Consider the following 67,402-nt stretch of genomic DNA (forward strand, 5'->3'; position numbering starts at 1 on the left):
ACAATACACTAAGTAAGAATAACACAATATATACATAATAACCATCTCAGTTCCAAAAAAAATAAATTAAAAAAAAAATCGGAATTTTCTGGCCATTTTTTTTGATGGGTTGGGTCTTACAGGGTTAAATCCTCTTGATGAGTCTGGAATTTCACAAAAAACATCGCCGTCGCTTCAACTTCGGTGGTGGCTCCAGTGAGCCGGGCAACTCCAAGTCCGGCAGGCCGGGCAGCACATCCTTCTCCGAGCTGGGTGGGTAAGCTGTAGCGGCAGGGGGATGCAGATGAAGCTCATTAAGGAAAAATTCCTGTATGAGTGGGTGAAGCGAGTCCAAAAGCCAGGGGAGACCAGAAACTAGTCATTGTAGCTGGTTGGGTACAGCACGCTGAAACTCCTCTGGATGATTCAGCCACAGGTCACATAATCTATTCACTGAATAAATTATATCCTCCTTAAGCTCATCAGACAGGGTGAGTTCTGCTGGGTCCATGTACTGGTCGAGTCGTTCTGTCATGGAGGGCTGTGTGGCAGGCAGACAGGAAAGGTGGACCCAAGAGCAGGACTCAAACACAGAGGTAAAACTCAAAGCGCAGCTTTATTGCTGGGAAAAACCTCTTAGTAAATTAAACTCACCAGAAAACAAAACTCTGAACAGAGGACCTAAGAACTGAAACACTAGAAGAGGAACCCCTAAACAGGAGCCTGAAACAAAACACACAGCACGTTGAGGGTACAACACGACAGAGCGCAAAGGCAAACACAGGGCTTATATACACAGGGAGTAATCAGGGAACAGGAAACAGGAGGGAGACAGCTGGGAGAGATTAGGGCTAACGAGACAGGGGGAGGTAAAATTGGATACACTGACATAGGACTGGGACTATCAATATAAAACAGGAAATAAGAAACAAATCACAAAAACGCAAACTTCACACTGAGAGACAGACATAAAGAATATAACACATAAAACGGAGAAGACAGTGATTTAAACTAGAGGCCAGAACACCAAATAATGTACAGGTCCTCCCTGATTAGAGAGCTGGCGGCAGCTGATTGGTCCCCTCATCAGGTGGCTGTTTTTAAAAGATCCCTGCCCAGCAGTCGTCAGTCGTGACTGTAGTGATGAGATTTCTGGCTCTTTTTAGAGAACCGGCTCACTAAAAAGAGCCGGCTCTTTCGGCGCCGAACCAGCTCTTCAGGTTGTTTTGTTACTTTAATTGATTTATTATTAACAATAATATAAAATTATAATTAATTTTTTTTTAAAAATGTTCATTTACCTGTTACTACCACACACCAAATCCGGTCGTTGGTATTTCCTGGCTTGTGTAGACTCTAGGTAACAAAAGCTCAACACTGCATCTAGCATTCTGGAGCACTTCTGTTGTCTTTTGTTTTGGAGTTCGTACGTGTTTTGAAGGAAGACAGGCCAAGTAACCGTATCATTAGGGCCTTCTCTTCTTTTTTTAGTAGTTTGAGGAGGTTCTTTTGCTGCATAAGCAGTGAATCAGAAACAGAATAATTATCTTCACAATTACTTAATGCATGCACAATCATCCAGGTAAGTCAGTCCCGAAATGTGGAGTCTGTTCATCTGGACGTAGCGTTTTCAGTGGGAGAAAACGCCTCCCACTGAAAACGCTATGTCCAGATGAACAGACTCCACCTTTTGGGGTAGCTTCATAATGTTCCATAATTTACAAACCTCCTTTCAAAAAATTTGCTACACTTTCAACTATTTGTCATTTAACACAGGTTGTGGCAGGAGACCTCCCCTCACTGAGCCTGGTTCTGCCGGAGGTTTCTCCCTGTTAAAAGGGAGTTTTTCCTTGCCAAGTGCTTGCTCATAGGGGTGGTCTGATTGTCAGGGGTTTTTTTTCCCCCAAACCGCAGGGTCTTTGCCTTGTACTATTGATTAGACAATCAGACCACAGGACAGGTTTTAAAACCTGACTCTGTCCACCATATAGTGATTTTGAATGACTCTTTTTGTAGGGAGGATTGTAACAGCAGCATGGCAGCTCTGTGGGGCCTCTCAGAGTGCAAAGACGTGCACTTTGATTGGACACTCTAAATATCTTACATAATTTGCTTCTTAATTTGAAAATAAAACTTTCATATCAGAAAATGAAACAAATGTGTGTTTGTCAGAACATTTGAGTTGTTAAAATTAAATAGGTATAATGGTTTGTAGTAAATTTAATCTAAGTGTTGGTTTTGCCGTTGTAGGTTAAATGTAATAATGAGTGCCACAATAGAGTGTAAATCAAACAAGACACGTAGACTTTCAACTTTAATTCATCAGTTTTAACAAAAGTACTAACTGTTTAGGATTAAAAGCCATTTTTATACTTTTATACTCAAAAGTAATGCAAGAAATAGTCATAATTTTAAGTATAACAGTTTTTTAATGAAAGAAAATCTTTCAATTAATTTAGTCTAATTAATTAATTATTAAATTAATTAATAACGTGTTATGTCATGTCAATAATTAATAACATGTTGGAATAGTGCAAGTATAATTTGTCATTTTTAGAACATGTCTACTACCATCTTGTGCCAATACAGAATAGGACGTCACCGGGTTGGTTGCTGCTAATAGACTTAGCTGTTAGTTAAGTTAGACAAGTTTCTGGAAAACATCCATCCATTTATTTCTATTTTTTAACCTTTATACTGCAAACAGTCTCACAATTTTTCTTCTTCCTTCAAATAGTCTAAACCTGATTAATATGGCAGCTCTTTTCCAGTCTTACTAACCAACGAGTTTACACACATTTTTACAGCACTTTTAACACTAAACTATAGAGTGCCTTTTCTCTCACAATGCTGAGTTATCTGTAGCAGTTGTGTTAATTTCATTCTCTATTATGTCTGGAAGCTCTTTATATTTTATTATATATGATAATACATTCTTTGTACAGACAAGCAAAAGATAGTGTGCCACTTGTAAAAAAAAAAAAAAAAAAAAAAAAAAAAAGCTGCACAGCTGCCAGTACACTATTACAGTACACTGTTTGGTTAGATTCTTCCAATGTGAACACACCCAGACTTAGATCAGGAAATGCTGGTGCGGCGGGGCTGCGGTGCCGCTGCAGGGACGATGGACACACCTGCACAACATTGGCAATCACGCCTCGCCTGCATTAAAAGTTGTTCCTGACTGTCGTTGTTGTAAGGGGCGATTGTGGCTCAAGAGTTGGGAGTTCGCCTTGTAATTGGAAGGTTGCTGGTTCGAGCCCCGGCTTGGACAGTCTCGGTCGTTGTGTCCATGGGCAAGACACTTCACCCGTTGCCTGCTGGTGGTGGTCAGAGGGCCCGGTGGCGCCAGTGTCCGGCAGCCTCGCCTCTGTCAGTGCTCCCCAGGGTGGCTGTGGCTACAATGTAGCTTGCCATCACCAGTGTGTGAATGTGTGTGTGAATGGGTGGATGACTGGATATGTAAAGCGCTTTGGGGTCCTTAGGGACTAGTAAAGCGCTATATAAATACAGGCCATTTACCATTTGTTGTTAGTGTGTGTGGCTGGCAGCTGCAGACCTGCAGCCACCTGTGAGTGTACAGCAACCGGAATAAAAGTGTGTTTGAAAGTGGTAAATTAAGAGTATGCTGAAAAGCATTTAAAATGTGGACCGTTCTGCCGTGGAGTTATTACACCTGGTTAACTGCTATTAAGAAAATGCCTAGGGTTACATCCACAGGTATTTTTTAAAACTGAGTTACCATCACCATATCAGTGTGAGTATTTAAATCAGTGCAACAGCATAAAAAGCGCCAAAGTTCATAGAAAATCACACCTCACTCTGTCCACTTAGACCATATTCTGCAGTAGGTATCCCTCTGCAACTGTTCTGAGAAGGACAGTTTTTCCATTGTATAGATCTCTTGTACAGAAGATATCCAGTCTTCAGTTGTTGGTGGCTCAGGCTTGAGCCATCTCCTTGTGAGCACCTTTTTAATGAAATCAAATCACTTTTATTGTCACGTCACATTACTGGTACATTGGTACAGCACATGTGACCGAGATTTTTGTGTGCAAGCTTCACAAGCAACAGTGGTGTGCTAAAATACAAGAAAAATAAGAAACAAGGAAAATAATATGGCATATAACTCTACTCCGCATTCATACTAAAAAAAAATGATGTTCTTCTTGAAGTTTATATATTTTATTCAGGAATGACAACTGCCACACTAGCTGTTTCAGTTTTGGGATCTTTATAAATCTGCAAATAGTCACTGTACTTATTCTCCACACTATTATACAATTCTTGACAAATATCTGTTGTAATTCATGTCTTCTTAATATCTGATAATGATCTATCTACATTAATGTATTTCCATGCAGACCTTAAAGGCCACAATACTGTCTGATTAAATTCTTTGTCATATTATCCCCAATCCACCCAAAACTATTTTTAAAATCTTTTCCTCTTTCCAACAGTTTGTAACACTTTCTTAACACGATGACTTTTATTATGACCTTTCAAATGTATCCAATAATTTACCATTGACTTTTGTCTTCTAAAATATAGTGGCACTCCACCCGATTCTACTTGTAGGACACATACTGGTGTTGCTTAAAGTCTCAGTGGTTGAGCTTGGATAATATCCAAGTTTTAGCCACTGACCAATATACCATACACCTATAATCTATTCTTGAGTGAATTAATGTGGCATCAAAATTTGCACCCCATGTCAACCCTGCTAAACCCCTTATAATATTAAGTACCTTTTTACTTTTACCCATAATGTGCTCTGTGATTTTTCCAAGTTAATTTCTTATCAAAAACTAGACCCAAAAACCAAAACCAATCAAACCTTTCTAGCCCCTTCCCATACTAGTAAAACTGTTTATTTTCTCCTATTTTTTTCTTTTTTATTTGTGAAAAACATGACTTTAGTTTTCTCAACTGAAAATTTAAAAATCCCATTCTACACCTCACTTTTCCACTTTACTTATCCCCTCCTGGAATTTCTTAATGAGATGGTCTACATTTCCCGCCCTTACCTATAATGCTCTATCATGAGCAAAAAGTAATTTACAGACATATCTTTAAAAATACCATTGATCATAACTGAAAATAACGTTGGGCTTACTACACTTCCTTGAGGAGTTCCATTTTCTATTTTTCTTGGCTCTGAAACGTGATCCTATTTTAACTTGAATAGTTCTGTCACATAAAAAAATCCCTTAACCAACTAAACATATTTTCTCCTATTCCTAACTGATGTAATTTAATCAGTAAACCCTTTCTCCAAGGCATATCATATGCTTTTTCTACATCCACAAACATAGCAACTACAATTTCTTTATTATTCTGAGCTTTCTTAATATCATCTTCCAGACATAAAAGAGGATCCATTGCTACGAAAACTACTCTGATAAGGCGCTGTTATATTTCTTGATTAAAAATTGCGCCGACCACTCATTCACCATCCTTTGCATCAATTTACACATATTGAAAGTCAAAGCAATGGTTCTATATTTCCCAGGATTACTATGGCCTTTTCCAGGTTTCTTTATTGGCATAATTATTGCCTTTTTGCATCTATATGGCAAGAGCCCTACTTGTCATATCTTATTAAATAACATTAACAATTTATTTAACGCTACATTACTTAAATGTTTCAATATAATATAACATACCTCATCGTTCCCTGGAGCACTATCCTGGTGCTACCCAGAGCTCTTTTCATTTCTCCAATAGAGGGGGCAATTCATTATATCAGTACTCTCTTTCCTCCCTAAAGCTTAAAGATTTCTTTCTTTAGCCTTCACAAACAAACACTTTGTTTACAAACACTTTTAAGGAGTAAAAAAATTTTAATGAGTTATTTTCATTCAATGTGAATAAACATTTGTACAAAACCTTCACACAATGTCTCCTTCACCAACATGAGAGCATGGAATCATGGGAGTGATGAGGTGTCCTCAACGCAGAGCATAATGGGAAACCAGAAGACAGGCCCCTCACCAAGGTCACATGACCCAGTTTAAGCCAACAGGAGCTGGTTTCTACTTTCCTTCTTTGTATTATGTGACCACAGAGGCCCCTCCCTCTCTAGAGGAGATAAATTAATGATAAATATTTTTTAAATAAAGCTCTGCTCTGATTGGTCAACAAATCGGAGTTGAAGTATAAACAGCAAGTGTCTCTGAACTCTTTCACAGTAAGCTACAGTCCTGTAAATGAACTCTTTGATCAGCCTCAAATCTGCTCCAGAGAAAAAAGGTCTGAAGAATCCATCATCACCCAGATTGTAGAAGGGGGGTGTTATCCTGAGGCTGTAGAACTTTTAACTGGTTCTAGATTTTAAATCCACAGCTAAGTCTCTAAACCTAAAGTCCAGAACCAAAGGCCGGCCAAGGAGGTTCACATGTATCCTGAATCATTCATCATCTCTGATCTAGAATGGAACTCTTTGATCCTCTCGTCTCAACACATTCTAGACACGTTCTCTAAACAGTCTGGCAGAGGTGAGCAGAGCGCCTCCTGCAAGACTCCATTCTTTCATCTAAATAAACTCCTCTGGATTCTCAAAGTCGGACAGCGGTGGATTCGCATCATTTTGGACTCTGTAGTCTATTTGCAGGTCTCTAACTGGTCAAGGACTCAGTCTGGAGCATCTTGCCTGCTCATTGGCTGTGCCTCAAAGGAACAGGAAGTGGACTTTGCAGAGTGGAAAAGCTTCATCAGGTCGAGGAACCGAAGGCGTACCTGTAGAAAACATCGGATTTAATACTTAGAAGAAAAACACAGAGCTCAGAGCTCTACACTTGCATGCTGAGGCGTTGCCTCATCTCACCTGTTGGGCAGTCTTGTTTCCCAGGTGGGTAGACACCTGTCTAAACGTTTTCCAGGTGGCTCCCCTCTCCTGACAGGCAGTCAGGATAGCTCGGTCCACCTCGCTGGAACAGGAACAATCAGAGTTAGTTTTTCCTCTTTTCTTATGCTACTTTTAGAATCATCTTAAAACATCTGGCTCTGAAAGCTTCGATGCTTAAATTCATTTTATTTTCATAATGTTTCAAGATCAGCGTTTATGTTTGTAGAACATTTCAAATGAAACATTTCTACAACATTTACAGTTTTATACAATACAAATGTCTTTGCTACTAGAAGATGTATGCTACAGAAGTTTTATTTTTTGGGTTTACAGATGTTCCGTCTCATTTTTATTCCTTAAGGATTTTTTATGGAGCATTTAATGAATATTAAAGAGACTGAACAGGGTGATCCGAAGGGCCAGCTCTGTTCTAGGATGCCCTCTGGACCCAGTGGAGGTGGTGAGTGACAGGAGAATGGCGGCTAAGCTGTCATCCCTGTTGGACAACGTCTCCCACCCCATGCAGCAGACTGTGACAGCACTGAGCAGCTCCTTCAGTGGGAGACTGCGGCACCCACGGTGTGGGACGGAGAGATTTCGCAGGTCTTTCCTCCCCACTGCTGTCAGACTCCACAACAAAGACTTTAACTGAACAAACACACACATCCACACATGTGCAATAACACTAAGTGCAATAATCTTTTCTGGCATCGTTGTATTTTTACTCAGTTGTATATAGCATTCGTATTCTATTTTTATCTTATTGTATATTTTTATTCTATTTTATTCTACTGTATATAGTATATTATTTTATTCTATTCTGTACAGCTGTGTACTGTATTTATTCTTATTGTATTCTAATTTTTGCGTCATAACTTTTGCACTGTCCACTTCCTGCTGTGACAAAACAAATTTCCCACGTGTGGGACTAATAAAGGTTATCTTATCTTATCTTAGAACACGTTTCCAGAGCACGTGAACATTTGCAGGGTGTGTAATGTTTTATGCAACACAGATTTTGAATGTGTGATTGTGGCTGGTGCAACACTTATTGATGACTTTCTGATATTTTCTACAACATCTGAATAATGCCTGCCAACACTTTTTCAGGACACTGGAGTTTTTTGTCTCTAATAGTTTCAGAACCTTGAAATGATGTTTCATCGTTATAATGTTTCTTTAGTGTTTTCTCTGACCGTGTCCACATGACGACTTTCTCCCCAGTGGCTGTCAAAGTGATGTTTTTGGCACAAACCGCTTGCCGCTGCCCCTCATCCTGTTCCTCTCTGTCGGTGCCTTGGTTCCCGTCAGGGGAACTCTGGGCAGCAGAGTTTGTGGTGTGGAACTCTTGGTAGAACTGGCGGAGTTCCTGCTGCAGGTCAGGATGATGGCAGAGCAAAGAAGAGAGCTGACAAAACAAAGAGAGGATCAGACTTCGGTCTCTCTCTGTTCCATTTTTTATCAATAACTTGATAAACCCATCATTCCGGAGGAAAATAATCAGTGTTTAATTATTTTATCAGTAGAAGACAGATTTAATTGACAGATTTCCTCAGGTCAGATCAGCTGAGGGGTCAAATGTCATCTACCTTACCTTGTTTATGTCCTCAGGTAAAGGGGCAGAGCTTCCTTGCAGTACTGACACCACCTGTTGGTAGAGTGAGGAGCTTTCTCCCAGGCTCCATCTCAGTTTCCATAGAAACACTCGACTGCGTTCAAATAGCTGCTGCTCCAGAAGCTGCGGAGATGAAGAGAGCTGATGAGTTGCACCTAAGTCACAGCACACCTCTGCGAGGTCACAGTGATGTCACCCACCAGGCCACAGCGGCGAGCTTGTCTGCGGTTCAGGAAGGCGGCAAAGTCTCTGAGCAGCTGAGGCCACGGCCGCAGAACGCTGCTTATTCTGTCATACAGGACATCAACTGCAGCAGTTGAGAACTCGTCCAACACACACATCAGTTCCTCCCACAAGCCCGGATACATCTGCACCGCCTCATAAACCTGACCAGGTAACAGGAAATACAAACAACTGCGGTTACACAATCTTGCTAAATACAATTCAATTCCAGAATTAAAGCCTCACCCTGTAGAGATAATCATGAGCGAACAGCACGTCTTCTGACTCTCTCTGATCATCTTCATCACTTTCTTCTGACAGTGGCTGAAACCAAACAGGAAGTCAGATATCTGCAGATATTAATTGGTTGATTGACTGAGAGCTGACTTTGGCCACTAAAGGTTTCACCTGCTGAGTTTTTCTGTCTCCATCTTCATCAGGATCACCACTGTCTTCTTCTGCTCCTCTAGGTGGTGTCAAGATTCCGTCCTGTTTACTCTCTGACCCCACCTCCTGCACATCGTCACTGACAGCAACACTTCCTGCAGCACTGGGTGAAGATTCAGACAGAACCAGGATGATGTCGCCCTCTTCCTCCTCCTCTTCATCAGTTCTGATGACATCATCCCCTGTCACCTGATGGGAGGTGGGGTCATCGCAGGAAGGAGGTGTAAAGGATTTGTGTTCCCTCCCCCTCCTCAGGGCTGCAAGTTTCTGACTGTATCGTCTAATTTGATCTCTGGTTGCCATGGACACAGTGGCAGTGCAAATGTCAGTGGGGGAATCGGTCCTGGTCAGGAGCAGGCGGTGAAGGAGGACTCGAGGAGGAGTGGGAGCGGAGGGGGCAGAGTCAGGGGGATGAGGGGGGTTGTGGTTTTGATTCAGCAATACAAAGCCGATCCGTCTGAAGTCCAGGTTCTGAGGGAGGCGGGGTGGGTATCGGGTCCCAGGGGGGACGCTGTAGGAGCTGGAGGGGGTTGGGATGTTTGAGGCGGAGCTATTATAGTGCCTAATGATTGGGTAGATGACGGGGAGAGAGCGCTGAAGACAGAAAAGAGATGGTTTTATATATGCACATACATACTCAGACTTCAAACTACACACATGAAAGCAGTGTTCTCTTCTGATTCACTGTAAAATCAGCCTAAGCACATTCTTAATCGCTGAGGCATCCCAACAAACACAATTGCAGTTTCAACAAAGTGTGTCAAGATTCCACATTAGAAAAGGAAAAGTTGCTGCAATAAGTCACAGAAACGCTCCAATTACAAAACAGATTTTTTGGTAGTTCAAAGAAAATATTCTATTTTTGCAGGAGGATCTAGTGTGAAATAAAGTGTGGAACTTCTCTGTTTGGTTTGCTAAAAGTTCAAAGGTCACAGTTGGTTTTGTTTCCATCACAAACGGTCTGTGTCAGCAGCATCAGCTAATCCTCATCACATCCTTTCTTCAGAATCTAAAATACCGTTCGTTTTTATGACCTCTAAGTGAACCTCATACCTATCAGAACTAGTGCTTCTCAGATTACACAGAGGGAGACACTGCAACAGCGGGAAAACCTGCAGCTGATGGGGAACTGGTTCCTGAGCTGCACGATAACACCGAGGAGACAGTGGGAGGACCACAAGGCTGATTACTGACCAGTTAACTACGTTTGCTATTTCCCTCTTCTCTTATAATCCATTCCATGGAGCAGCAGTCTAAGCAGAGACTCCCAGACCTCCCCTGGGCACCTGCTTCATCTCTCCAGTGTCACCTGGGTCTCCTCGGTCAACTGTTTGACACCATGTCATCAGTGCTTATTCTGGAACTAGTTTTCCATGAAGAGAAGACGGGCAGGAAAAATGCAGAGAGGAACAAAGGAAACACAAACAGCCTTCCTACCAGCAGCCACAGAGGCATGACGCTCTCCTCTCTCTCCACAGGAGGTCGCCAGTCTGCTAAATTCACGGGACGACATGCCACTGGCATTGGGAGAACCCGCCGCTGGTACCTGAAGGTCTGCAGAAGACAGACAGATGGACTGTGTGTTTTTATGTACAGAGATGTGATAAAGCAGATCATTTTTCGAAAAAATAATGGACAGCTCAAGTGGAGCGGTCGAAGAATAAACTTTTTAAATAAGTACTCATTTATGCAGCGACACAAATGTTCTAATACTGAAGAACATGAAAACATTACTTTTAGCTACATGTCGGCAAAGTTATGTGACATTAGTGATGTTAGTACTAGTGAGGTTCCACTTGCTTTTAAAGCCTTTACTCTAAAAGGCATATTGTTCAAAAATTGACTTTAATTTTACAGAAATTGTGATATTCAAACCTGAATATCACAGTACTAGCAGGATTCACAGCACTGTTAATGTTAGTTTGGTTATTTTGCTGGCTCCGTTTGGTGGTGTCTGTGTTTTTTTTAAATGAGCTGCTATGTTAAATTTGTGTTTTAATCCTGTAGCTTTGCACACATTTGATTTCCATGTTTGAGAACTGCAAGTGTTCAGATCATCTGCGATCATCTCTGAGGGACAGCTGATTAAGACCGAGGCTTTCCACCCTTGATGATACAGGACAAATTCAGCAGTGTGTGAGGAAGGGCCAGCACCAGCTGAGAGATGAAGAGAACAGACAGACTGTTCTCTCTATGAGAGGGACTACTTAAAAAAAAAAAGCTTAAAATAACTAATTATCTGTCCTAAATCACTCTTATTAGATAAAGTCATCATTAAATCTATCAAAGTGTTTTCAGTGTGGAAGAAAATACTCAGGGCGCTCAAGTAAAAACTATGAAAGGCAGTAAAAAGTTCTATATTCAGAAACTTAAAGTACGCAAATATCAGCAGCAGAATGCACCTGAAAATAAAAGTCTGTGTTTCTTTCAGTAATATGAAACATGGAGTGTTTTGGATTAGTAGTACTGCTGTTTGTTGAATTATATTGCTGTAGATGTTTATATGCTTTATGTATTTTGGGATAAGTTGATGTATAGTGCTATAATTTATAAGGATGTTATGTTTTTTTTAATCATTTTTGCCAGGTCAGTCTGTTTAAGGCTCTGATATCTATTCAATATGACTTAAAACAGTTATGGGATGATTTTCTCAAAATCAAAATAAATTTTTCACAAAATTGACAAATCGATAAATCAATCTACTCTTCATTTTATCTAACAAACACATAGTTATCACAACTCGTAAATTGTCTTTTTACCCATATAAATAAGCTTTCAGACAAATTTGGTATTGCCAATATATTAAAAGAACAATATTTGTCTCTCTTATTTGAAACAGAGTTAAAGTTCACTGCTGTACATTTTTAATTAAATGCAATACATTTAATATTGGCCATGTTATATTTACATGACCAAACTGAAATGACACTAGTCTCATTAACAACATTAGCTAACTAGTTAATGTTAAAATTACTGTTGGGTACAGAAATTAAGCCCAACAATATTGTATTTACAGTCCTGTGGTCTTAGCCTCAGATACTTCACAAACCAAAAAAATCTAATTAAAAAACATACATAATTTTCGCTTTCAAAAGGCCAGGTGCTTGGAAGGATGCAACCCATGAATTGGGACGCACCATGTATGTGTATGTATGTCTGCGTTACCTTGACAACGTTGTCAGGAAAACCTGGCCGGCAGCACTGCAGGATCCTTCGTCGAACCTGAACCAGAGATTTCCTCAGCAGGAACTGGGACACCAGTTTGGGTGGGTCACATGACCCTTCCATATTCCTGAGGCCGAGCACCAACAGACTGAAACACACACACACACACGCACACACACACACTAAGGGCATGGTGAAGGTTTTTCTCAGGCCTCTTTGTGTTACAGTGAGTGTGTGCTCACCAGTCCTCAGCCGGAGTGAAGGCTGCTGTCCTCCGGGGGCAGTACAGCGCGGGATCTAGGCTAGCACAAGGCAGCAGCTCCGGGTACATGAAGACGGGCCGTGTGGCAAAGAGCCAGGCAAGCTCAGCCGGCATGACGGGGAAGCAGCGCACTGTTAGCATGTAAAAACAAGTTTCAATCAAAGTTTCAAGTCAATCAATCAGGAAGCCCCGCCCCCACCTGTACTCACTCCGTCCCCGGGCATCACGGGGGCGAAGCTGTGGCCGGTAGCTGATGGGAGCCTGACGCAGCTCATCCAGCAGCTGCAGCGCCATCTGCAGGTTGGATGCTCTGAAGACACTACAGAAACCAGGAAGAGCCAACAAACCAATCAGCTCGGCCCGCTGCGCCAGCAGGTCTACCTCACACTGAAAGACAGGAAGTGAGCTTCAATGGGTGCATTAACAACAGGAAGTACATCACAACACATCCAGGTGAGTTACCAGGAACTGCCGGCAGGTCTCCGCTTCGCTGTGCAGTCTGGGCACAAGTGAGGTCAGCAGGTAAACCTGAGTAAGTAGCTGGACATGCTGAAAGAAAAACGACAGGTGAGTTCAGTTGCTGTTATCATGGTAAAAGCATGGTAAGAGCTCTCAGCCGCCATGCTGAAAGAGTAGAGTTTACCTGTTGGAGCTGCTGCTGCAGGCATTTCCTCTGCTCAGCGTTCAACTTGTACACGATCAGCTCTGTGTGCGTGTCATGTGGCACTCCAGTCAGCTGTTTCCTTCTTATCAATGCCAGCTGCTGCTTCACCGTGCGCAGCTCTGCGATTGGTCCATCCTCAGCCTCATCATCAGGACACTCTCTGATGTGAAAACACAGACAGTGATGTATCTGTGTGTGTGAGCATGTATTCATGTCTTTGTGGGGACCAAAAAATTGGAAGTTTACTATACTTGTGGGGACCAACAGCCCTCATGCGGACCAAAATCCCAGTACCCACAAGTTTGAAGGCCTTTTAGGGAATGTCACGGTTACAACTGTGTTATGGTTAGGTTAGGTTTAGGCATTCATTTTTGATGGTCAGGGTTCGTTGCTAGTGAAAGCATGTCAATTAGATGTCCCCACAATATATGAATACCCGACTGTGTGCGTGTGTTAGTTACGCACCTGTCCTGCTGCTCCTCAGGTGTGTGGATCTGAAATGTTTGTGCTTCCTCCTGTGGCTCTTCCTCTTCCTCATGGCCTTCATCATCCACTTCCTGTCCAGCCAGGTCCTCTTTCAGCTGAGACACACAGAAAGGTGAGGAGACAGGTGAGGAGACAGGTGAAGAGACACTGAGGAGACAGGTGAAGAGACAGGTAACCTGAAGGTGTTTTATACCGTCTCAAAGAGCTCCTCCATCAGCTCGTTCACCTCCTTTTCTGAGGACATAAACACAAATTATCATCTTCAGCAGGTATTAATCACATTTATTGCTCGCTTATGATACATTTAATATTGGCCATGTTATGGATGCACCCTTGATGCATCCATCAGAGTGTGTGTGTGTGTGTGTGTGTGTGTGAGGGTAGACCGGAGGAGAGGAGAGGAAAAAAAAATACAATAAAAAAAATTTAAAATCCATGGACCTTTGATTGTTAGCCGCCCACTGATTACTGATTTCTCAGATATTACGGCTGATCACCTGAGGCACCCTCCCGAACGTGTGCACTGAGTTTAAACAGATGACTGAGCAGCTCCTTTGTAACTGCAGGGAAAATCTGAACACATGTGTGTTTGTGTACTTACTGGTGATGCGGACAGCCTTGTCATCACGGTAATCCTCTACATCGGGCTCGTCAATGTCAGCCAGGAAGTTGTACTCTGGATCATCCTCGTCATCACACTCCTCTGTCAGAAAAAGATTCTTGATCAGTTTGAGTCCAGTCAGAACTCTAATCCCTGCTCTGTTATGAACCCTCACCTTCATTGTCCATGTCTGAGCTCATCAGCCCTCTCAGCCAATCGGTCCACTCCCTGTCCTCGTGGGTGGAGCTAGAGTCGTACATATCAGGTGTGATGTCAGGAGCTTGGAGTTCTGCCTCCAGCCGGCCCAGCGGGACATCCCTGAGAGGACGTTTGGACCGAGTCCGAGACGCCATGAGACCGGCCTCATCCTCCGACTCAGACAGAGGCTGACGACACAGATGATCCATAATGATCTGTCGCTTTGATCTATATCGTTATCGTATATTGATGCATCACATGACCAGATTGTCTCCATGGTTACCTGATAGGGCTCCATACAAACAGCCAGCTCCTCCTCCACAGCATGAAGCTTCTCCAGGAAGGTCCTGTCAGTCACAGGTTTAGGAAGTGGAGCTTTGGGGGGAGGGGGCGGCCCCATGGAAACAGACCTTGCCCTCACAAGTCTGGACCGACTCCGCGACTTCTGATAGGATGGAAGACAGGAAGCAGGCTTTAAAGTTTAGGTAGGCCAGGGCTCTCCAGCTCCAGTCCTCGAGAGCTACTGTGCTGCAGCTTTTAGATGCATCCCTACTCCAACACAGTTGAATCAAATGGTTGAGCTACTTCTTCAGCATGCCATCAAGTTTGGCAAAGCCCTTAATTTGATTCAGGTGTGTTGGACCAAGAATGCATCTAACATTTGCAGGACAGAAGCTCTCAAGGACTGGAGTTTGAGACCCCTGAGGTAGACAGTGTCCCATTCACAGGTTCAGAAAAAAGTAAACTCAGAGCTTTTAGGGAAATCAGCAAATAAAAACAATGTTTTATACTCAGGTTTCATAAACCGGTGTGTTTAAAACTGCGGAATATTCCTGTTTTCACTCAAATCTCCATGTTTTACCATTAGATCAACAGAAATAATTTGATCAGTAGTTTTGCCATTTGGTCATCAATAAAGTTTTTGAATTTGTTCATTTCTAACAATCTGACGTTTGAGGGACCAGACAACACTGATTGTTTCACACATTTTCACTTCTAAAGCTCTGACTGATCAGCAGACTGACAGCGATGATCACACTCTGAGGACCTGCCATGGGCTGGAGCTGTCCTCCTCAGCTCGGGGCAGCCGAGTCCCTCGAGGAGACGAAGCTGTGCTCTCCATGTCACTCTCCTGGAACGTCTACACAGACACACAACCAATGAAAAATCAGTAGCCAGTCATCATCAACATCACAGCACGCTGCAGACGCTTGGAGCCTCACGTCTTCAGCCGTCTCGTCCTCGTCCTCCTCCTCGGGATGGTACTCGTCATCAGAGGAGTCTTCCTCAGCCAGAGGGATGTCGACAAACTGCGGAGCCTGAAGACAGACACATGTAGCTGAAACTTCATTGACACTGTAATTCCACACAGAAAACAAAGGAGGTCACACACATCCTACAGCGTTAGTCTCAGCGTTCAGCAGAGAAATAAGAATCACATTTTATGACTACTACAAAAACACTAGAGTTGGAGAAAAAAGGACTTTAAAAATGCCTCTTTTTACTTTTAATTATTTTTAAATTGCTAACCTGCTTTAAAACTGTTCATACTCTGACTAAAAGTCAGGTCAGATATACACTACCAGTTAAAAGTTTGGACACACCTTGTCATTTAATGGTTTTGCTTATTTGAACTACTTTCTACATTATAACTGCAAACTGAAGATATCAAATATATAAAGCAGGATATATAGAAATGTAGCAAAACAAAATAAATAACTCTAAATATGCCTTATAGTTTAGATTCCAGAAAGTTAGACACAAACTTTGTTGACAGCGCTGCAAACCCTTGGCATTCTCTCAATGAGCTTCACGAGTAGTCACCTGAAATAGTTTTCACCACAGGTGAGCCTTTTCAGGGTTCATTTGTGACATTTATTGTTTTCTTACAACCGATGGTCCCCAACTGTGTTATTGTGCACAAGTCAGGTTGGTACTCAGCGGACATAACTATTTGACAACTATTAGAATTCATATAAGGGCAAGAACCGATCAGCTAAGTAAAGAGAAACGACAGTCCATCATTACTTTAAGAGTTGAAGGTCAGTCACTCTGGAAAATTGCTAACATTTTGAATGTGTCCCCAAGTGCAGTGGCAAAAACCACGAAACCCTACGATGAAACTGGCACACACAACGACCGCTGCTGAGGATAAATTCATCCGAGTCACCAGCCTTAGAAATCGCAAGTTAACAGCACCTCAGATTAGAGTCCAGGATAAATGCCACATAGAGTTCCAGTAGCAGACACATCTGTACATCAACTGGTCAGAGGAGACTACGTGAATCAGGCCTTTATGGTCAAATAGCTGCTAAGAAACTACTACTAAGAAAAAGCAACAAGCAGAAGAGATTTGTTTGGGCCAAGAAATACAAGGAATGGACATCAGACCAGTGGAAATCTGTGCTTTGGTCTGATGAGTCTAAATTTGAGATCTTTGGTTCCACCCGCCGTGTCTTTCTCATCCGACACAGAAAAGGTGAACGAATGGTCTCTACATGCATTGTTCCAATCGTAAAACATGGAGGAAGAGGAGTGATGTGTGTGAGGTGGGGGTCCTTTGCTGGTGACACTGTTGGAGATTTATTCAAAATTGAAGGCACACATGGCTACCACGGCATCCTGCAGCGACATGCCACCCGATCCAGTTTATGTTTAGTTGGACTACCATTTATTTTTCAACAGGACAATGACACCAAACACACCTCCAGGCTGTGTTGGGGCTATTTGACCAAGATGGAGAGTGATGGACTGCTGCGCCATGGCCTGACCTCCGCAGTCACCCGACTTAAGCCCAATCGAGATAGTTTGGGACAAGATAGATCACAGAGTGAAGGCAAAACGGCCAATAAGTGCTCAATATCTCTGGGAACTCCTTCAAGACTGTTGGAAAACCATTTCAGATGACTACCTCATGAGGCTCATCAAGAGAAAATGAAGAAAGGTATAAAAGCAGTTTGTATATTTTTACAAATCGTCAAGAACACAGTTAAAAATATATATTTTTAAAAATACTAACATTAAAAATTAAAACAATTACATAATCTACTTAAAAAAAAGAAAAAATTACAAACTCATTTTTTAAATTTTATGTTAGTTTCAAATGTTTTTAATATCTAGAGATGTAACTAAAATAAAATAAGAATTTTAAATCTGAATTGTTTAACATTTAAGAACTGAATTAATGTGTAATTGAATTAATTTGATGGCTATTTCTCCAAATTAAATAAATGAAAAATGCCAATGAAAATTTTAAAATGATTAAAAAACACTTTACGGTGTTAAAAATTGAATTCAAGTCAAATGCTGACAAAATGCCATTAAAAGCTTTTACGTCATTTTAAAACATTTCGAAAAAATGCAGGGATTCAAATGTTTTTCAGATGATTTTAAAAAGTTACACTTAACTGAAGACTTTATAAAGATTGCAGTCAGGATTTCAGGTTTGACCTTTGACCTTTACCTTGACGATGTCACTGGTTTTCTTGATGGGCGAGATGGTCCAGGTTGGAATCACCTGACAGAAAACAAAAAGTTCAGAGTGCTCTGTGTGTGTGTGTGTGTGTGTGTGTGTGTGTGTGTGTGTGTGTGTGTGTGTGTGTGTGTGTGTGGGCTGCTGTAAGTGGACTCACTACGCCTTTCTCCACCACCTCCTTCAGCTTAGATCGAGTCATTTTGGGCTCCTGCAGAAAAGAAAGAAAGTCTGTAAGCAGGGTCAGGACTCACGTGATGGCAGTGAATGATTGATTTTGATTGGATGATAGACTCACAAATGGAGGGACAGCCTCAGTCTCATTAATGGCAGCTTTCATCATGGCCACCACATGCTCATTGGTGATCACTTCCTGTGGGTCAAAGGCCAACGTTTAAACTGTAAGTTTCCCATATTCTTGTTGAAAGCCTTTGAGTTTGTTACACTTCATATCTTTAAAAGAGCTCAGAGTAACCTCAGAGAACTGAATGTACTAAAGACTGTCAAAGACTGACAGTATTCTTTAATAAGCCGTTACCATCTAACAGGCATCCTACTCCAAGTCATTAAAGGGTAAGTCACATGACACTTCATGGACAAATACTTAATTAAACTGCTTCAAAGACAGTAGGCTTAAAAACCTGAATTCAATCAAAAATCGTGATCACACCCTCTCCAGGCATGTGGGTGGAGGCACTCACGTGGATGATGTTTTTCACGTTCACTGTGGTCAGGTTGTGCTGTTTGGACTTTGTCTCCAGTGACTGATCCAGCTGTCTGTCAATCTCCACCTCCACTCCTGCCTCCTCCTCACTCTCTGAGGCCCCATCCCTTGGCTCCTCCTCCTCAGCCAGTTTCCTCTTCCTCCTTCTGGCGGCCTTCTTCTTGGCAGCCTTCATCTCCTCCTGGCTGTCCTCTGATGGAGAGATCGGTCCATCAGAGACACGGGTCCTCACAAAGCCACCAGCGTATGTGCATGTGTGTGCATTACCCATGGTGATGACGAGTCTGGAGTCAGTGGTGTCTTCCTCCGCCAGCTGGTAACGCTGCTCCTCCTCCTTCTCCTGTAGCAAAGCATCATGGGAGGCGAACTGCAGCAGTGTAGTAGCAGTGACGGCAGGAGCTGGGCCGGACAGGCTGAGTTTAAGACACTTTCGGCCCGAGTTCATCGTGCAGAAACATGACCTCTGAAACAGTGACATCAGACTCAAACAACTTATACAGATGAGAATAAAAAGTATTGAAGGGACACCCAAGCTGTAACTCCCGCCCCTCAGCAGGCTTCCAAGAGTTGACCAATCACAGCAAACAAGATCAGAAGATTAATAACAGTTCTTTTTGAACTGAGCCTCAGAAGGAGACCCTGGTGCAGGCAAGCGGGGTGGACCTCCTTTAGCAAATCTAAAAGGTTAGCTGCTTCTGTTCGCAGCTCCTGTCGGTGTGAACATGCTGTTAAAGACCGAGAGACATGAGACCTGAACCAGCAGAGGAATGGGCAGACAAGGAACCAGTAGCCACCGTGGTAAACTACCTGAATTCACCTGCGTTTACCTGTTTTAGCCGCTTCGGCTCTTCGTCCCGCCTCCCGCCGGCTAGCTGCTAACGTTAGCCCCAGAGATCCGTGGGCCGCGAGGGTGATCCAGCTCAAGAGTGCACGGGGCAGCAGGCCTTCTTGTCCGTTCTCGGTACCCACACGATAACGGGCATGGTCTGGTGCAGCACAGACTAACTTACCGCCACAACGTCAGACGAGTCTGCCTCCAAAAACTACATTTCCGGCGCCCTCACTGTGACGTATGGAGCGGCGTAATTTTCCTTCTTCTTCTTCAGTTTCATGGCGGTTGGCAAACAAATTCTAGGTGCATTAGCGCCACGTACTAGATTGTAATTTTTATCAAAACCTACAGTACCACCGTTATTTTCTTATTAAAATTCCTGTCTCTTTCAAAAATGTAAAAATATCAGCAAAAAACTATGCTCCCCGAGTCTCTTTGAAATAATTCCCTTCTCCTTAAATTATTCTTGTTCTTATGAATGTAACAAGTGTCACCTGGCAGTTTGCTGCTCTCTGCCAGGTGATTAGCAGAGGAGCTTTGAAAAGGTAGTGGGTGTGAGGGGTGAGGTTAGCGCTCTTCTGTGGGAAATTCCAGAGGTGATTAACTCACTCGGGTGCGAGTGGGTATATAGTTCGGTAAGAAACTTTTACCATTTTGTTTGGATCAATTATTATTGTAGGTGCCCATTTTTAATGCCTGTTGTTGGACTTTTTTTAGTTTCGAGTTTTAATGGAGGAATTGATCAAGGTCTAGATCGACTGCGCGCAGGGAAACCGATCAATATTGTAGGTATGTTGAGTGTTTGTTTTAAGTTTTGTGATTTTTGAATGGTTTAATAAAACTCATATTTTATTGGGTAACATTTTAATCGATAATGTTGTTTGTGTTTTTCAGCTGTTGTTGTGCTGTCTCTGCTGTCCTTTTTTTTTATTTTTTATTTTTTTTATTCTCTTGATTGATTTGTAATTTTGTTTTGGTTAGTACGTCCAGCCGTAAAGGCGGTTAATGACTGAGAGTGAGTTGTGTAAGGGCGGAATAACCTTTCTTGTTTTAGTTTTTTTTGTTTGTGCCACTTCCCTATATGCAGGTCATGCATAGCGCTGATTCCCAGCTGTGCTGAGACTCGAATTATGTGCAGTGCGTGCCCACGGGTAGATTAACTGCAGTGTCTGTAAACGGGGGTGTGACGGTAGCAGCAGGGGCGGATCTAGAGAAATTTTCTTAGGGTGGCATGAGGGTGGAAAAGAAATCAAATGGGGTGGCAAAATCAAAGCCTTTTTTTTTTTTTTTTCAAACACATGTGCAGGTGGTTACATATGGTTAAAATAATTCAAATGCAGTAAGTATACACATTTTTCATATAAATACAGTCTATAACTTGATTATTGTCTGTAGCCCACATAATTACACACTTTAGTTACATAAAACATGTGAGTTTTGATCTTATGTACTGTATAGCCTGTATAATAAATAAATATGTAGCCCAATAACTATAAAACCCAGAAAGCTACACAACATGGGGCGGTTCATTTACAAACACAAGTCTAACTTACATTTCACACAGTTTTTTGTTAGAAAACAATCACATTGTTACAGCTTAAATTACACAATGTCAGAAATCTGCACTGTCATGAACAAAAATTTAAACCTAATTTTTCACGATTTGTTGGATGAACCCACTGAGGTCTGAAATACAACCGGCCATTTTTGACTCCTTTTGAGTTTACGTTTGTATTTCACCCTCAAATTGTTTCATTTTATTTTTTCCCCTTGCCTCGTTTGGTATCTTTCTTTTCAGCTCAACTGAATTTAACTGTTTTTTTTCACTGACATACTGCATTAGTATTACTGATCTGAAATCACATAAAGAACTTAAAATCCTAGTAGTATTTCTTTACTGTTAAAAAAACAAAAAAAACCACAGCCACCTTGAGTAAATTTTTATAACTTGAAATGCAAATATAAAATGTACATTTTGGAAACATAAACAACAATTTATCTAAAAATGCGGCCAATAGACCTGCCGTTTTTTCTTTTTTTAAATTTTGTACAACCATTTAAAAATGTTACTAAAACTCAAATGAGAGAACAATCAGGTGTTGCAATAAGATGCCCCACAAATGTTGTGTGCCAGTGTAAAAAAAAAAAAAAAAAAAAAAAAAAAAAAGACAGAGGAGAACAGCACAGGGATAAACCTGCAGGCCTGACAACAGGAGGTGTATCATTCCGCTGGTTTTCTACTTAGTGACAGTGTTTACGTTGCAAATGTGTCTTAGTGACATTAATTAGTGCCCTCACTGACACACAAAACAAAACAACGACTACACAACAGAACAACTACACAAGACAACACAACACACTAAGTATACACTCCACACTAAACGTCACAAATCTCCCACATCTAAAAACTCGCTCGCTCGCTCTCTCAGTCTCGCTGCCGTTACCGTCACTCCCAAAACTCTCCCCTCTTCCTAAACAACCAAATCCCACGTGTTGACTTTTTTTTTTAAATTGGTCGACATGGTACATTTTTTTGTTTCCGTATTCCACTCTCCATGTTCCAGATCCTCCATTTGGAGAGTTGTCCATTTCTGTGAGTTCATCATAGGTCTGACAGATTAAAGACCTCACAGGAAAAGGTTGTTAACTCCACTTCATGGAAATGCATAGGTGTGTCGATTTTATCTTATATAACCGTGCTTATTAGAATTTTAGTTTAAAAATAAAGAAATAAAAAATAAACAGGAAACATGCTAGCTGACTAGTCTAAAATTAAGAAACACTCAGATAAATTAAATCTGAGAACTGTTTAATCTCAAAAACGCTAAACCAAAGCATTTATTTATCACATTCTTCAATAATGAATCATGATGCTGTGCATTACCTCACATGATCCATTGTCAACATTACAGGTTATATTCCAAATAGTCAACAACAAAGAAATATACTGAAAATAAACCAATATAATACGAAAACATGTTACTACACAAGATGTGGGCATATTATTAAAATAAGCCAAATTAATAACCGAAAAACGAATAAACTGTGGCTGAAAGGTGTGCTGCTAGGGCGACCGTGGTTCAGGGAGTTGGGATGCTCATTACAGATGAGCAAGACACTTCACCTACCGCCTCCTGGTGTTGGCCAGAGGGGCCGATGGTGCGATATGGCAGCCTCGCTTCTGTCAGTCTGCCCCAGGGCAGCTGTGGCTACAACTGTAGCTGCCTCCACCAGTGTGTGAATGTGAGAGTGAATGAGTGGTGGAATTGTAAAGCGCTTTGGGTGCCTAGAAAAGCGCTGTATAAATGCAATCCATTATTGTGCCATGCATTGTGAATGATGCATGCTGTTTGTAAAATTCATGACAACAAGGTCAATAAAAGTTCAAATTTAAAATAACAAAACAATAAAACATCGGGCTATTTTCTTCTGCTTATCTGAATTCGGGTCACAGGGGCAGCAGCAGGAAGGACGTAACCTCTTTGTCACTGCCTCCTCCAACTTATCTACGGAAATGTTGAGTTGTTCCTACGCCAGCCAATAGGTTTCATTTCTCCAGCGTGTCCCAGGTCTACTCGGGGGGCTCCTCCCGGTACTCTGGGATTTTGTCCAGAATAAGAAAGTGAAACTGACTATACAAAAGGAGTGAGTGTTCAGGTAAACTTGATCCACCTCACTGCTGTAAACTGTCTGCTGTACAGCCATTCTGGCTTCAGCTGTTTTGTATCAGAACATAGTTAATAATTACAGGTAAAATTTCAAACTCCCTATCTTAGCTAAGGTTCTTGACAGGCTGGTAAATAATTAACTTAAAAGTTATCTGGATGAAAATAGTATTTTATCTCCTCCACAGTACTGTAACTGCTTCCCTAAAACTTTTCAATGACGTCTATGAAGCCAGCTCTTTTTATTGATCTATAAAAAGCTTTTGACTTTTGATTCCAATCTTTTCTTTAAGTCACACATTGACCATATATTAAAGAAACTGAGGCCGAAGTTCGTGCTCTTTTTCAGAAACAGATCATGTTTCTCTTTTACCGTTGCTGCCACTGTTTTGTTTTTGTTTTTTTGCCTCTCCTGGATTACGGTGACATAATTAAATGAATGCCTCTGCTCAGTCTCTTCATCTGTTGGAGTCTGTCTATCAAGGGGCATTAAGATTTATAACTGGCTCTAATCACCACTGTACTTTATATTCTCTGGCTGGTCCTCACTGGCCTTACGAATGATGGTTCATTGGTATCACTTTATCTATAAATCCATTTCTGGCTTACTGCCCTATTATTTATCAGAGCACATGTCACCTCGTTCCCAAGTTATCACAGTCACAAGACTGTCAGAAAACTTGACCTTGAGGTCGTGGTCATTGAGATTTGAACTTGTCCAAGAGGACACCAGACCATGCCATTTGATACCATACACCTACGGTATCAATTTGAAGCTCCTACGCCACTTGGTTCTGTGTCAGATTGGCGATCTACCCAGGGTTAACCCTTCCTTGCCCTGTGATAGCTGGTCCAGGAAAAACAGAAGACAACTGATGGATGGATGGGTGGAGGGATGGAAACCACTTCAGTCTCAGGTTATCATATTCACAAACATGGTGACCTTGCCGGCCAGCCGGCTGCCCTGCAGGATGATGAAAATACCCCATCCTGTCTCACTGGTACAACATGAGCATGTAATTCAGTCACTGTCAATGTTGGCCAGGAAAAGCATTATGTTGAGATGGGTGGGGGCTGAGCCTCCCTCCATTTCTCTATGGAGGTCGCTCATCATTGAAGTTATGACTCTGATCAGGCTGGGACACTATATTGATGGGAGCTCCCGAATTTTTGTGGACAAATGGAAGAAACCACTGGAAGCACTGGGAGTAACCTGTAAACTGGATCCTAGTGGACAACAATTATGGACATAATGTTGTAATATTCTAGTGCTGTGTAGTGTTATTATTTTGGATGTGAACCAGTCTTGTATTTGTTGGGGGGGGGAGAGTTAAATAAAAGTTGAAAAAAAAAAAAAAAGAAACGAAGTGCAGTCAGATATAAAAAGACTGAATGTGATAATGATCTGCAGGAAGTTGCGTATAGGATCAGAACTTGTAAACATAACAAGATGATTCTCCACCTGCCAAAGCTGAGACATATCCAAGTCTCAGGGTGTCCACAGCACTGGGTATGAGATGGTTTTCATGACTACATGTGGACTGTTCTCACTCTGATAAGCTTCAACAGCACCACTAAGTTAATTATTTAAAATCTGAGACTTCATTTCATGGAAATTTAGACAACCCATTAACACAGAAGACAGACAAAATATTATCAATACTGGTATAAAACAGTCCAACACACACAAAGTGCTCATTAAACAGATCACCATTTACTGAACTAAATGTAAAACGGTGACAGAATCTGCTTGAAAACAGCTGCTAACTTTAAAAAAGAAACGTGTTTTCCTTCATTCTTTGTCTTTTTGACCTTCTTCCACCTTCCATGGCATTTATTACACGGTTTAGCGGTGGAAATATTCGAATTCTGGTTCTCTTTCGACTTTTGACCGGGAGCTGCAAGCTTATGCTGCCATCTTCCTTACGTCCCCCTAGTGGTCTCCCGTTTTCCTTCATTCTGATGTTCCTTTTTGTTCTTCATCTTTCACATCTTTCTCTTCACATATATCTTTTTCCTGGAAAATAAATGACCAAAAAGCAGTCAGAACAGAGTTAAAGGAACCAAATGAAAAACTCTTCTTCTTCCTCCTAACCTTCATCACCTCGTCCTTCTTCTCCCTCCTCTTCACCTCTGCCTCCACCAGGCTGTAGAAATCACTTTCAGCTCTGACAATCAGTTGCTTGGGGTCCTCCTCTCCCTCCTCACGGCCCGCCTCCTCTTCTCTGCTCTGCTCCGAGCGACTCCTCTCCTTTAGACGCACCTCCCTCTGCCGTGCCTCCAGGATCTTCTCGCGTTTAGACTCCCGCTCAAACATCTGCAGAAGTGTTGAGAAACACAGCTGCTCATCATGCAGTCAGAAGACCTCAGCTCAGTTTGTCATTGTGTCTCCTTACAGCAGCCAGCAGACTCTTTTCATTCTTCTGCAGGTTCGACAGCCCAGAGCAGATCTCCAGCAGCGTAGCCTCACCCAGCTGAGAGCCACAGGCCACCAAGCGCCCATTGTCCTGAACACTGAGGCTGTACAGAGAGTTGTCACACACCTGGAGCCCAAAACACACATTAACATCAGAAACAGCAAGAAACGGCAACATCAGCCAGCTGTAGGACACGTCGGAGCACCTTCAGACTCAGCGTGGGGTCGCTCTGTTTGAACAGGATGTCCCACACATCCAGCACGCCATCCATCTTCACTGTGAAGAAGACAGAGGGTCTGACTGGACTCCAGCAGGCATCTGTCAGGTACGACATCTGATACCTGTGTATCAAAGAGACAAAGAGAAAGATATAGCTGAGTCTGAGCAGGATGACCATCTGGAAGGAAGACCTGGAGGTCATAAGAAAAGATCAAAGAGCAACAATGCATCAATGTTGCATTAATGCTTTGTTGCATATTATTTTGTGAAACTTTATGGCATCATTGTGACAGCCAAGTGACGAAACATTTCTCCCACTGAAAACTCTACGTCCAGATGAACAGAATCAACTTTTGGGGAAGTTTGTTTTGAATTATTATCAGAGGTTTGCAATCACTGATTCCTACTTGGTACACATGATGGATGACTCTTTGATGTCCTCAGACCAAATGCGAGCAGTCCAGTCCCCGACAGTGAGGAAGTTTTTGGGGAAGAAAGGGTTTCTCTGCAGGGCGTAGATGGGTCCGTGGTGGCTGTCGTATGTACAGACAATCTTCTCAGCTGGGGTCTTCGCCTTCCTGTTACAGGAGATGACCAGGCCCTGCTCCGTCCCCACCATGAACTTAGTTGGCTGCAGAGACATCAATGACAGAGACTGAAACACCTAAAGCTGGTGAAGTCATGATCCTGGGAGGCTCACTTTAGGACAAAACATTGTGAGACAACAATGAGCCTCATGCTATACACTGTCTTAAAGAAGCAGCTCTCGCAACTCCACAGACAACTCTTTATTGCTCTGGGCAACTATTTGGGCATTATTGAAATGAACTTTTATTTAAATGGTCACCAGGACATAAATCCTGCATGTTTGAAGTCACCAGGCAAATATGGTTTTAAAAATTCTGAAAAGTTTGCCTACTATTCTTCTTCCAGCTGCACCCTTTAGGGGTCTCCACGGCAGGTCACCTGCCTCCATCTCCTCCTATCCCAGCGTCCTTGTCTGTCACACCAACCCTGTGCATGTTCTCAATCACTACATCCATGAACCTCCTCTGAGGTCTTTCTATTTTCCTCCTGCCTGGCAGCTCCATCTTCTTCATCCTTTGTCCAGATTTTTCACTCTCCCTCCTCTGCACATGTTCAAACCAGCCTATCTGACGCTGAGCTGTCCATCACAGTTCCTCTTTCAGGAGCTTATCATCTACTTTCTCAAAGTAATTATTTAAAGAGGTTTTAGTATCGGGAGTTATACTTCCACCACCATGTTTCCTGCAGCAGAAATGCCACGTAGATTTCCTGGAGTGTCTCTGTGCCATAATGTATCCAACACTATACAGCAGGTTGGTTAAAATCAAATGTTGTGAATTAGCTCCATAGAAATAAAGCTGAATTGAACTGAGCTAATAAAAGTATGACAGCACAGTGCTACAAAACATTTTCCTACAGTAGCAGATTCTACTAAAGATTTCTTAACTGAGCAATTAAAAAGAATGATTTGGAATATCTCTGAGTCTGAGTTGAAGAAAAATTAAACCACGTTGGCCCACAATCTTCAAGGAAAGCGCCTTAAGGCAACAGTTGTTGTGATTCGGCTCTATATAATTGAAACTGAATTGCAAGTTTATCTATATTGGCAGTTCATGACTGAACAAAGAAAATCCTGAAAGAAACCCATCTACTGCAGACCTGTAGATTTGGTCTGTAGTAGATTAGGTACCAATCCTCACATGTATAGTTTCCAAACAAACACAGACATCAGATGAACATAACACACCACACTGAAGCTCCACACAGCATCATGTAGGCTATCAAAGTTGTGGTTTGTTCTACAGAGTGATGCTGCTGAACCCAAGCTGTTTCTACTGCCTGTTCTTCTGTACTCTGGGATTTTGTCCAGAATAAGAAAGTGAAACTGACTATACAAAAGGAGTGAGTGTTCAGGTAAACTTGATCCACCTCACTGCTGTAAACTGTCTGCTGTACAGCCATTCTGGCTTCAGCTGTTTTTACTCATGACTTTAGTCTGCTTCGAAGTTCAACTTTGAATTGGTAACTATCTACAGAGTGAACACATCCCACTGTCCAACCCTGAATGGATGCAACTATCTATGTATCAGAACATTTTCTATAATCAGCGAACAGATCTTCCTCTTTGTTTAAATGATAATAGGATTCCTCACATCATTTTAAATGTTATCATGGTGCAGGAAGTGGAGTGATCTGGACTGGATGTAACTAGGATCACCCTACACATAGCTCCATCACTGAAACCAAACTACCAGAATGAAGATATCCAGTGTGAAAGGCAGCAGGCAGCAGTGGGGATACTCACAAGTCCACTGTTGGAGCTTACCAAACAGAACCAAATGCATTCAGTAAGAATGATGAAGTTTAGCCACATTAGTAGAGAACTGTTAAATACTTAAAACGGAAACAGCTCTCACCATGGTGGGCTCAAACTCCAGAGATGTAGCCCCTAAAGCTTGGTCCAGGTTCCCCTCCCGGCTTGGGTCCAGGACTAGACACTCTGTGGGCTCAGCTAGCTTGCGGACATCCCACCACAAAACCTGACAGACAGACAGATAAAGGGTTATTTTAAAGGGTTTCAAAGGGTTTGCCAAACCATCTATCAGTCTACCTGTCCATCGGTGGAGGCAGAGAAGGCATCGGTTCCAGTCTTGGACTGCAGCCATATGATCTTGTACACTGGGTCTCTGTGGCTGTGCTCCAAAGAAGAAAACTCCACTGGCTGATTCCCTTTCCGGGTATCCCAGAACGCTAAACAAAACACACGTGTAGGTAAATAAACCTGGTAACAGAGAGAAGCTCACCTCTCTGACTATGTGTAGACCTGAACCCACCAATCTGTCCGTTATAGCTTCCCCCCACCAGAGTGTGGGAGTCTTTGGGGTTGTAGTCCAGACAGACAAGTGGAGACGTTGGCTTCAGCATCATCTCTGGTCTGTTCGGGTTTTCTGAAACAGAAAACATTGTGCAGTGAACATATTGATCCTGATGTGGTGTTAAGTCAATCTGTGGCCTCTCTGACCCACCAATGTCCCAGATGTAGGAGTCTAGGCTTATGTCTTTGGATGATTTCTGGAACTCAAGGCATGAGTAGGCGACCGCCAGCTTCCTGCCCCCATCAGGTTGCCAGGACAGGCTGGTGACAGTACGTTTGATCTCATTAGGATCTCTGAGGACACAGAAAGTACAACAATTACCAACCAGACTGCTGATTGGCCAAGGATCAGACAAGATGTGTGTGGGTTATAGGCCTAGCATGACATGCTGTGATTTTGACCCAGTGCATGTTTTTGATCTCTCTCCTGCTTTGTGTGCAGTTGTCTGTCCTCTGCATTTAGGCTGAGACAGCAGAGCTCATCATCATCATCGTTTATTTATATAGCACTTTAAAAACACCCAAGGCTGAACAATAGAAACATAATAGATACCATAAGAATAATAAATACGATAAAATAATAAACATAGCGAAAACAATAAAATATAAGTAAATACAAGTCAGTCAACCACTGAGTCAAAAGCCAGTGAATAAAAATGCATTTTCAATCTGGATTTAAAAACCAGCACTGATGTCGATTGTCTAATGTGAAGAGGAAGATTATTCCAAAGCTTAGCAGCCACGACAGAGAACGCTCGGTCTCCTCACAGTTTCAGCCGTGATTTGGGGACTGAGAGCAACAGCTGCTCAGCTGACCGGAGCGAACGAGTGGGGACATAGGGCTTCAGCAAATCAGACATATATGCAGGTGCCAGACCATTTAAAGATTTAAAAACCAATAAAAGAACTTTAAAATGAATCCTAAATTCAATTGGAAGCCAGTGCAGGGAGGCCAGAACCAGAGTAATGTGCTCAAATTTCCTTTTACCAGATAAAAACTGTGCCGCAGCATTCTGTACTAGTTGCAGATGTGTCAGAGTGCCCAGTCCAGCCCCTATTAAAAGGGAGTTGCAATAATCCAAGTGTGAGGTTATAAAAGCATGGATAACAGTCTCCAAGTCACGCCTTGAAAGAAAAGGTTTAACCTTCGACAGACGCCTGAGTTGATAGAATGACGATTTTACCACCCCATTCACGTGACCATCAAAGGTAAGTGAAGAGTCGATTTTTAACCCAAGATTGGTAATTGAGCTTTTCAGGTGAGGGGTCAGAGCAGCAAGGTCAACATCAGGGATATCAGAGGAACGATTCGGGCCAAACAGAATTGCTTTCGTTTTACGTTCATTAAAATTTAAAAAGTTTTGAGCCATCCATAACTTAACATCACGAAGGCAATCAAGCAGGAGTCTAATTGGGGAGCTATCAGAATGACTGAAAGGAAAATAAAGCTGGCAATCATCAGCATATAGATGAAATGAAACTTTGTGTTTACGAAAGCTCCAGTGTTAGCGTCCCTTTGCAGTGTGGTGGCTGTATATGTTTTGATGATTTACTCATGCTCTGTGGAGAGGAGTGTATTTCCTTTCACATTTTTGACATTTGTTTAGCAATTATCTTCTAGGTTTTGTCTTTTTTCTCTTTTAGTTAAGATTCATTTAGTTTTAAGCTACTTCCCCAGATACCCCGGACACTGCAAGATGGCACATCAGGAGGGATATTATGTACCTTATGTCAACCCAGTGATTTATAACTGAGGACATAATAAGAGAAGTAGCAAAGTTAATGACAGTCATAATTTTTATGAAAATCATAATTATGACATCTGATCACTCAGGAATAATCAATTATGATATGCCCAAAAATCTGATCATGAAAATATGGCGATGGAAAAGGCTGATGAATAGGATGTTTGAGATAGAAATTAAAGTTACGGAATAATATTTCATAATGGTGGGCTGTTGTCATTTTAAACAAAAAGGTTTAGCTTTTGACAAAACAGGGCCACCTATTTAGACAACAGTTTATTGGGGGGCTGTGTGTGTGTGTGTGTGTGTGTGTGTGTGTGTGTGTTATATCACAATAAAAAGGGCATTTTTGGAACAATAGAGAGCTCTGAGGAAGGGGGGAGCTGGAGGCTGCATGCACCGCTGAAAGCATTGTTTTATTTGTGTTTGGAAAATCAGAATCAAAGTCAGACTTACACACGCTCCACCACAACACGAGGTGATTGTATCGGATCAAGGACCCCCCAAGAGAGTCAGGTGTGTCTTCACACATCAGCCAGTGTGGGCAAAGATTAAATTCTCTCTGACTCACGGTGCCAACCCCGAGCTGGGGCTCTTCCCTGCTCCACCAATAAAGCCATTTAAAATAGAGGTGGCCCAACCCTTTACCAATGACTTTGATTATGATTTTCCTTTTTTGAATTAAACAAACACAAATAAATCAGAATCAGTGAGACTTTATTTATCCCCAAGGGGCAATTAACATACAACAGAGCAGCATGACGTTGAAAATAAGGACACACACACACACACACACACACACACACACCTGAACAGGTGGCCCACCATTATGAATTATTATTCCATCATTTTAATTTCTATTTCAAACATCCTATACACCAGCCTATTCCATCACCATATTTTCACGAGTTTTGGGCATGTGATTATTGATTGTTACTGAGTTATGAAATATTATAATTTTATGATTTTCATAAAAAAATATGACTGTCATTCATTTTTATTACTTCTCTTATTGGAATCAGTCACTAGAGTGAAAATGTAACCCTTGTGTCAGCCATACCTGAAGATATTGACGGTCTTGGCTGATGGTGGCTCCTGAATTTCCTCCACCACCTCCTCATCCTCGAAATACTCCTGATAGATGTCCACAGCATTGTTCTGTCTGATGCAGTGCTCCATGACCTGGACAACATCATACCATTAGAATGAGATCATAGAATGAGCCAGAAACACTCACTGATCGGTTTATTGGTTTGTCACTATCATCATACACAGACATTCAACTAATCAAATCCCAAATGTCACAGTCTGTTATGTACTCTTCTGCTGTGCAAGGCAAAATCCAGGGGTGAGGCTGTGGGTTCAAGGGACAGTTCTGGGGAAGACTGGCCAGCATGGCTGGTAGTCATTTTCTAATCATGCCCCACCTACTTCAGTAGCAAGCTGGGGCCAGGAGACGAGAGCTGCGAACCTCCTTGTACTGCAACAATTTGTGAAGGGGCTCCCGGCAGGAACAGCGGAGTGGGTCCACTGATATCGGTACGTGGGCCTCAAACTTTCTATAACACTGGCCAAAGACCAGTGGAAATTAAAAAAAGGGGCAAAATATATACACTAAAGGCTGCGAAAGGCTTCTGCGTAAGGCACACCTTGATTTTGGGAACAGATTGGTGCATGATGTCTGTGCTGCGCTCAGTGGTGACATGAGGTCATCCAACACTGACCATTGGAAGGAGGAAACAACTGGGCCTTTACTGATTTTGCCGGTTCCTGTAATTTGCTCCATAGAAGAATTTTCACCAGAGAAGTCCCATGACGATACTCTACGCTCAGATTTTGACCAAGTGATAAAAATTAATGGTGCGTCCTGACAAAGCACTAACATTTTGTGATTATCAGGGATAGATTATACCAACTGAATTGTAAGGCTTGCACAGAGCAAGCACACTCCCAGTTGATGGTGCCAAAAAGCTGGTGGGAAATTATTTTCCCACTACTGTATAGTTCTGTGTAAATAATCATTCTGTATATACAATAATTTTTAATCCTACAACTGTTTATAACCTGCATAGTTCACATTTCTGTATAGCTGTATATCTCAGATTTCTGTAGAGTTTTTTTTATTTCATATTCTGTATAGTTTTTTTCATATTTATATCCTGTTCATATCCTGTACATAGCTTGTACTCACTACAGCCTGTACATACTTATAGTTATAGAATATTCATAACATACTTCATACCATGTACATTATAACATACCATAATAGATGCTGCTTCGTTTACGGGTGTTAGGCATATTTATGTGTTTTTGCGATGCACTCGCACAGTCCTCCTCACCGCTGTCTACTGTCTCACTCACTTACTGAGAGGACAGACGCACGCTCCACTTGACTGTCGCGTCTCTCACCCTCTCTGCAAAGCACTCTCTAAGCACAGCTCTTAGAGCTGATGCTTTTGCGCATGACACATTATCGAACGTTACGTTGTGTGTCATGGATACTGTTGACTCCAAGTCTCCCGACCACTATGTCGATCTAAGACAGCAAGACGGAGACAAGACCGAGGGATCCGAGACCAAGACAAGACCAAGACCACGTAAAAGTGGTCTCTAGACATCCAACTCTACTCATTACAAACCAATGACTGGTTACATGGGATATGAAAAAAAACTTCCTGCTGTAAAATTATGATATTATTTTATGCCATGTTATACCCCTAATTAAAGATTGTGAATTATTATGTAGTTTTAGTTTGCATTATTCTCCTGAATTAGAAGAAGCTGATAACTATTGCATTAGTTAAACTGATTTGCATTACATTAAATTGCTGACTTGTTGTGAATGAATGATATTGTTTTATGATGCATTATATTGCTGAGTTATAAGAAATACTGTTCGCAGAAGGTTATTGTCTAATTTGTCTGAGTAGAAGAGAACAGAGTGTGCTGGAGTTTTCTGCCCCATTTCAGCAGGAGCAGATAAACAGGGAGCCAAGGTCGTAGCTTAGGCGCTGTGTGAGAGAGAGCATGTGAATGTTTAGGCTTTTTATGATAAGGTGGAGGCACCAGAGGTTATAAAAGTTTGAGCAATGCTCCACCATTTTGAGATTTTGAGGCTGTCTGCATCAGTGTCCATCTCCCACGTGTGTGATCATTAAATCATCGTTTGACTCAACCCGGCCGGACCAGTGTTGTTATTGTGGTTTTTTCTCTTGTCTCCATCCCCAATATTTTGAACCTTAACAGCTTGGGGGCTCGTCCTGTGGTATTGGGGTGGAATTTAAAAGTTTGGACGGTCCGAGGTTGTCGAACGGACAGGCACGAGCCAGTGGTCTGATGTGAGTGGACAAAAGCCGGCTTATCTAAAGGTAAGGCACTACCTGTTGAATGATTTCCAAAATGTGCCAAATTGGATATGACTAAATTAAAGTCTACTCACTGAAATTACTGGTAGAGTGTCTGTTTTGATTTTGATGAGAATCACCGTGTGGTATGCAGTTAAAGTTGCTTAAGAGTATTTAATGAAGTTGAAGAAATATGAAACTGTTCCCAGAAGTAACAGAGAATGTTGGGTTTGAGTCCCTGGATATTGAGCTGAAGGCTCAGGTAGTTTGGTAGGGAAATTAGGACAGAAACTGTTCCCAGAAGTAACAGAGACTGTTTAACTGGTCGTAAAAAAGTTATCTTTCTTCGGTGAGACCCGTTATGGTAAAATTTCTCAAAATCGGTTAGGTGAAAATTATTATAGGATGGCAGCCCAGAAGTCTGCTAAGAAGCACATAGCCCGGGGGTTACGCCCCCTCCTGGCCGTGGACGCGCGGTCTTGACCTGTCGGCGAACAGGGGTAGTTCAGTTTGGCTTTAACTGTGGGGTACAGGGCATCCCGAAATAAGCTAGGAGTTACCGAGACTCCTCATCGTTTAAAACGGTGTCATGTGCTTGTTTGGACAAAGTTAAATTGAGTTAGGGATTTAGAAGTTAGGTCAGAAACTGTTCCCAGAAGTAACAGATACTGTTTAATTGATTACAAAAAAGCGAAGCTTTCTTCGGTTGGACCCGTTATGATAAATTTGTCGAAATTGTTTAGGTTCTTTAGAAATCAGGCCATAGGCTGTTCTGGAGGAAACAGATACTGGTTAATTGATTACAAAAAAGTTGGACTTTCTTCGGTGAGACCCGTTATTTTAAATTTGTCGAAATTTGTTAGGTGCTGAATCTGTCAGGCCTGTCAGTGATTGTAAATATAAGACGTCTTTGTAATATAAAATAAAAGAGTTTTGTCTGAGCTTTGTGTGACCCTGTGTGTGACGACAGCGCACTGCAGCGCTGCGAGCTATTTTTAGACGGTGTGTGAACATGCAAATGAGCGGTGACGCGCACAGAGGACTTTGCTTCCTGTTTAGCGTGTTTTTGAGTTTTATAATTTTGATTTGCAAACAATGATACATGCCTGTAAGTAAAACGCTGATTTTGCTGATTATGATACTACAAATAAGGTGTTGAATGACTGGGGTGTGAATGATGTTGGAGTTTAAAGCTGAAACTCAGAGAGGAGTGTGTTGGGAGACTGGCATGTAGTCTGCAGTGCAAAGGTGGGCGTCTTGCCTGCTAGTCTATTTAACAGTAATGAAAATGATATTAAATAAATCTCTCAGTGTGTTGATACAGGTGGCTATGGGGCTGGACCAACTGCCCCCACAAGCACGGCGGCCGAAGCAAAATTATAGTAATGGAAACCAAACTCAGCAAGAATCAGCAGCTGTGGAAAAGACAGCAGCTAGCAGAGAATTAAAGGAGAAATTAAGAGAAGTTTTACACATAAAATTGCGGCCAACAGACTTGTGGAGGTTGGGAAGGCGCCTGGAGCATCACAACAAGAAGGTGAAACAAAAACACACACAAGCAGAGAAATGTGAGAGAGAGGCACGTGCTAGAGAAATGCCTCGTTTGAGAAAAAACGTTAAATTAGCCCACGTACAAACGCACATACACGCAATGAAGAAACAGCTTACACCCATGAACATGTGAAGATTTTCCAGCAACTTTAAAGCAGTGAAACTTAACATACACCCGCCGTTACACAATAAAGTTTATCCACTACTAACAAATAAACCCTCTGGGTTGCAGGATAACAACTTAACTTCAAAAAAAAAAAAAAAAAAATCACAACCAGTGATAACACGACAAATTTAGTGGTTAATAAAAGTCAAATTGTGACATGTTTTCTGCTGATTGATTAATACAAGTGATTACTGAATGAAAGAAAATTCCATTTTTGTGCTTTAAACATGATCTTAAGAATTTTAACATGTACCTGTGTTGTCCTGTCAGCTTGGTGGGTTATGAGAGGATTATATGGTGAGAAAAAAAAAAAAAAAAAAGGGGGGAGAGAAGGCTGACACAGGGCCTGGTCCCGTTGTTTTTCCCCTCTCTGAGTAACACAGCCAATACAACATGATTTTCCTGTTCGTTTGTTTTTGTTTTGTTTTGTTTTTTCTCTTTATGCTTGATTACAGGCTGCTTTGTCGGCCCGGAAAAGCCGAGGCTGACCCTGGACTCCTGCTCTCCCCTCTACCATCTTTGCTCTCTCCTCTACCATCTTTGATGTGACCCTGACCAAATGCTAAAGCAGCTGAACCCGCAACAACAACTTGAAAATGTCAACAGTGCTGCAGGAAAATGATCTCATGCAGCAGAGACGGAGAGCGGTAATCCAAGGCCCGTTTCACTACACGGGGAGATTTCTGTCAGCGTGTTTTCTTTATGAGAAGATTGAGAAAGGCCCGGCTCCCACCACCGATTCTGACCACCTTATATAAAGGAATTATTGAGAGCATCCTGAGCAGCTATATCACTGTCTGGTTCGGGAACAGCACCATGCCGGACAGACAAGCACTACAGAGGGTTGTGCAATCAGCTGAGCGCACCATCCGCTCCGAGCACCCTGACCTGCACTCAATCTACAGCAGGCGGTGCTGGACCAAGGCCAGGAAGATGGTGAAGGACCTCAGCCATCCCAACAACAGACTGTTCTCTCTGTTGCTGTGTACGTGACAAATAAACATCTGGATTTGGAAAACGAGGCACTCGCAAAGCCACCAGCATTGTGCCTGATTGGACACACCCCTCTCACACACTCTTTACATTCTTGCCATATGGAAAAAGACAGCTTCAGCTGACAGAGCTGTGACGAGACGCCCATCAAGCCCAGATGAAAAGTGAGGCCGAGCAAAACCATGCTGACCTTAACCACTCTGCATTAAAACTGTGCAGGACAGTGACGGACCAACAATGACCATCGGGCAGCAAAAAGGGCGTGCCAGGGACAGGAGGAGTAACTGAGGTCACCTCAGAATGGACAAAATACCAGGAGAAAATAAGCTGAAGGCACAGGTGTCGGGGCTCGGCCAGGAGCTGACCTCTGAGAAGAGCCGAACAGCAGAGCCGCAAAAGGCCGTGGAGCAAAGCAAGGAAAACATCAATGGACTTAAATCTGATTTCTACGGAAAAGACTCTGAGGTTTCTGCCCTCAATAAGACCTCGAGGCATCAGAGCAGAAACTGAGCATGGCCCAGGAGGAGCTAGCTGAAAATCGAACCCATCAGGCTTGGAGTCCAAGACACCGGACTTGAAATCAGGCCGGAGCATCCTGGAGCTAGATGAGCAGTGTGATTTGTCCGGTCTGCTATGGAGCGAACGTTAGGGGGATGGCTTCCTGTCGCCTCTGCCGTCCTCCGATCGCTCAGCGTCCTGGGCTGCCCAGCTCTGGACTGAACGCTCGGGCCGAGACACCCAAACAACCATGGACTCCATTCCCGTGGAATGGGACCACGACTACGACCTCAGCCGTGGGCTTGAGAGTGCAAGAAGGGATCCCAGAGAGCCTTGAGGCCTGTGTAAAACTAACAGAACAAAGATTGAGGTCTTCCACTGGGGAGGTGGAAGCTGCAGACTCTCCTATACACCTTCTGGATGTCAGCCGTTCCACCTGCAAACAAACGGACAGCAGTCGTACTTCTGCAAGCAACAAACGGACATCCAGACAATTGAGCTGCGTATCAAAACCCTGAAGGAAGACCGAAGCAAAAGGGTCAAGTTAAGGAGGAGCGAAATAAGGAGAAGATGCTGGACACTGGAGAAAAGGACTGCCTCAATTGGGGCCAGAACCAGTATGGACAGAACTCTGAGCAGCAGCACCAATGGATGCAAACAGACTGAAAAGGAGGAGGGCAGGACCCAGGGCACGCTTCAGGCCGTGGTTTACCCAGAACACTACAACAGGAAAGTGATGAACACAAACACCCACACAAACACACACATCTACATGCACCGACTCAGAGTGAAAAGAAACATACATATGAACATATGCACTCGTTGATTGAGGGAGAAATGACACACACACACACACACACAAATTAAAATGTTGATTCAATGAACTGAGAAGTGATCCACACACACACACACACGCTGATGCAATGAAGAATGCTTTACTAACAAATGCTGCACACAAACATCCAAATACGGAGTTGGTTACAACAGCAAGAACTGATTGATTATTTACTGCTTAAATGTATTTCATGCCACGCAGAGGGCATTTGTGTAGATTTAGAGGACATGGTCTGAAGCACTTTGATAATGAAAACAATGTCTGTGCGTGATGTCTGTCTATGGCTCAAAGCCTCCACTGAATTGTTTACTGTGCTTCACACAGTCTAACAAGGAGCAGTGGTACAGAGCGAAAATGATGAATGAATGGTGTGAGTTTTATTTCGAAGAGATTATGAAAAGGTTGTGTTGATTCAACTTAGTTGTTTACGTTTTTGCCAAGGTAAAGAGTTGGTGTGTAACTAGTGTCCACTATTGAGTCAAGTAAATCCAACATGTTTTGTTGGTGCAAAAAGGAGTTTTGGTTGATCTTTGGGTTTTGTTTGACACTAGGTTGATTCTATCAGTGAGGTTTGGATTGTTCTCTTTCTCTAAGAGAGAGAAAGATGGTTTGAATTTTGGACATGTTTGCAATGGGCCCCAGTATCTGTTATTATATGAGTGTTTAATTGGTTACGTCTGTGTTTGCTTTTGTTACAGTGCACTGAGATAAGAACACCTGAGAGGTGTGATCCACCGGTGGTGATATTTTGGTATTTTGTGAGTTCCTGATTTAACAAATCAGCTCTTTAATCCAGGCCTGAGAGATTGAACTTTAAAGCGCTATAAAATATTCTTATTGAAAACAGTCGCAAAGTATTTTTTCTCCATGATTATAATGAGCTTGGGAGAAAATTGACTTATATGGGACACTGATCCTGAAGCCTAAAAGGATTGCAGCGAGTCAATCCAGTCCAAAGAAGGAAAAACAAACAAGGAGCTGTTTCCTTTAAAATGATGACGTCATCTTGCTGGTGATGGAGCCTCGAATAGGCTGCGCGTGAGACTCCATTATCAGCAACTTTTGGTATGAATGTGTGTGGATGTATGCATATGACTGACGACTAAAAGTCATGGACTGACGACTAAGAGTTTAACTGACTTGATATTGAGACAAAAACGGTGCTGACTTTAGGATTATTGAATGTCCACAGACAATTCACCCAGCCTGTAAAAGAAGGGTGGATGTTTTGTTTTGCTTTGTTTTGTCTGCAAGAACAGAAGAATGACAGAGACTAAAGAGCTGTAGCTTCACAGCAGTGTGAACTGCAGACTGAACCCTTTGGTTGCTAATTTTGAGCTACTGATGTTTGCATTAAGGAAATTGTGTTTTAGTAGCTGTGTTTTAATTAAGGTATTACATTATATTGTTGGGAATATTAAATGCTAAAGTGAAGAAAAGGTTTGATCCCACTCATGACTGAGCATGTTATTATTAACCATAGTGGGTCACTATAGAGAGTCAATTAATTTTAGAAAAAACAAACAAAAAACCCTCCACCGAGGTCTATGAATAAGAGGGGAATGATAGACAGCCACACTCAAAATGGAGATATGTAATGATAAACACTGGTCCCCGTCTTTTGGGCGCTCTCTTGAAGTAGTCAACAATTTAAAAGTAAGATAAAATAACAGGGGCATGTGCTGAGGGGTGGTGCTGCACAAGAACAAGAGTAAAATAAAGAAAATATTGTTTTTAGAAGTGCAAATTAAAATGTACCATTACATTCAGAGGATCAATATGAAGCTTAATATTTGTTAATTTTGAATGAAGTACATGACTGGTGACTGTTCTGTCCTGAGCTTTTGTTTTTACAGCACCCGCTTGATCACACCAACAGTTTCTCGCCACCGAAGAGGGGTACTTGAAAAAAATAAAGAACGGGGAGGAATATCATCAAAACTGGAAACAGGTAATCCCCAAAGGGGGTGATAACGCCATAACTTTCACTATGGTCAAATTCTCAAAATTTGACCCTCAAAAATTCTTCAAACATTTAGACACAAAGTGGAGATTTAGATAAATATAATGTCGTAAACCACATAAGCATGAAGTATTTGATTCAATAAGATGGTGAAAAAACAAGCAGCAAAAGGTTGATCATGTTAATGGTGTTTATTCAAGGGTGCAGAGGAGATTATTATTATTATTAAAGACAACAAATGAAATAACGAAAAGTAGAAGTGGAAAGAATTTGCGTTAACGGTAATAAAATCAAAACAAAAAGGAATACTAACTAAAACTGTACTGAATGTTCACAAAACTAACTAAAATTAACTGGATTTATAGCAAAATGTGTTTGGTTGCATTGATGTGTGCGTGCCCTGCTATAGTGAAATTAAGGTAGTACGTTAGTCGAGTCGTCTGTGTTGCTGCTCCGTTCACGCGCAGAATCTGGTCAGGAAAAGTCGGGAGACAGCGCCAGAATAGAATTGAGGATGATTTTAATATGACTGTTTTGTAGACATAACAAGAGTCTTGTAGTGGAGAGGGACGTAATGTCCTCCTGAGACCCAGAGAATAAGAAAAAACAGGGAGAAAATATTTTCGTTTTTTCTTTTTTCTTTTTTCTTTTAAATGAATCAAGTGTTATTAAAATAACAATCTTATAAGATGAAGATCAGGGACCAACCCAGAAGTCACTGACACTTCACTAGCTGTAAACTATTGGTTTAGGAATAAGTGATGGCACTGAACTGTCTATTTCACAAAAGTCAATTTATTTAGGATATCTGAGGAAGTACTGATTTTATTTGGAGACACAAAGGAACATTTGGCACTTCCCTCATCTCACATCTGTTTCATTGTTGTACCCAATCATTCTACAACTGAAATGCCTTGGACTGCTAACCATTTCAGGCAAGTGGAGTGAACCATATTTTGCTAGACTCTCATCAGATTGGGGCTTCCTTTTATTGATCTTTGGAGAGAAGTCTTCATTACTGATATTATTCAGGTCTTGTTCACATGTTTGTCCCAGGTTTCTCAGCCAAGAGGAGCTTAAACCCCAGATATTGTGAGTTCTTTTCACACATTGAGATCACTGATAACTCTCAGCAACGACGTGATCTCGTAGAAACAATTAGGTGTTATGGATTCAACTATAATTGCGACTCTTATTTTTTACTTTACTGGAAAACATTTCTGCATTTTACCCATATTTTATTTTTAACTCAAAATCAAAATTCCAGATTCTACTACATGTTGGTTTTGCACCAGATAGGACGACAGATTTCAGGTGGCCCTGTGTCTTTCTCTATTACATCTGCCACTGCATCTCGATAATCTTTGTGTGGCTTTTAGTGGGTCCTGACCCTCTCATATTTTGAAAAATCTATGTTTGAATCTCCCTTAATAATTGTGTTAAGAATTCTCTCCGCCTTTGTCAAAAGTTGGGTATTAGGAAAAAGTGAAATAAATATAAATATAAAGTCCCAATGTGTAGAGCACACATTAATAAATTAGTCATGTTCCCTGTGAAAGTAAATGAGCCTAATTCTTAAAGACCCCTGAAATTATTTACCAGATGTTTATTTTTTGAATAAAATAAAAATCTGAGTTTAACAAAACATTTTAATTGTAAATATCAAGCTTACCTTTCTTTCTTCCATAAAATGTGCTTGTGGGCACGCCAGCCATTTTGAAAAGGTGGGAAAAACAATTGGCAAGGCCACACCCCCACACATGTGATATAATTTTAAAGGTACTGTTGCCCTCTCTAAGAAACATCAGGACTTAGAGGAGTGGCAAGTAGAGTATGAGAGCTACAAGCAAAAAACTAAATGTGTACTACAGTGCGCAAAAATGAATTACTGGGTCATCAGGGGGTCTTGAGGGACATTTATAAAACAAAAAATCCCACAAACTTTAAAAGTGCACTTGAAAAGCTCACACAAGAAGGTTAACCTAGCTTACCTAGAAGACCTCATCAGGGGGAGCACGCTCCCCCTCGTTGAAGAGCTCACCCACTTAACTCGCATCCCAAGAAAATAGCTAACCCCAGATAAGGCAGCGTGATGTATCCCGAGATAACAGGACTGGGACATCTAAAAAAGGTGTGAAACAATCGCCTTCAAAAGGTTATCAATTGACTTCAACCAAAATTAGGACCACTCGGTGCGGCAAGAGTTAATAGTTATTAGTCTCAACACCCAAGGATAATTAGAAGAGCATGACTGATATGATGGAACTGAGATTTTGTTACACTTAACTTTTGCAAAACATCTTCTTCTCGGACCGCTATTAGCTTAAGCTTTACCATTCCTAAATTATTAAAGACACCAATGAAGCTGATAACTATTGCATTAGTTAAACTGATTTGCATTACATTAAATTGCTGACTTGTTGTGAATGAATGATATTGTTTTATGATGCATTATATTGCTGAGTTATAAGAAATACTGTTCGCAGAAGGTTATTGTCTAATTTGTCTGAGTAGAAGAGAACAGAGTGTGCTGGAGTTTTCTGCCCCATTTCAGCAGGAGCAGATAAACAGGGAGCCAAGGTCGTAGCTTAGGCGCTGTGTGAGAGAGAGCATGTGAATGTTTAGGCTTTTTATGATAAGGTGGAGGCACCAGAGGTTATAAAAGTTTGAGCAATGCTCCACCATTTTGAGATTTTGAGGCTGTCTGCATCAGTGTCCATCTCCCACGTGTGTGATCATTAAATCATCGTTTGACTCAACCCGGCCGGACCAGTGTTGTTATTGTGGTTTTTTCTCTTGTCTCCATCCCCAATATTTTGAACCTTAACACTGCCCGGAATATCTGCTGGTAAACCAGCCAGCCATTCTGAGAGCATCTTTGCACCTTACTATTAATGAAGGTTTCATTTGAGCACATTGGCATGGACCCCGTCAAACCATTTCAGTAGAGTTCATGTGGGTATTGCTTTGAACTAGTTCTGGTGGATTATGCAATGCAATATCCCAAAGCACTGACCATTTCTGCCAGAGTGTGGCGCAAGCGCTGTTTCAGACTCATCTCCTGAGACAGCATCCCGAAAGACATACAAGGGCACTTTGTCCATGTCTCGCACAATAAAAAAAAAAAAAAAATTCCTGTACGAATTAGTTTACGAAAAAGACTTATTTGAAAGCTTAATCACAAGGATGAAAGCAATTGGGATCCCAGGTTAGACCATCTGTTGTTCAGATTGTACAGACTGCCCCAGGGCTCCACAAGATTTTCTCCCTTTGAGTTGCTGTTTGACAGGAAGTCTCAGGAAGTGTTGGACCCAATTAAGGAAAACTGGGAAGAAGGTCCATGCCCAGGAAAAAATTAAATTCAATATGTTCTAGACTCAGGGACGGTTCTAGGGGTAGGGCCACAGAGGCACTGGCCCAAGCTGAAATGTGATTGGCCCCCTGAAGTGCCCCTTTCCTGTCACTAATCTGTCCTTTGGACAAAAACGACAATCACATTACAGGTGGATATAAATCCAAGTCCAAACACCAGTGGCGCTCATAAGCCAAATAGGAATTTCCAGCAATGTTTAGAAGGAGAAGAAAATTTGAACAATCCGGTGGGAAAAGTTTTTCAACCGACAACTGATTTGAGTGTATGTTGAGGAGTTTGTTGGTAAGCGCAGATCAGTCCGTGCATGATTTCTTTGCTCTGCCTAACAAAAAGTCTGTGCCTATGCGAATATATCGCCTATCATCAGTTACTGGACTGATGATAGTTGGAAAATTTTTACATATCGCCCAACCTGTGTAACTGAACAGGAAAAAGTTAAAGGCGGGACAACAAGTCTCATTGATTAAAAATTAAATTACATTATTAGGCACTATTACATTATTAGAATATAAAAATTGTTAAACAAAAATGAATAAACAACAATAAAGTGTTTTAAACACAACAATAACTTAATTTTATACAATTATTTAATTTGAGTTTTGCTTTAGAGTTTAAAGGTTTTTCATCGAAATGCATTTACCACTTGAGTAATAATTCCAACAAAAGGTTTCTACTTTTATCTGTTTGTTACAGTGGGCTACACAACATCCATAAACAACATGCATCCATTCAATATCGATCCAGCCAACCAACATGCATTAACCTAAACATCCATAAAGCCAGCAACTGGCCCGCTAACATTCATTTACCCAACCAACATGCATCAACCCAAACATCCATCCAACCAACGTGCATAATAGTAAGACTGCGGTAGACTGCTGTGATTCATTTGAAACTTACGCTGCCCAGCTGCAGAACACTGTTGATGAAGCTCTCGTCCTTTTCCACCTTCTTTCTTACACGGATCGTTTGTTCCATCTCAGCAGGATTGATGTCTTTGGGCCATCCCCCCTCCATGTGGTTTATTCCACAGCTTGTGGTCTCAAAGCGCTCTGTGTTCACCTGAAAACAACAAGTAACACCTGAGCTTCACACAGACAGGTAATTCACATGGTGTACTGTTGCCCAGTAGGTAAAGCAGGTCACTAATCAGAAGATTGGTTGTTCAATCCCAGGCTACTCCAGGCTGCATCTCTTGGGCAAGATACTTAACCCTGAATTGCTTTCTGATGTGTTCATTGCATGTGAACATCTTTAGATGTTAGATTAAAAAAAATAAAATAAAAGGTGCTTTTATGAATCTGTGAATGAGACATATTGCATATATAAGAACCAGTCCATTTACTGTGTATATAATTTCAACCCATCTGGCAATCCAGTTCAAGATGTGTGTATGTGATCAGTTACTGCAGACTCACACTCGTAACACTCATTTTAGTTATTCTCAAGAGTGGTTGGAGCACTCCAACTGTTCCATAATAGCCCAATACTAACAAGATAACTCTAGACTATTCACATTTCTCTGTGTAAAGAAGGATAATCTGACAGTGTCCACAATTAATAAATAATTTCTAAAACTCATCAATAGCCTGAGATGTTTTCAGAAAAATAGAACATCTCCATTTTTACAACCTACAAAGAAACACTGCAGTAGAAAATGAGAGAAAACCATCAGCATTGTGCTCACAGTCTATGATGGGGCAGGAAATTAATTCTCCCAAGGGGCCACATAACAAACTGGGACTGGGAAGTTCTGGCAGATCACGGTAACATATTGTGGTCTTGTACCTCTATTCAAACTTTTTGGAATGAAGTAATAAGTGACTTCTTTAAAGTTTTGTTTCCTGCTGCTGCTCGTGCGCTGGTAAAAAAAAAACCCCCAAAACAACCCAAAGGCCCACCTCAGTGCATGCTTGTTGCTTATAGAAAACAACCCTACAGTTCGTCCTGGCTGTCTTACAAAGACAAACAACAAAAACAAAACAAAAAATTAAGCAACATTTTAACAAATAGCTCCAACCCCCCCTCAAATGCACTTGATAAAAGTGAAGAAAAACATATCTTCACTAATATTATAGTGATTTTTCTATGTCACTCCTCCAGTCCTACTCCTGTCAAAGTACCCTTGGGCAAGATTCTGAACCCTGAGTCGATGCATCGCTCGAGAGTGAGTGTGTAAGTGAATTGATCATGCCCTTTATTTAATGTGCATGAATAGCTATAAAGTAGTGCTTAGGCTTAGATGAACATGCTGCATGAATGCGTGACTGCGAGGCAGACACTTGTAGCAGGAAGCGCTCTGAATGTTCAAACTGAGTAGAAGGAATGCCAGTCCACTTAACATGGATAATAAAGTACTGGAGGAGTTCAAAGCTCTCACCTGCTGTACAGCACCAGTAGTCAAAAGCACAGCTCCCTCTGAAATCAACTTTTTATTATTAAACTATATGTATTAAACTTTAAGTGTTACGGCTTCGCTTGGAAATCAAACGCACACTTGAGACAGTAGGTAAAAATGAGCGAAAGCTGGTTTGCACGCGTGTGGCTGCAGGTCATGTGTCGCTGGGATGAGGCTCACCTGGTGCTCTGACGTCTCCCAACATGCCTGCACCGCCTGGTCCCGGGGGCTCTTCTGGATGAAGCTGAGGGTCAGGCTCGGGTCCGGGGGGAGATCCAGCAGCAGCTCAGCAGGCCGATCAGAAAACAGACACTGACGGCCGAACTCGCTGCGGAGCTTCGAGTAAACATGAACGATCTCCATACTGCCGCTAAAACACCGAGAACTCACCGAAGAGCCAGCTCCAATCGTCCGTTACAGTAACCTCAACTTGGGTCTGTAAACCGGAAACAAACTCGGTTCAGTTTGTTGTTTCCTAGCAACGCTGTGAAAAAGACAGCATCCTAGCAACAAGGACAGGGGTGGGAAATATACAGTATACAGAAGTGCAAATAATTCGTTACTGTACTTAAGTAGAATTTTAAAAATATCTGTAATTTAATTGAGTATTGAGGGTTTTTTTCTGAATACTTTTACTCCATATATTTTTAAGCAAATATCTGTACTTTCTGCTCCTTACGTTTTCAATAAAGCCTCTTTTGTTCTAACGCAGGGGTGTCCAACTCCAGGCCAGTGTCCTGTAGGTCAACACACCTGAATCAAATGATTAGTTCATTACAGGCCTCTGGAGAACTTCAAGACATGTTGAGGAGGCAATGTAGCCAGTAATTCAGCTGTGTTGGATCCAGGACACGTCTAAAACCTGCACGAAACCGGCCCTTGAGGACTGGAGTTGGACGCACGATCTGATATCGTCGTGTTGGTGTTGTTCCCAGATCAAAATAGTAAATGTTGTTCCAAATGTTGATCAACATTGCAAGTGACCAATCAGAATGTTGCAACGTCATACTTTTGCGACTTCGGGAAAAACTACCGTAAAACAAAAAACGCTAAGCAGAATTGATATTGTCCTTGCAACATTGGAATTTCATAAATGCACGAATGGCTTGGCGTGCCAAAGAATAACGTCACAACAATGTGGTTGATCCTGGAACAACAGGATCAACCACATTGTTGTGACGATATCAGATCATCCGAGTTGCACACCCCTGGTCTAATGCATTTCGGAGGAGTTATTAATTCATGTCACTGTGAGCCTCCAAGCATCAAACGGATTTGAGCCTAAAAAGCAACGCATGAAAGCCAGTCCTCTTTGTTTATTCATCACCGGGGGTGCTGCATAAAGAGAGGCGACTTCTGCCAAAGTCAGGGTTAGTCGTGGTTAGATGGCTTTGTAAAGTACAGGCAGACAGAGTAAAGCTAGTCAGTGATGGTATGTATGTATTTGCATATATTATAGAGGCCACTAGTGCTGACCAAGCTGCCATCTTTCTCTCTTCCGTCTTTCAATGGCTGCTTCAATTTCAGCTTGAACCTCCAAACCGCAAGTAAGTAATCATTTTTTGTCATCTTTTCTTGCTGTCCCACTGGGCTGGACATTAGTTTAGTTTTTTTAGCTACATCTGGTGAAGTTGTGGTAAAATGCTGGTATTAGCCTATTCGTCGTAGCAAGCTAGCCTGAAGCTAATATTTGCTAAATTTAGGGACACCCGTGTCTCTTCAGGAGTTGGAGGCCGGTGTTTTAGGAGCGGATCTCAGGATCTCAACAGGCAGTGTTGGGCAGTAACATAATACATGCACCGGCGTTACGTATTTAAAATACAAAATATGAGTAAATGTATCCGTTACAATTACTGTTCAATAGGTGATATTGAGAATACAGTTAGTTTGTTGAAATAAATGGATTACATGGCGGTATTTACCTGTTTCATATGTTAGGCTATGGTCTCTCTACTTTTTGGTAATTCCACGCTGGTGGAAACCCAAACAAAACACGCAATAAGAGCCTCTAAAAATTATTATACAAAAATTATTTAATATGATTTAATATGTAGGCAATAAGAGAGTGTTACAGGCATCGCCCTAAACAATGTAGCCTCATGGGCAGTGTAGTCCGTGCTGCAGGGAGAATGGACTGCCATACCCGTTATGTGTCTGTGAGCGAGGGAGGGAGAGAAAGGAGAAGTACAGCTGTCACGGAGCAGAAACGGGAGCTGGAAGCATGTAAATATAATAATAACCACTAAAGCCAAAAAGAGTGCCTGACGAGCCCAGCTGCAAGTAAGCTGTTAAGACTCGACTGTACACTGTGTTCTTGTTTTCCTCCGAAACAATAAGCAGCCTTTCAACGCCTCTCTCTGTCTCTCGCTAGCAAACTTGACCCAGACAACAAAGTAAAGCTAGTTTTCAGCTATGAGCCCGACACGAACCGGACGTATTAGCCAGAGGTCCCTTTACTACGGTTCGGAGCCGCTGACCTGTTTTATATACGCGCTGAATAGTTTTCTACACGAGATCGCTGCAGCCTTACCTAATGTCCACCTACTGTTACTCATTTATATTAAGATTTTAACATCTAGTTGGTGTTGGTATGGCGAGTAGCCTTCAGTAATAGTAATAAATCACACAGCAATAGTACATTCATGTAGTTGTAAAGTATTCAGAATACATTACTTCTATAATCTTTGGTGGAATACATTTTAAAATTAACCTTCCCAACACTGTCAACAGGTTAGCACCTCATACCACAGTGCATCAAAGCAGTCTCATGAGCGCTGGGAAGGAGGAGCCCAGAGCCCAAAACAGACAGTGCAGGAGATGACAAGGTTAGTAATTGTATGGTGAAAATTATACTTTATCTTGATTGGCAAAAGAAAAGTAAATACAAAATCTGCTTCTCACATATAGGGCATTTCCAAAACTTCAATTTCTTTCATTACAGCTGTCCTGTGCCAGAAGTTCTGTTGACCCACAGTGAGAGGCATCATTTCAGAAACACCAGGAAGACTGAAACTCATCGCCGGGATCAAGCAGGGCTCGTGATCTTCACCAGCAGCTCCCTCACAAGAAGGATAAACCCAGCATTTCATGAACACTGATGGAGACCTTTGCTTTGTGTAATGTTAGAAGTACTCAGATAATCCTCAGAGGGTCTGGACTTTTAATAGAATAGAATTCAACTTTGTTGTCATTGCACATGCACAGGTACAGGGCAACGAAATGCAGTTTGCAGCCATTCAGAAGTGCTTTAGCCATGATATAGATATATTACAATATATATTAGCAATAATATAGATATGTAAGTATATTACAGAAATGGGTCTATTATGGTATGTTATAATGTACACGGTATGAAGTATGTTGTGAATATTCTATAACTATAAGTATGTACAGGCTGTAGTGAGTACAAACTATGTACAGGATATGAACAGGATATAAATATGAAAAACTACAGAAATCTGAGATATACAGTTATACAGAAATGTGAACTATGCAAATTATAAACAGTTGTAGGATTAAAAATCATCATATGTACAGAATGATTATTTACACAGAACTATACAGTAGTGCAGTTAAGTAATAGCTATAAGCTATAGTAATAGCTTTAAGTCCTGTAGAAAGTTAAATATATGTTGTGCTCACTGGTTACTCTGGTATGAATGACTCTGAATTACTTTATGATAAATAACACACTATTGTCAAAAAACAGTGAAAGAATTCCAGATCACAAGTTTTTAGTTCAAATACAAGTAACAACCTTTGACTTTTAATCAGGTTTTATTTAATTGTGTCAGAGAAAACATCACGTGCTCTTCATGTAGCTGAGTACATTCAGTGTTTAAAACAGAAGTTGTGCAGGTCTGAGATCAGCAGTTTTCTGAAACACCAAACTGAGGTACTGTTAATGCTGATGTATAGTGACACAGTTACAGGGGTGATTAATCCTTTTGACTTTTTGTCTTTAAATTTATCAATAAAACAACTGCAGCTTTCACTGACAGCACATGTGGTACTTTAACCTTTGTACTGTTTTCTTCAGTTAATTTTGGAGTTACTACAAAGATTGAAGATATAGGATGATCTGTCTGCTGTCACTGGGTGGTGCTGAGGTCTGAATCTGAGGACGGCTCCTGTAATCACAAACAGAACAGAATCATCACAAACTGAAATATTAAGTTTATCTCTCAAATCTGAAATACAGCTGATCCTTCTCCGGCCTCACACACTCGGGATCTGAAGTTGTTCAGTCCTACAGTTCTGCCGACAGCTGTTTATTTTTTTTATTTGTTTTAAAGGCCTTACTAACACTTTTTCTAATATCATGTTTACCTTTGAGTTGTTGATGCTTTATAAATGGACATCTGCAAAGATGAGATGATGGAGCAGGTTTCAGTCGAGGTTCAGTCTGCTGCTGCATCCTGGTCACAACATACAGAGGTGTTATCAGCTCAGTATTGAACAAGAAATATTAACGTTTCAAATTATTTGTCCTAAAGGATGCAAGCTGTACAGAGTACTGAACATGTGACTTTGTGAACATAATTCATTAAAAATAATTTGGACAGTTTTTTAACCTGAATATTTGTAACAAACTCAGTAAAAAAAAAAAAAAAAAAAGCTAAAAAAAATCATCAGGGGAAAAATGTAACATTTTAAGTTAAGCTGACAAGCGGAAGTAGTTGGTTTCAGTACATAAGTATCGGGCTTTGCTATTTAATCCGTAGCTATTGACTAATGAGGGGAATTTAAAAGTTGGCTTTAATGTCCTTCCACATGTGGAAAGCGACAGAAAACATGCCGCTGTTTGCACATATTTAATAATCAGCTCTGCACAGGAGCAGAAGCAGAGTCCAGCCCGTTGCTCTTACAGTATAATACTCATAATAAAAGTACAGTAACCGTGGTTAGTCACTGAGCAGCCCGGTGCGTTTCTCTTGATTTCTTTAGTCAGGGTAAATCCATTCACCTGCACGGGGTAGCTAAACGAACTTTACAAAACATGTTTCCCCGACAGCCGAGTGCTCATCTTAGCTAGCTAGGTCCTTAGGTAGCTAGCTAAGGACCTAAATTACGGATTAGCTTACAAACACATTTAACTTACCAAAAATAATGCGGTGGGGCCTCAGATCCTCCTGTCCGGTAGTCCAATTTACTGAAGAACACCTCAGGCTGTCACTTTGAAATAGTCGGTAATGTAAACGCTGGACCTCTCGGCATCTGCCATTCCCGAACAGACACGTGCGAGTTTGTCCGTGACCGCAGCCGCGTCGTCAGTGTTTTCTCCAGTCATTGGTCAGCATTATAATATATGCAAATACATGCGGGTCGGAATCCCCGCCCCCCAGCGCGCCCCCGTACACCAAAACAGTGCCAGCAGAGTGAAACTGAAAAATGGTTTGAAACCGAAAAAAAAAAATTGTAAGCGAAAACAAAAAAATTACAGTTTCAATTAATTGTTTTTCACTATCAATTTTTTTTTCGGTTTCAATACAAGATTTTTCAGTACATTTATTTCAGTTACAATATTTTTTTTCGGTTTCGTTTCAAGGTGGCATCGTTCTGATTCCATAGTATCTATCCACAGAGCACCAAACTCCTAAAGCTGGTGGACCCACAGAAGGGCAGCTGATGTACTGGTTTCAGACCTGAGCTGCCTTCAGTCATTATTATTCATTAACTTAAAAACCATGATCCATTAGCTAAAGTTTATAAATGAAGTTTCTCTTTGAAAAACAAACAAAAATATACTAGAAACAAAGAGTTGAGGGTGATGTGACATTCTGTGGAGGGTCTTATGTTCAGCCCAGTGTGTGTGTGTGTTTTTTGTTTGTTTTTTTAACTCTAAAGCTGGTATCATGTTGCATTATTCCATTAATATTTTGCTTGAATTTTCTATTGTGTATAAGAACATTTTAATCCATTGTTCTGGTGGATTTGCTGAGAGTCTCTAACAGCGGAGAAATGTAAGTAAGTAGTTCTACTCAACTGCAGTGCGCCCCAGGGCAGCTGTGGCTACAATGTAGCTTGCTATCGCCAGTGTGTGAATGTGTGTGTGAATGGGTGAATGACTGAATGTAGTGTAAAGCGCTTTGGGGTCCTATGGACTAGAAAAGCGCTATACAAATGCAGGCCATTCAACTGCAGTACATCAGTCCGAAGTTCAAATACTTTGAACCTGTTCTTCACAAGGCTGTAGGAAGAAGGCAGCCCCACAGAGACAGAGCTGGAGTCTGACGAGAGGAGGAAATGGCTGATTGAAAAAAAGATCAAAAGACTTGCAGGAGGACACAGAAAATGGAAAAAAAAGAGCAAAGAAAACTAAAAATAGTTTGTAGTTTATAGACTCTCTCCAAAAGGTCTACTGTCATCTTCACAGGCTTCAGCTCCAGGTTCTGACTGCATCACCTCCTGTCTGCATGTGTACTTGTCATTGTTCTGTATCAGGAGTTTCACAGATGGTTCTCCTGAGGTGCAGTCATCAGAGTAGAGGAAGAAGTGCAGTGGGGAGAGAACACACCCCTGGGGCAGGCTGGTGCTGATGGTCTGTGTGTGGCATTGTGATGCTCCTCAGCCTCAGCAGCTGCTGCCTGTCAGTCAGGAAGCTGGTGATCCACTGACAGGTGAAGGGGCACCTGTCAGTGGATCACCAGAATGACCCTGCTGAGATTTGGAGTAAACCATGCTATCACTGAATGTGAAACCTTTTTCTCAGGGCTTTCTGATCTGTTCCAGCTTCAGCTGCTGACTCACATGCCGTTAACTTCTGGCTAAAAATGTCCCGCACAACCAGAAAGTAGCAAGGAGACTCCGGAACTCTCCTCTGACTCCGACAGCCTCCGCTTCAGCAGGGGCGCTGTTCGCTCTCTCCGCACCGCGCTCCTCGACTCGGAACTCGCAGCGTGTTTACATTCCTGCTGGCTCTCTTTGTCCCGGAGGCTCCCGGCAGGGAGAAGCCGCAGAATGTGCACCGTGCAGCTGCTGCGAGTGTCGGTCCACGAGCGGATCAGCGCCGCCGCCGAAGACTTGTTGCTGCGGCTGGAGAAGGGAGAAGAAGCAGCCGAGCTCCCGACGATGAGAGCGCTGCTGACCGAGCGGCTGACGGTGGCCGCGGAGGAGATCGTCGCTCTGTTGGAGGAGACCGTGGCGGAGTACCAGGACAGAGTAGAGCGCTCGGAGCGGGAGATCTGCCGTCAGAGGAGGCTGCTCGATGCCGTGCTCAAGCCCGAAGTCCGGCTGCAAGCGGCAGGTCAGTGTCGCGCTAAACGCAAGCAGGACCCACGCAGAACACAAACAGGACCCTCGGTATGGGCTAACCAGCTGGTTATTGTCACCGATTAATGAGTTACTGGCTCCACGGAGACATAGCTGATCGTTCTCTTTTAACAGTCAGCAGAAATCTGAAATATTTGATCTTCGAATTAATAAGCTTTTGCAGTCTCATCGGTCATAAAGGTTCAGTGTAAGCGCCACCGCAGAAATACTGTTTCAGTCTTCTTCTTCTTCTTCTTCTTCTTCTTCTTCTTCTGCATAGGGTTTACTGGCGGTTGGCACTATTTCAGTCTGTTGGGGCCGATGCTTTTACTCACACTGCTTTCCAGCACGTGTAACACCAGGGGCGGATCTAGAAGGGTGGCATGGGGTGGCAAGTGCCACCCTAAAATGATCCCTTGCCACCCCAGTTTTGCATATGACAGTGTTGTTTATTAATATAAGATAGCATTAACAGTTTGAGCGTAGTTACAGTCAACAGTGAATATAAATGCTAAAACTGAATATATTGCATAGTGTTCCCCCCTCCACCATTAACAAATGGTTCAGTCCATAGCAGGACCGGCTTTTTTTTGGTAGCAAGTGATGGTTATGATTGTGCCAGAGCACATTTTGAACAACACCTTGGGAATTTCGCTTTTTACACAGATGGTTGGATGTTACACTGTGGAAATGGAAGGAAGGTGAGTGTTATTAACCCTGCGTGGTCCACGGACACGCTGCACCTCCAAATCACATGACTGATGTAAGCTGACATAGCAACAAGCTGCAGCCACGCTGAGTCTCTATTTCAGCCCACATTGAAAGTTCGAACTTCAAAGTTTTTACATTTTAATTACAGGCCAGTAAATCCAGAGTTATGATAATATATATATAAGCCATGCTTTTTTCTAAATACTGTCGTCACGTTTGTGTGTGTGTGTGTTTTAAGCGTTTTCTAAGGACAGCGCAAAAACGGTAAAGAAAGAAATAAAGCCACATGTTTCCTATCGGTGGAAAAATGTACCATGTCGACCAATTAAAAAAGTCAACACGTGGGATTTGGTTGTTTAGGAAGAGGGGAGAGTTTTGTGACGTTTAGTGTGGAGTGTATACTTAGTGTGTTGTGTTGTGTAGTTGTTCTGTTGTGTAGTCGTTGTTTTGTTTTGTGTGTCAGTGAGGGCACTAATGAATGTCATTAAGGCACATTTGCAACGTAAACACTGTCACTAAGTAGAAAACCAGCGGAGTGATACACCTCCTGTTGTCAGGCCTGCAGGTTTATCCCTGTGCTGTTCTCCTGTTTTTACTGGCACACATCATTTGTGGGGCATCTTATTGCAACACCTGATTGTTCTCTCATTTTAGTTTTAGTAATATTTTTAAATGGTTGTACAAAATAAAAAAAGGTCTATTGGCCGCATTTTTAGATAAATTGTTGTTTATGTTTCCAAAATGTACATTTTATATTTGCATTTCAAGTTATAAAAATTTACTCCACATGTCTGTGGTTTTTTTTACAGTAAAGAAATACTACTAGGATTTTAAGTTCTTTGTGTGATTTCAGATCAGTAATACTAATGCAGTATGTCAGTGAAAAAAACAGTTAAATTCAGTTGAGCTGAAAAGAAAGATACCAAACGAGGCAAGGGGAAAAAATAAAATGAAACAATTTGAGGGTGAAATACAAACGTAAACTCAAAAGGAGTCAAAAATGGCCGGTTGTATTTCAGACCTCAGTGGGTTCATCCAACAAATCATGAAAAATTAGATTTAAATTTTTGTTCATAACAGTGCAGATTTCTGACATTTTGTGTAATTTAAGCTGTAACAATGTGATTGTTTTCTAACAAAAAACAGTGTGAAACTTAAGTTAGACTTGTGTTTGTAAATGAACCGCCCCATGTTGTGTAGCTTTCTGGGTTTTATAGTTATTGGGCTACATATTTATTTATTATACAGGCTATACAGAAACTCACATGTTTTATGTAACTAAAGTGTGTAATTATGTGGGCTACAGACAATAATCAAGTTATAGACTGTATTTATATGAAAAATGTGTATACTTACTGCATTTGAATTATTTTAACCATATGTAACCACCTGCACATGTGTTTGAAAAAAAAGGCTTTGAGGGTCATCAGCTGTTCCCTCCACTTTTCAGTCCACTTTAAACGCTTTTTTGGTTCTGAAGAGACGGCGCTGTTTCTGGAGCATGTTCATGCTTCTTCCGCTTTGTGTAACAGAGCTGATAGCACGGTGAGGTGTGTTCACAGGCTGTGGTCCTCATTTACCAACAGTGCACACGCACAAATCTATGTGGAAATCGTGAGCGTGACAATGACGATTCAGCGATATTTGCATACTTGGATTTTTTCAATGCTGCTGCGTCACAAAAGGTCCAACAGCTTTGTTGTGAGCAGAGCAGCTTTGAGCTGCGTGGGGAGTTTGAAATTCTTTAAAAGGGGCCCACCTTAAAGAACAGGAGGTCTCCATCAGGTTAAAACATGTTTTCATGTCTTTGCTTTTCATGGAAAAACATTCTATAGATTATTTTAAGCTTTCCTATGTGGATTTTTATGGTCACTCATGAGTCAGTCATCTTATAGATGGGAATTAAAATGTGTTTGTTTTGCTGGTGGGACAGATTTTAGGATTTGCATGTACATATTGTTATATTATTATCCAGTGTATTGTTGTGTGTTGTTTCTTCTCTGGTTTAACTTCAAGGTTCTTCTACACACAGGAAATACCTCCATTGTGCAAACAGCCAGTCAGAGGACAGCTGAGATTAAGGTGACTGTGCAGTGTGCAGGTATGTGCATTAAAGTATTTCAGAATCATCACCATGACAATATTAATCTTAAAAATATACATTAAATATACATTAAACTGTTCACTGCTCCGCGGGTATGATGTATGTTTGATGCTCCAAGCAGCCCAGAAATCTTAGCAGGTTAAGTCAGAAATTAAAGATGCTTCCGCATCAGGTTAACACAAACCACACAGCCTGATTCTGTGTTCATTTTTTCCAAATAAAGGAATCTGATCACATATGCTCAGACCAAAGCTGGTGATTCTCGGTGCTCTGGGGTGAAAATGGTCCATATGTTAATGTAAATTGCATTGATCTGCACCAAGTAGATGAGGAGGGCAGGAAGAGCACAGAAAATCCCGTTTATTTTTTTCAAAATCAAAGACCCTCTGTAGACCAAACACTTGGCATTTCGGCATTATCATACCTGTTGGATTGGACTGAGTAACACCTGGAAATAAAGGTGCTTCGATCTGCATTACATCTGAAAGCATTCATCCAGCTGATGTCAGGACCTATCATAAATAAAATCAGAGTAAAGGAATTAAAATTCCAGTTTTTAAAAGGAGTTGAAAACTGTGTAAATGTAACTAAAACAGAATATGAAGAAAGAACCATTGGGGTCAGTTACTGTAGTTACTGTAATACCGGTTTCCACCACAGGGTGGAGCATTGAGTCAGTCTAACTTTCATCTAACAAGCTCACTCATTCAGTACATGTTTTGATTTTCGAAAGCGCCCTCTGAGGAAATGGATCAAAACATATCTCAAAATGCTCCATGCTGTAATGAGGGGTGGGTGATATATCAAATATACTCAATGTATCGCAAGTTTTTCCACGTATGATGGTTAAAAATGACTTCATCGCAATCATCGGGTATAAATTGCCATGGAAATATTAGAGTGAAATATTGCCGCAAAAGGTAGCAGTACCACAAATTTATTCTACCAGCTGAAACGTCATCCACTACAAAATTAAGAATGTTTTAAACTCCACATATCAGCGTCTCCCCACACACTAAAGAAAATGTTAAATAAACCAGCTGCAATTACCTATAAAGGTTCTTGGTCGCTCTCTAGACTTTTATTTCTGTAATTTGAGGTCATCACATTTTTTATTTTACAGTTTTTATATGTTATAAGCACAAAAGAGCACCTTTTTCATCTCAATTGTTTTATTGTCTCGTGAATTTATTGCTTGATGTACTTTTTGTTTCTATGATCTTTTGCTTGTTAAAGGTCTATTGTTGACCACAGAAAGAGACATAAGGTATGTCCCAATTCGTAGGCCGCATCCTTCAGAGGCCGCATTTGAAGGCCAATTACCTCACGGCCAGGCGACGAAGGCTGTCATAATTTGAAGGCTGCTCCAAATGCGGCCAACAACTGTGTTCTTCATTTCCCCAGATTTTAAGGATGGGTCGGGTCCTTTTTTCAGTGTTTTATTTGTTTCTGAGTAAATCGGTTTAGCTGAGATTAAAGTTATAGTTTTCACACAGCTGAATAAACGTCAAACAGGAAATGGTTAAACAGAAATGTGAGATGGTCGAGAATTTACTCCAATGTCATGTTATATATTAGCGAGCAAGGAGCAGACGGCTGAGTTTATTAAACTCCACCGCGACAGCTGGTGACGCAAATCTGAAAGCTAGACCGTCCCATTCAACAGCCTCGCACTTCTGGCTTACTTGGCTTTCAAAGGACCTGGCCCACATAGACCGTGAAGGCCAGGTCCTATGCGGCCTATGAATTGGGACATACCTATACTGTAATGTATAGTCACTTGTGAAAAACCTTTGACTGGTTAAAATAAAATATTTCAATTTATTCACATTTTTTTTGTGTTTAAGTAAAAAAAATAAAAAAAATAAAAAAATTTAATTGTCGATTTGAATGAGTATACCAGTGCAATTTTGGGCACTATATGAAAATAGCATTTGTTTTTGGAGGTTATTTAACATATCATGATATATATTGTGTATCGTGATGTAGCCCCCCCCCGAAAAACGTGATATCAGATTTTCCTCATATTGCCCAGCCCTAGCTGCAATAACTCAGCCATCACTAGGTGCATCTCAGGTGTTCTGATCTGATTGATGCTGACAACTGTTGTTTTCCTCCTCAGATCCTCTGCAGTCAGTGACGCTATATGACCCAAACGACCCCACAGACCAGGATCCCTCCGATCCAGAGGAGCACGATGGCAGCAACGTTTCCTGTCCATCATCACCTCCTTCGCCCTCGCCATCCTACCACCCACCCCTCTCTGAGAGCAGCGATGGAGACCCGGACAGTGACTGGATTGAACATAGGCGGACTCTCAGACCTCTCAGGAGGAAGAAGCGTAGCCGTCCGGCGCTCAGTGTCACAAGCAACCGGAGGCGCTCGAGTCTGGCTCAGAGCTTCAGCTGCCACGTGTGTGACCGGGCACTGCAAGGGAAAGGCTTCCTACTCAAACACGTCCTGCACACCTGTGCCAGCAACCCAGACTTTCGCTGCGGTTACTGTGGGGAATGCCTGGACTCTGCCGATGGCCTGAAGGCTCATCTGCAGATGCACCAGGACAAAAGCAAAACATGCTCCTTCTGCGGGAAAACCTTCCATTCCATCCTGGCCCAGGAAATGCATGTGCGGTTGCACACAGGAGAGAAACCGTACAGCTGCAACTTCTGCGGCAAGAAGTTCAGTCAGAAGGGCAACCTGACATCACACCTGCGTGTCCACGCAGAAGAGAAAGCCTTCAAATGTAAAGAGTGCAGCCGTGCCTTCTGTCACATGAGCTCTTTGGAGCGCCACATGGAGGAGCACAGGAGCTCAGCAGTGCACACCTGCAGTGTCTGCGGTGAGGAGTTCAGTAAACGGAACAGTCTGCGGCAACACATGGCAACTCATCAGAAGAACGACAGCCTCAGAATTAAGACGAACCGCACTTCAATACCGTCCTTCCGCTGCAAAGTTTGCAGTGACACCTTTGATAGGAAGACCCTGTTAGTGAAACACGTGGCGACTCACCTGCAAGACACGGACTGCCGCTGTGGACTCTGCGGACACCATTATGAGTCCTCTGACAGCCTTGCTGCACACCTGCGCTCTCACCGCGAGGCTGGCGGCACCTGCAGCATCTGCGGGAAGTGCTTCCCGGGCCAATCGGCGCTGCAGATGCACCTGAGGATCCACACTGGGGAGAAACCCTACAGCTGCAGCTTCTGTGGGAAGGCTTTCAACCAGAGTGGCAACCTGAAGACACACCTGAAAATCCACACGGGTGAGCGGGCGTTCTCCTGCAGCCTGTGTGGGAAAGGCTTCACCCAAAAACAGACCCTGGACACACATGTCCGCTTTCACAACAAGGAGCGCCGCTTCCTGTGCCAGGTATGCGGGAAGGGCTTCATGCAGGATGTGGACCTTAAGAGACATATGCTGATCCATACCGGGGAGAAACCATACGCCTGTAGGGTCTGTGGGAAAAGTTTCCAGGCCAAACGCTCGCTTAATGGGCACCTTAAAGTGCATTTAGCTGGCCAGGAGGACTCGAGGCCAGAGCCGCAGAGGACAGCAGAGGACAGCTTCTACTCAGGATTCACGCAGTTGTAGTACCACAGCACCTCCCCATTATTCATAATAGCACAGAACACTACAGTTGACAGGAAGTTTCTGACAAAATGGAATCTCTATAAAGTTGGTCATGTTTTCATAATGGTAGTGGTACCACCTTCACTGACTGTACTCCTGTCGTGTCCATCTGTCTCCCTCTCATTCACACACATGCATTTTGTTTTCCTCTTACTGGCTCCTCTTTTCTCCAGAGCATACCTCCACCTCTCCATGCTCTCCTCCACCTACTCACTACAGATCACGGCGTCATCTGTAAACATCGCAGTCCACAGACCTTATCTCTCAGTCGGTCCTTCACCACAGTAAACAAGAGGGGCTCAGAGCATACCTGATGTAATCCCACCTCCACCTTTAACCGCCCTGTCACTCCTACCACTCAATTCACCACTGTCTCTGTCCTCATACATGTCCTGCACCACCATCACAGACTTCTCTGCCACTCCTTACTTACCGCAGTTCCTCTCTGAACTGCTAATCATCTGATCCCTCTGACCCACAAAGACACAGTGAAGCTCCTTTTGACCTTCTTTAAACTTCCTCATCAACACTCTCAAGGCAAACATCACATTCACTAACTGTCATCCTTTCTCATTTTCTTCATTCATCATCTCCTCCATGTACTGCTTACATCACATCACACCCTCTTCACTTGTTATTACATTTCAGTCCTTGAAACAGCTTGGTCTCTATGTCTAACCAGTCTCCTTCCTTGGTGTCCAGTCTCACATACAGGTCACAATAAGCTTTTTCTACCATTGCTGTCCACTGAGCCTGTGTACTTCTGTCTACTTTTTTCAATCAACCCACTTTTTCTTTGCTAACCTCTCCTGTAGTTCCTCATTCCTCCACTAAGTCTCCTTGTCCTCTTTCCTCTCACTACTCAGTCCTCTGTTAACTCTACCTGCCACCGAAAGCTTGTTTCACCTCCTCCATGAACTCTGTACAACATTTATTTTTCTACAACTTCCACCATTTAATCTTTGCCTCTACCTTTGCTCAATTCCACTGCTTTTTTTTTTTTCAAACTTTATTTTTTTTCTTTAGAAATACACAGTGCATCTTGCTCCTTTATACATGCGCATATATACACACATACTGTACACATACACCCACACCTACATACATATACACACACCTTCAAATACCTACATACATACAAACTTTGCATATTGTTGTATGTGTCTACACAAGTGCCCATTCAGCACAAAATGGAGAAAAGTCCAGTTGAGCACTAAACAAGGTCCCGGAAATAAAGTTAAATGAAAAGAGATTGAGATGGGAAAATCATTTTGTATGACCATATCTTTGAAATTTTTCTTTACAGAGTCTTAGAGAAAAGGTAAATGTTTTCCATTTCAAAAATATCTTTTACCTTTTTAATCGTTGTTTTCTCTCTCCAATAAGATTTAATAGCAGGACAGGTCCAGAATATGTGATAGTGATCAGCCATGGTGTTGCCACATTGTCTCCAGCAGTTACTAGATTCAGGTTTGCTATTCTGAAGTGGTTTATTTTTAGGGTTAATGAAAAATCTAATGTTATTCTTCCAGGAATATTCCCTCCAAAGAGGGGACCTTGACGTGCTATTGTTTGTCTTCTTTCTCCCATTTGGTCTTAACATATTGGGTGTAGTGCTTCCTGAATGATTGTAAATATGAATAGTTTAGAGATCAGCCTTTTATGTACTTTACCTTTCTAGGTGTTCACAAATATGTCAATGAGGCACCCACTACCTTACAACTTTATTATTTTTATTAAAGTGGTGTCTCAATTGTCTATAAAAAGCAGTTTTATTTAACCTGTAAGTTTCACTGAGTGGTAAGAATCTGCCCATATCTGTTTTGGCTGAGATTTTACAGTATGCTGTAATACCCTTCCAAGTCCTTTGTGGTAGTGTAAAGTCTGTATCATATCCTGCCCATCTTAGTAGTCACACTTTCCTTTCTAAATTATTAGTTTTTACCTTCTTTAATCCCTATGTTTAAAGCTACTTTAGTGTACACGTGTTTTTCCTGTAGGCTTATATCACCCAATAAAGACTGTAAAACCTGTCTAATTGGGTAAGTTCAAAATCTTTTCATTTTGCTTCGTATCTAGTATCACAAAGTCTAACCAAGTACTGAAGCTGTAATCGTAATTGTCCTCCAGGTTAGGTAAAGACAATCTACCTTGGTCTTTTGGTAACTGTAGAGTCTCAAGTTGTACCCTGGTTTTTATCTCGCCAAATAAGTTGTGAGATCATTCTTTTCCACTCATTAAGTTGTTTCGGGGGAATTTCAATTGGCAGGGACTGAAAAAGAAACAACACACAGGGTAAAATTGTGAAGAAAAAAATGGTCACAATTTCTATTCTGCCATACAGACAAACTGTCAAAGGTGCCCATCTTCCTGAGTCCACTTTTATATTTTGTGTGATAGCGTTATAATTTAAGTTATAAATTTCTGTCAAATCCTTTGTTATGGTGACTCCAAGATACGTCAGTTTGTTAGTATTCCATTTGAAATTATGCATTTTACGTATGTTTTCTTTTGGTACATAGATGCAAGTTAGAGTTTGGGTTTTTTGTATATTTAATTTGCAACCTGAGTATTGGCTAAATTGTTTAAGACGAGTCATCAATTTAGGGAGGCTAGAGTCCGGATTGGACAAGGTCAAAAGTACATCATCTGCATATAAGCATATTTTATACTCCACTCCTCGATTTCCTTGTCTTCTCTAATCTATTGAACCAGGGCTCTATAAAGAGTACAGACAAAGTAAAGTTTAGGGGACTCCCCTGAAGACATCCTCTCTCAAGCGTAATAATCCTAGACAGATTTCCATTATTTTTTTATCTGGGCAGTTGGACGACTGTACAGCAATTTCAAACAACCTATGATCTGTTCTTTGAATTCAAATTGTTTTAGTACTAAGAGATTCAGGATTTTGATTTTTTGATAAGTTTGAGGAGTCCAAGGTAGGGTGTAATTGTACATTTCAGTCTCCACCACATATCAGAACACCTGATGTCTCTGTAGCAACTAAATCAAACATGGTCCTTAATAATGATTTGTGTTGTCCAGGAGGTCTGTAGATGTTAAGTAGCATCACTACTTTAGAGTCTAGAATTCCTTTTACCAAAATATATAGTCCTTCCTCAGCTGGAAGGAATTTGTTTTAAAATTAGAATTGCAACTCCCCTATTGGGTCCCTTTGTGTTTGATAAATAAAATATGTATTTCAATCTGGGGTGTTTAGGTTTTTGTGCCCTTTTTTGGTAAAGCGGGTCTCCTGCCAAAGAATTATATGATGGTTTTCCTCTTTCATTCCAGCAATAAGTTTACATCTTTTAACTGGGTTTTGTAACTCATTGACATTAAGTGTTAGTAAACTATACTGCTGAAAGGACATGCCTTGTATAAGAAACAGCATTTACATTGTAAACCTTGGGTGACAAAAAACACAACACACATCTGACAAAACTTGGAACTTTAACTGAAACAGAACAAATGAGAGAATGGTGGTTTCTACTCAAAATCAGAATTTCCCAAAAACCTTTTGGAGAGGAAAGCTCTTGCATTACGAGGGGCCTCTCCTCGGTAAGGTTATGAATAATCAAAGTATTACAAAGTAGTTAGTAGTCAAAATAAACAGGAAAACAAGCTTCCAGAACAGTGGCTTATTCTCCAAGTTCTCTAAGGCAGACATTTGTAACTTCCAGTGTAAAATTAAACTGAAATGGTTACACTAAATTATATTTAGTGTTGTTAAACTAAAGTGTCAAGCCTTACCCAGGGAAAGTCAAATCGACAGAGAAACTGAATTTCTCTGGATTCTGTGGTTTGGGTCTCTCTCTGTGACTTCTTTGCATTCACAGCTCCGTATCACTTAGGGACAACTCCAATTTAATAAACGTTTCTAAAAAAACTCCCATAGTTTGTCTCTTACAGTGTCTTCAGGAATTCCGTATACACAAATGTTGTAGCTATATTTTTCCCAATTTGTGTTTTCACCTTCTTTTCCCCCCGCTTTTTTTCCTCCATGAAATCTGTAACAGTCAGTTTAAAGATTAGTTGATTCAAATAAAATGTCAGATATCTTCCATTTGAATCTTCTCAGCTCTGAGCACTCCTCCTCCTTTAAGTGACATGTATTTTCCCTCAAGGTGCCACAATTGGTTTTTGCTTCAGCAGCTGGTGGAGAGTCCGCTGACATGAGTGTGAAGGTTGTCTGTCTCTCTGCGTTAGCCTTGCGTCAGCCTGGTTACCTGTTCAGGTGTGCCCTTCTTCTCACCCTGTGGCAGCTGGGATAGGCTCCAGCCCCACAGCCCGGAGTGGGATCAATTCTAGTTATGATTTTTGGTTTAACCTTCAATATTTAACCATTGCCCTAAACTCGCGACAATCTGCTTTAACTTTGGAGAGAACTGAGCATTTTAAATTTTGTATGTTTTTATACAACCTTATTTCCAAAAAGTCCTGTAAATGAAATTTAGGGATATGTGAAACTGAAAGCTGAAAAGATCCATTTATGCGTATGATATTGATGGTTTCTATTTTTAAAGGTTGTGATTTAAAAAAGAGAACAGGGAGTATGTAAACAGTGCCGTTTCCTTTCAGTTACCTGTGGAGCTGAGCAGAGCACTGATGTGGTAACATTGATTTGACATTTGACATTGACTCTGTTGCATCAGTAAAATCTTTGCAGCACGTTCATGCCTCCAGCAGGTCAGGAGAGTCTGAAGGGAACCCAGTGCTGTCGCTCTGAAGTCATTTGAAGAAGGAAAAACATGATGTTTGAAGAACACCACAGGTGGCCTGAGTTTGTTCAAACTGATCCACAGTCTTTGTGGCTTCAAGTTTTTTTTTTTAGCTGATTTAAAAAAAAATATATATTTTTTTATGTTGGAGTGATGAGTAATCAGAAGGATTTAATAAGTTTCAAGACTTTTATTGTCAAATAAATGTGTGTGAAGAGTCAGTGTACAGTGCTGACCTTTCTTCTGTGGATTGGTTCTGGTTGAGGTTCGCAAAGAGGAGGCCTGGCCTCGGTCAGCAAACTGTTTACAGGCCACTGAGAGAGAGCATGTGCAGCTTCTCTCTGTGAGCAGGTGACGCTTGACTCTTCAGTCTGATAAAAAGGAGAGAGACTGAAAAACATGCAGCTCAAAGCTGAAACTAAGTGTCACGCTGAGTCTGTGTGCATCTGTTTAAACACAGATGCTGTTTCACATCAAGCTCTGTGTGTATGTGTGTGTGTCTGAGACTGAGAGTGAGCTGATGTGTGGTGTGTTAATGTTTCAACCAAGGTGATGGCCTCAGAGTATTTAAAGATGAAATTATTCCAATTGTGGAGGTAAACACAGACGACACGAGAGCTCTTGATTAACACTCCTCGTTTATAACTCATCACCACACAACTGAATACTTTTCCCTCCAAAACACAGCAACAACACTTCCTGAGAACTGGGTGTGAGTGGAGCCCTCCAGTGGTCCACCACACAATGATGATAGCACGTGACATCCTGATCTCTGTTCTTTAGTGTGGTTTAAATATTGGAGTTTCCAAAATACTAGCTCAGAGTACTTCCTGTCTGTACAGTTGCTTCCTTCACTCAGACGACCTTCATCTTCTGTTCTGAGGAACATATTAATGCGAGAACATAACTGTGAGTGTCTCAGAGTAATCACATTACTGTTACTATTACTCTGACCTCATAACCTGAGTTATCCCCCCGCAGGGATAAAGTTTTCCTCTTTGGTTTGGCTTTAAATCCATCATTGTGACAGGAAAGGAAGACTTGATTATGCTTTCTGTTCACGTTTAACACACAAAACGGACCTTCACGTAAAGAAGTGGTTTTGATGATGAGCTGCAGATTTTATAACCAGAAGAGGAAACAAGTCACCACAGCTGAAAATTCATTTTTCTATACCTCTAAACTGGTGTGTGTGTGTGTGTGTGTGTGTGTGTGTGTGTATAAAATTTTATTTTTAAACAAATCGGAAAGAAAACAGAAAAATAAATACAACAGATATAGTAGAAAAACAAGTATAAGAAACCAAATACAGGCTGATATTTCGGATCTAACTTCTCATTTCCTGTGCGTTTGTTTCTTGCTTTGGTACTTTTACCCAAATTCTGATTGGCAGCAGAGGTCTAGACAGTTAAACACAGGGTTCACACTTAAAGCAGCTCAGCTGGTACATTTATCCGCCTTAATATAAAAACACTAGCACACTTTTTCCACAAAAAATAGTTCCTGCGCTACGGTCTCTCTCGGGAAGCGATGCGTCCTCCACTCCAGCAGGGTCGTGCTCTGGCTCGTCGATACTGAGCATAGCGGGTTTTCGGGCTGTTTACCTTCCTGTGGCCGCAGAGCTCTGAACCGGGATGTCTCTGACAGAATCCCCGCCAAGCTGCTGCAGACACCGGGCTTTGGCGGAGTCTGTGTCAGAGCTGCTGGCACGGGTTGCGGAGGAGGTTCTGGGCGCGTTGGAGACGCAGAGCGGCGGTTCTGGGTCCCCCAGAGGACCCGGCCGTCTGCTGCGGTCGCTGCTCGCCGAGCGGCTCGAAGCGGCAGCGCAGCAGATCGTCGGGCTGCTGGAGCGGGAGGTGGAGGAGTCCCGACGACAGCTGCGGCGGCTGGAGGCGCTGCTGAGCCCGGTGGTCCTGCTGAACCGGACAGGTGAGCTCCGTGTCTGCTGCCGTGGCTCTCCGGGCAAACAGGACCGGAGCTGTTCAATCAGAAATCGATATTGATCGGGAAGAGGTGACATCACAAGAGCATTACTGTAGTTCAGGAACAGCACCGGAGAGTAAAAGGAAAAGGGCGGCTTATCAGCCTCACACATGGCAGAGAGACAAACAAAGACACTGTTTGAAAGAGTCATATCTCGTAGAAAACCTCAAAGTCTGACTGCTCAGGAACCAATCCTTGTAATGCCACTGGGCAGCTACTTTAAAACACCAACTTTATTAAAACAAAACAAAACAAAGTTTGAAAGCTTTTTTTCCTTGCTGGCTATTCTCCTACTGCACATACTCAGAGGAACATCATAGCTTTATACAGGCACACTGCAGAGCAGAGACAGTAGGTACCATGATGGCGGCTGCTGGTTTGGCACAACCTGCTCTCAAGCCTTCAGATCAGGTCTCTGTACTCAAGAAACCATATGTGAAATGGAGAGGCAAGTCTGACTGAAACTATTTTCTCATTGGCTAATAACCAAGTCTTAGAAATGCCATGGCGCAAATGTACAAAAACCACGTTGTTTTACATAGGCTTCTTCTGAGGTCTTATAGACAGGTAGTCAATAACCACGTCAGGTTAACCTGACACGTGGTTAGGATCAGGATAAAAACGTCTCAATCTCACAGATCTACAGACTGGTCTGAGACCGTCTAGCAACCACAGGATGTGAAAGGTTGCTGGTTACTTCCCTGTGATTTCTTTGTTTGCTAAAACATTGCTGCTTCATAGTTTGAATGGAAGTGATGGATTTGCGTGTAAACACTGTCAATTGCACAGCAACTGTTGGTTGCTATGTGTCCTATATGGTGGACAAGTCTTTAGCACATGTGCATAACATGATGTGAAAATCATTCAGGTGGCGGGCAGCATGAACACCCAAGTTTGTAAATGTGATAACCTGAGAACAAGGTCACCTAGAACTTTCAAACTGATACCATAAGTCTATCTGCTAAATAATAATAATAATTTTTCTTTTCTCATAAATTTAAGGCTTTCACTTCACCTCATCCACCTTTTTCGTTACTGTCTTTAACTTCTGTGGTCCTGGCACACTGTAGTACTAGTATGAATTTCGCTTTGTTCAGCAACAGCAACATGAAAATTAGAGAGAGCCAGTGAGAGCTGTGATTGGCCTGTTAACACGTGCTGCAGTTTAAACAGATGTGTTTAATATGAGACAAAAAAACTAATATCTGCTTTCTGTGATGACATTTTGTTGGCGATCGACTGTGGTAAATATGCATTGCTTGTTTAGTTGAATCTGACTGCTGCATTTGACACGATGGATCATGATTGTGCTGATCTCTGGTAAGGTTGGGCGATTGGACAAATATATAGACTACTGACAACAGGGCAGCCTATTGTCGAAAGTTTTTACAAGGGCCATTTATTTATTTATTTGTCCAT

The 67,402-nt window shown here is 41.7% G+C and overlaps 4 protein-coding genes and 2 long non-coding RNA genes across 9 annotated transcripts in view; 3 read left to right on the forward strand and 3 right to left on the reverse strand.

Moving 5' to 3' along the window:
* Positions 1-5,802: 5,802 nt before the first annotated feature.
* gon4la (gon-4 like a) lies at positions 5,803-19,999 on the reverse strand. Of its 2 annotated transcripts, XM_014409495.3 has the most exons (26): positions 19,510-19,999; positions 18,950-19,145; positions 18,660-18,874; positions 18,257-18,331; positions 18,119-18,169; positions 17,950-18,003; positions 15,710-15,805; positions 15,535-15,627; positions 14,770-14,931; positions 14,464-14,674; positions 14,289-14,390; positions 13,881-13,921; positions 13,667-13,782; positions 13,181-13,361; positions 13,000-13,086; positions 12,747-12,924; positions 12,518-12,668; positions 12,276-12,423; positions 10,548-10,664; positions 9,072-9,704; positions 8,910-8,987; positions 8,642-8,827; positions 8,421-8,564; positions 8,023-8,234; positions 6,806-6,908; positions 5,803-6,717 (listed from the first exon to the last, which is right to left on the reverse strand). In XM_014409495.3, the coding sequence occupies exons 2-26, from the start codon at positions 19,125-19,127 to the stop codon at positions 6,613-6,615; spliced, it is 3,717 nt and encodes a 1,238-aa protein (XP_014264981.2). In that variant the 5' UTR covers positions 19,128-19,145; positions 19,510-19,999; the 3' UTR covers positions 5,803-6,612. The 2 variants fall into 2 exon arrangements, with proteins under 2 accessions (XP_014264981.2, XP_076735177.1); XM_076879062.1 differs by lacking the exon at positions 19,510-19,999 and having other exon boundaries at positions 18,950-19,488.
* A 3,703-nt stretch (positions 20,000-23,702) lies between these two features.
* On the reverse strand, positions 23,703-46,353 carry dnai2b (dynein, axonemal, intermediate chain 2b). 2 transcript variants are annotated; one of them, XM_004564414.5, is made up of 13 exons: positions 46,263-46,353; positions 45,764-46,019; positions 44,086-44,247; positions 31,523-31,644; positions 28,869-29,011; positions 28,677-28,790; positions 28,454-28,593; positions 28,260-28,382; positions 26,223-26,446; positions 25,802-25,937; positions 25,576-25,722; positions 25,284-25,496; positions 23,703-25,196 (listed from the first exon to the last, which is right to left on the reverse strand). In XM_004564414.5, exons 2-13 carry the CDS (start codon positions 45,944-45,946, stop codon positions 25,134-25,136), a joined length of 1,770 nt encoding a protein of 589 aa, XP_004564471.3. In that variant the 5' UTR covers positions 45,947-46,019; positions 46,263-46,353; the 3' UTR covers positions 23,703-25,133. The 2 variants fall into 2 exon arrangements, with proteins under 2 accessions (XP_004564471.3, XP_004564470.3); XM_004564413.5 differs by having other exon boundaries at positions 25,275-25,496.
* Positions 46,354-47,007: 654 nt separating this feature from the next.
* LOC112430180 (uncharacterized) lies at positions 47,008-49,682 on the forward strand. Its single transcript, XR_003021966.2, has 3 exons — positions 47,008-47,130; positions 48,314-48,408; positions 48,525-49,682. It is a non-coding gene; the product is annotated as an uncharacterized LOC112430180 (long non-coding RNA).
* LOC143414510 (uncharacterized) lies at positions 49,589-52,200 on the reverse strand. Its single transcript, XR_013095128.1, has 3 exons — positions 50,685-52,200; positions 49,913-50,001; positions 49,589-49,713 (listed from the first exon to the last, which is right to left on the reverse strand). It is a non-coding gene; the product is annotated as an uncharacterized LOC143414510 (long non-coding RNA).
* A 243-nt stretch (positions 52,201-52,443) lies between these two features.
* On the forward strand, positions 52,444-60,531 carry LOC105941213 (uncharacterized). The gene is made up of 3 exons (XM_024798235.2): positions 52,444-52,829; positions 55,578-55,646; positions 57,772-60,531. Exons 1-3 carry the CDS (start codon positions 52,544-52,546, stop codon positions 59,238-59,240), a joined length of 1,824 nt encoding a protein of 607 aa, XP_024654003.1. The 5' UTR covers positions 52,444-52,543; the 3' UTR covers positions 59,241-60,531.
* A 4,849-nt stretch (positions 60,532-65,380) lies between these two features.
* LOC101464171 (uncharacterized) overlaps positions 65,381-67,402 on the forward strand; it is a 7,934-nt gene continuing 5,912 nt past the window's right edge. Inside the window, exon 1 of one of the 2 annotated variants that reach the window (XM_012922781.3) lies at positions 65,381-65,929. In XM_012922781.3, the coding sequence (XP_012778235.3) occupies positions 65,635-65,929 (295 nt within the window). In that variant the 5' untranslated portion in view covers positions 65,381-65,634. The remainder of the gene's footprint in view (positions 65,930-67,402) is intronic. The other variant, XM_012922782.3, reaches the window with a different exon arrangement.

Source organism: Maylandia zebra, linkage group LG22 (genome assembly GCF_041146795.1).
Source record: "Maylandia zebra isolate NMK-2024a linkage group LG22, Mzebra_GT3a, whole genome shotgun sequence".
Lineage (NCBI taxonomy): Eukaryota > Metazoa > Chordata > Actinopteri > Cichliformes > Cichlidae > Maylandia > Maylandia zebra.

What these genes read in the sequence shown, in the direction of transcription:
- dnai2b (XM_004564413.5), bottom strand. Translation starts at nt 45,946, where the DNA reads ATGGAGATCGTTCATGTTTACTCGAAGCTCCGCAGCGAGTTCGGCCGT. An exon ending in CTCCTACATCTGGGACATTG is followed by an intron (nt 28,791 to 28,868) that starts GTGGGTCAGAGA and finishes TTTCTGTTTCAG; the next exon opens with AAAACCCGAACAGACCAGAG. An exon ending in ACCCCACGCTGAGTCTGAAG is followed by an intron (nt 25,723 to 25,801) that starts GTGCTCCGACGT and finishes TTTGGGCTCCAG; the next exon opens with GTGTGTGACAACTCTCTGTA.
- gon4la (XM_076879062.1), bottom strand. Translation starts at nt 19,160, where the DNA reads ATGTCACTGTTTCAGAGGTCATGTTTCTGCACGATGAACTCGGGCCGA. An exon ending in CTCAGACATGGACAATGAAG is followed by an intron (nt 14,391 to 14,463) that starts GTGAGGGTTCAT and finishes TTTTTCTGACAG; the next exon opens with AGGAGTGTGATGACGAGGAT. An exon ending in CCTGAGGAGCAGCAGGACAG is followed by an intron (nt 13,362 to 13,666) that starts GTGCGTAACTAA and finishes TTTTCACATCAG; the next exon opens with AGAGTGTCCTGATGATGAGG.
- LOC105941213 (XM_024798235.2), top strand. Translation starts at nt 52,544, where the DNA reads ATGTGCACCGTGCAGCTGCTGCGAGTGTCGGTCCACGAGCGGATCAGC. An exon ending in AGTCCGGCTGCAAGCGGCAG is followed by an intron (nt 52,830 to 55,577) that starts GTCAGTGTCGCG and finishes TTCTACACACAG; the next exon opens with GAAATACCTCCATTGTGCAA. An exon ending in GGTGACTGTGCAGTGTGCAG is followed by an intron (nt 55,647 to 57,771) that starts GTATGTGCATTA and finishes TTTCCTCCTCAG; the next exon opens with ATCCTCTGCAGTCAGTGACG.